Source organism: Biomphalaria glabrata, chromosome 1, assembly GCF_947242115.1.
Source record: "Biomphalaria glabrata chromosome 1, xgBioGlab47.1, whole genome shotgun sequence".
Taxonomy (NCBI): Eukaryota; Metazoa; Mollusca; class Gastropoda; family Planorbidae; genus Biomphalaria; species Biomphalaria glabrata.
This window is the reverse complement of record NC_074711.1, coordinates 72,542,976-72,615,064: the sequence shown is the minus strand read 5'-3', so window position 1 is coordinate 72,615,064 and position 72,089 is coordinate 72,542,976. Positions and strand designations below refer to the sequence as shown.

Sequence of the window (72,089 nt, the reverse complement as noted above, 5' to 3'; positions counted from 1 at the left end):
TGTTAGTTCGTCAAAGTTCACTGGTAAATAAGCTGACAAAAACAAAAGACTGTGTGTAGGTGACGTGAAGATTTGTCTTTGTTCCGTATACTATGACAAATGTGTACAAATACTCCTTCCCTAGCGCTATTAGAGCATGGAGTGGGTAGCCTGAACCAGCCAGGAAAACCAGTGACTTGGCAGGGTTTAAGTCATTGGTTAACATGCATGACTAGATGCATGACGCGTAGGACGTAATCATCTTCTTTTTTGAAGTAACGTCTGTATTATATAAGATAAGATAAAATAAGTAAATAAACACATTCTAGTTTCATAGGACACGGACGAGTAAAGGAAATGAACAACAAAAGGACATTGACAATCACAGGAAATGCTCAATAAAAAGACATTTACAACTACATAACATGTACAGCAGAGGGACATTTAGAAATACAGGACATGCACAACGAAAGGACATTGACAACTACAGAACATGCACATAAAAGGACATTGACATCTTCAGGACATGTACAAAAAAAAGGACATGAACGACAATAGGACATGGAAGAACACTGGGAAAAGACAACAGTAATATATGCTTTGAAAAAAAACTTGATAAAATCAAAGTAAAATCTAGATCCAGGTACTTCCAACTCTCCCTCTCTCTCTCTCTCTCTCTCTCTCTCTCTCTCTCTCCACTAATACACACAGACAGACACATTCAACTGATAGAATGCTAGATAAATGATTAGAGAAAGAGAAGAGAGCCCTGCCTATTGAAAAGAAGGAAGCATCGATTAGAATGTCAAGTCCTTGCTATATTGGAGTATTAATTAAAGCTAAATTAAGCCATTACCACCTGGAAATTAGACATGTTACACACGCGCAGGCAGCTAATGTATGCGTGTTTGGTGTGTGTGTGTGTATGTGTGTGCAAGTAAGCGTGTGTGTGTTTGCCTACAACGCCCATTAATTCAAGACATTTATGTGAGGCAATTTTGTGATTGGCCAGTTCCGTTGACATCAATATAGCGGAAGTCTCTTCACCTCATCTTTTTTTTTTCTTTTCTATTTTTGTATTTATTTCTAGTTTCTCCATCTATGTCTTCCATTTTGTATTCTCTCTCTCTCTCTCTCTCTCTCTCTCTCTCTCATATTCCTTAGTTCAGGCATTCCCCAACTGTTTCTGCGGAACCCTAGTGTTCCACAAGGTCTGAATAGGTGTTCCACGAACTACTGGAATAATTTGGAATAATTAACTAGTAGGCCACCACGTGAATTAATCTCTCTAAAAAAAATAAGGAAAGTGTTCCACTAAATCCTCAGGATTGCGAAGTGTTCCGTTAAAGAAAAAGTTTGGGAACCACTGCCTTAGCTTATCCCTATTCCTCTTTGTTTTGTCTCGAGAGATGTCGTTTTAATTTGAACCGGAATGACGTCAAATTCTTGCTGGGTAGATTACTATCATCACATCGACATTAAAACACTTCCTTAGCGACTTCATCAATGGTTCCAACGTCTTCATGATTGACATCATACATTTTTAGTTCATAATAACAACTTGCCTTCAGATCCAGTAGCGTCCCTAGGGTGGTGCGAGGCGGAGCCCACTTGGGGGCACTTGTCACAGGAGTGACGCAAGTGAAAAATGTTTTTGTTGTTTTGTTCTGAAGAGAGAACGATTCTATTTCAAGTTTTGCTAGTGCTACTTTTTACTGAAAACTATTGATAAAGCGTTATTAAATAAGAATCGCTTCAAATAGAATAGACGCTAAATATGTGTGTGTGTGTGTGGGCGTGAGTGTGTGTGTGTACATAATTACTCTTTATTACATTCTGACCCTTCATTCTTTCGGAAGACGTTTATTGTATCCTCGAATAGGTTCTTCCTGAGTTAGTGGAAACTTATTTTAGACTCCCCGCCATTGCCAGCAAGGGAATCTGGAGGAGCGCTGTGAGCTCCCCTACCGCGGGGCGGAGCCAGCCGCTTAGCACTATTTCCGGTATTGAAAGCCAACAAAATTCATATTCTGAGGTATCTACAGTGCATTATCCTGCTATTAAATTTTTTTTTTTCAAAAAGCTTATGTGCTATTCTTCCCGACTTAGATCCTCCCACGTCGTTTGGCGCATTGTGCGGCAAGCTGCTTCCACAAAAATCTGTCACTGGCAATGAGACATTGCCAGTGACAGATTTTTGTGGAAGCCTCTGAGAACCTCCATGAAAGTGTGGGGCCAAGTTGTACTAGGATGTCCCTGTTTGCCCTTTCCTCGTAATGGCCTCCATCTAATCGCAACTCTTATTAAGCGTAATTCCTTTTGTCCGAGAACATGTCCCGCAAACTTCATGCTACGCTCTTTCACAACCTTACTAAGGGATCGACTCCCAGTTCGGCATAGCATTGCCTTGATTGAGATCCATCTCTATAACTGACTCTTAAAATTCTTCTTAGCCATCTTTGATGAGCCACATTTAGTCTTTTTCAATTTCGACAGATGACTATTCACAGCACTTTATTAATGGAGCCCAGCCACTGGTAGAAATTTTTAACCTCTCTTGGCTACGCTCTTGGAATTAGGTGACTGTAGTTTGCTTTAGATTTTATATAATGAAAAAGAAGTTTTATCGTCAAAATAATTTTTTTGGGGGGGTTTTAAACTAAAAAATCTGTGGAGTTTTTTTTTTAAATTCAAAACCCCCTTAACTACGCTCTTAGAATTTGGTGACTGCAGTTTGCTTTAGAATAAAATTGAAGAGAGAGATTTTTAACCTCAAAACTCTTTGTATAGGGGTATGTAAACTCAAAACTATCAGGAGGTGTTTTAAACTTTTAAAAAAGCCCTCTGGAGGAGAGGGTTTAAACTCAAAACCCCCTTTGGCTCATAGAATTTTGAGTGTTATTTGCTTTTTTTATATTGAAGAGGTATTTTTTTTAGCTTTAAACCCCTGTAAATGGGGATTTGAACTCAAAACCCCCTATGGCTATGATCATAGCATTTTGAGTGTGTAATTTGCTTTTTTTTTATATTCAAGAGGCATTTTTAAGCTTCAAACCCCGCTGGAGGGGGGTTTAAACTCAAAACCCCTTTCGCTACGCTCATATCATTTTGAGTGTGTAATTTGCTTTTTATATTGAAGAGGTGGTTTTAGCTTCAAACCCCGTGGAGGGGGTTTTAAACACAAAACCCCTCTTGGCTACGCTCATAGAACATGATGACTGATATTTGGATAGTCTTATATTAAAGAGGGGGGGGGGGTATTGTAAATTTCGGAGGGGGTTTTAAAATCAAAATTTTCCCTAGCCATGCTCTTGGAATTCGGGGATTATCGTTTGCATTTTTTTTTTGGTTTCGTTTTATAGAAGAGGGGGTTTTGAACGCAAAACCCCTGGTAGGGGGGTTTAAACTAAAAAAAACCTTGGCTGCGCTGGGGGGGGGGGGAAATGATGGTTTAGTATTAAAATCTCACCTAAAATTAACAGAATCAAAAAGCAAAAAATCAGTCACTAAATTCTCAACCTTCACCTGCGTTGGGGGGGGGGTAGATTTCATTTGGGGGTACTATATATAATCCCTATATTAGGGTTTTACAGGTCTTGTATAATTATTCATAGTCGATGACAATACACGAATCAATAAAAAATTAGCCAATTAGTTGATTTGATTCCCACTAGAAACAGAAATTAAACACCAACCACGTGGTTCACAAAAAAATTTGGAATAATCCCATTCATAATATTGCAAAGAAGCTTTTAGCAAAAAATGTTTAACAACATTTTATTATACTGCTACTTTCAATTGCAAATATTTAATCCCATGACTTCTACCAGCATCTTACCTAACCCTCTTCAAATGCAGACTGACTAAATATTTGTTAACTGCATCATTTTTTTTTTTTTGATAATCAAAGTTATTGATATCACATGACCAAAAAACAGGGAGTGCTTTGAACCCTGACCACATGTTGAAAAGTTTTACAAATTTTAATTAAACGTTTTAGTTAGTAACTAAAAAAAATTAATTAAACTTCGATTTTAATCAAAACTTTTTTTTTTATAGTTAAACAATGGCCTTAACTAATTTTTTTTTAGTTAAACTAAACGTTTCTAACTTTTTAGTTAACTTTTGCCCATCACTAAGACATCAGTCGAGCGTGGAAAAACCATGTCAGCAAGAGCTCAGCCCTTGGGTCAGCGGGCACTGCCTCCTAGTGTGTGTCGCTTTGTGGGTAGTCATTGGTATTAGGTGTGCGTGTGTGAAGTTGGGAGCAATCATCACTCTAACTGCCTCAGGTGGCGCCAGCTCCGTCGAACTCTTGGTTCTGGTCTGCTCTATGCAGATGTTAACCCCACCACCACAAGGTTATTAATTTTTTTTACCACTTTTAAAATAGGTCTATAGATCTCGATTATTATATGAAATAACCATCCAAGTATATCAAGACGCTGTTATTTCTTTCTTCTATGGCATGGCGCGCCTTTCACGTTGTAGCCTCCTAATTGCGCAATGATCCAGTGCCCCCAGGAGGGCGTGGGGGAAAATATTTGTGAGAAGGTTTCCTTGCTGCTTTTAATCGCTCCTGAAACACAACATGAGCTGGCTTCAAATCACAATGGAACATTCCTGGTCTACATTATTAGGATTTGGATTTTCGAGCCGTATTGTTAGCCAAGAGAGTTATGGCCCGCCCTGGACAAAACGTGACACTTTATCTTACAATTGTCTGAATGTCCATCATTCCTTCTCTGTCTGTCTCTGGCATTGATATTTATGTGGCCCACGCGCGTGTGTGTGTGTGTATTTCAATAAAACTGTGAAGAGAACTTGAAAGGGTTTTAGAAAATGGACAAGAAAAGGGAAACAACTGGCGGGGGCTATAGAAAATTTTGTCGTATTGGAGAAATTGGATTTTCAATGAGCCGCCATAATTTTTTTTCTTTTTTTTTTTTTGGAAAGATAGAGGTGGGAAAGCGAGTGCCGAGTTAAATTCCTATTCTATTCCCCCATCCCCACTAGGCTAAATAAAAACAAAAATACCTTTTAAAAAACGTCACACGTACAACTAAATCTCTCAATAATGTTTTTTTTCCTTATGCCATATGAAACGGAATAACTGTAAAATTTTAATGTCTATCTATCTATCTATCTATCTATCTATCTATCTATCTATCTAATAATTTGTTGCCATAAAAGAAATGTCCGTGCTATTAAAAAATATTGTAGAAGTACTTTGCTGCTTGCATTTCGCCACTGTAGACACTCCCAAAAGTTCATTAATAAAACCAAATTGATACTATACGTATTTTTTTTCTCTTGAAAACACGGAATGTCTATTATAAGTTGCGCGTTTGCGCGTGTGGAGAAAATTACAACAATTTGAAATGTAAATAAAGTCTGTAGCCTTAGATAATTTGAAGACGGTGGTACAGTTGAGACTCGCCCAGAACTTGGACGTCTGGAGAACTCTGGTTGGTGGCCCGTGCCCCAGACGGGACCAAAAAGCAGAGATGATAAATATCTAGATCTACATGAAATCGAAATCTAGAATTAACAAAATCCCTAAAATTGACACAATGAAGGCCAAATAAAAGTGTTTATTTTTGGGAGGATTTTGTGTGTGTTTTGTTTCATAATGTTGATGATGGTGGGGCAATTGGGTCTTCACGAGCAATAAATAATACGTGAGTACATGGTGCATCCCTAGAGAACTGATGAAATAATAAAACAATAAGTGGAGTAAATTGCAAACAGTGGTGTCCCCTTTCGAACTGTTTCATAGGAGGTGAAAAGTTGAAATGAAACTTTAATAAGAGTCAATAATCGAGAGCGTTAGGGGGCGTGGTCTGTGTTGAGGATGGGGGCCGCAGAAAAAAAGTGTGGGGGGGGGGGGGTAAGTGACACTAGAATTAATGGTCCAAAAATTCCAGGGTGAGAAAAGGAGAGAGTTGGAAAAAAAAGAGAAGGAAGGAGATAGATGGAGAGACAGAAGAAAAGAGAGTAAGAGAGAGTGTGTGAGAGAGAGAGTGAGAGAGAAAGAGAGAGTGAAAGAGAGAGTGTGTATGTGAGAGAAAGAGAGTAAGAGAAAGAGAGAGTAAGAGATTGTGTATGTGAGAGTGAGAGAGAAAGAGAGAGTGAGAGAGAGAGAGTGTGTATGTGTATGTGAAAGAAAGAGAGTAAGAGAGAGAGAGTGAGAGAGAGTGATAGAGAGAGAGAGTAAGAGAGAGTGTGTATGTGAGAGAAAGAGAGTAAGAGAGAGAGATAGAGAGTGAGAGAGAGTTAGAGAGAGAGTAAGAGAGAGTGATAGAGAGAGAGTGAGAGAGAAAGAGAGAGTGATAGAGAGAGACTGAGAGGGAGAGAGTGAGAGAGTACAGTTTAGGGAGAGAGTAGAAAGCCTAGGGAACACATCAACGAGCGTATCCGGTGGTTAATACCAGTAAATGAATAACTAAAAATCTGGACCTGACTTCATCCAATGTTATTTACTTTGTTCCGTAGATGTGTGTGTGTGTGTGTGTATTTTAGATGTAACTATTGCCTCCACTCCTGTTAACATCTTTTTAGCATGTTCATTGCGCTCAGTTCATAATAGACAGTTGTTCATAATAGACAGTTGTTCATAATAGACAGTTAAATCAATCTCCCCTATCTAAAAAAATAAATGTAAGAATGATTAGTTATTATTAAATGAATGAATGGAATGATGTTTCTTTTCTTGCGATTCCACTTGACCCCCGACCCCCATTCACAAGGAAATCTCGCCCCTTCTCGGAGTGCCTGGATCCGTCCTTGACGTGTCAAGCCACCTGCCAACGAGCTCTTCAAATGGGCTACACATCCATTTCACTAATTCCTTCTAAATCGCCTGTGAGACGAAATATATTCTTCTTGCATGGTTAGATATCTGAGTTCACTTTGTCATCACCACAAACTTGCAGGCCTCGCGTTCGCCTCTTCAGTGTGCCTGACATTCACCTCTTCAGTACACCTGACATTCACCTCTTCAGTACACCTGACATTCACCTCTTCAGTACACCTGACATTCACCTCTTCAGTACACCTGACATTCACCTCTTCAGTACACCTCACATTCACCTCTTCAGTACACCTGACATTCACCTCTTCAGTACACCTCACATTCACCTCTTCAGTACACCTGACATTCACCTCTTCAGTACACCTGACATTCACCTCTTCAGTACACCTGACATTCACCTCTTCAGTACACCTGACATTCACCTCTTCAGTACACCTGACATTCACCTCTTCAGTACACCTGACATTCACCTCTTCAGTACACCTGACATTCACCTCTTCAGTACACCTGACATTCACCTCTTCAGTACCCCTCACATTCACCTCTTCAGTACGCCTCACATTTACCTCTTCAGTACCCCTCACATTCACCTCTTCAGTACACCTCACATTCACCTCTTCAGTACACCTGACATTCACCTCTTCAGTACCCCTGACATTCACCTCTTCAGTACCCCTCACATTCACCTCTTCAGTACGCCTCACATTCACCTCTTCAGTACCCCTCACATTCACCTCTTCAGTACACCTCACATTCACCTCTTCAGTACACCTGACATTCACCTCTTCAGTACCCCTGACATTCACCTCTTCAGTACCCCTCACATTCACCTCTTCAGTACGCCTCACATTCACCTCTTCAGTACCCCTCACATTCACCTCTTCAGTACACCTCACATTCACCTCTTCAGTACACCTCACATTCACCTCTTCAGTACCCCTCACATTCACCTCCAGTACACCCCAAATTCAACTCTTCAGTACACCCTACATTCACCTCTTCAGTACCCCTGACATTCATCTCTTCAGTACCCCTCACATTCACCTCTTCAGTACACCTCACGTTCACCTCTTCAGTACCCCTCACGTTCACCTCTTCAGTACCCCTCACATTCACCTCTTTAGTACCACTCACATTCACCTCTTCAGTACCCCTCACATTCACCTCTTCAGTACCCCTCACGTTCACCTCTTCAGTACCCCTCACATATACCTCTTCAGTACCCCTCACATTCACCTCTTCAGTACCCCTCACATTCACCTCTTCAGTACCCCTCACATTCACCTCTTCAGTACCCCTCACATTCACCTCTTCAGTACCCCTCACATTCACCTCTTCAGTACACCTGACATTCATCTCTTCAGTACCCCTCACATTCACCTCTTCAGTACCCCTCACATTCACCTCTTCAGTACACCTCACGTTCACCTCTTCAGTACCCCTCACATTCACCTCTTCAGTACCCCTCACATTCACCTCTTCAGTACCCCTCACATTCACCTCTTCAGTATGACCCACTTCGTGAGGAGCATTAAATCTCTTAGGCCAGTGAAGGACAAACTACGGCCGCGGAGAAGTTTCATCAGGCCCGCCATATATTTTGTAATATTAATCAAAATAACAATTTTATTCACAATGCAACCAAAAAAAAAAACCCCATTGAACTTTTGAATAGTATTTGAAACATTGAACTGAGACTGTCTGTCATTTGCAATGTGGTCGTTCCTAAGTATTATAATATAGAGTAGAGTCACTATTGCGGAACAGTTTGCAGCTACTTTTAGTTTTCAATTTTTTACTCCGTAATGGTTAGACCTATGGAAAAACTAAAAGTATCTAGGCATTACCCATCCATTTTCCGATAAAAATAGATGCTTTGTTTAGTTTTTCAACAGATATTTAAATTTTACATTCAAATCGACTGAGATATGGTCAGTCACAATTACGGAACAGGATTTTTTAAGAAGTCACAATTGCGGAACACGGTAAAAATGTCGGAACAAAGCCTATATAAAGCATACATTTATTAGTCTTATATAATACTTGAACTCCTTATCCTTTACATTAATTTCATTTTATTAAAGCTTAAGACAACACATTGTCACTTTTTAATCCTTTACCTCTTTAATTTAATTGACGTCACACTACCCTGATTTTCCTTACAAGGTTTTATTTTCCACTATTCTTTAATTCTTTTTTGTTATATTAATATTATATAGGTCTATATGATATCATTTGATATTATGATTTGTCCTCTTTTTGCTGGACGTCTGGTAATCATAAATTATATATTATATGTAATATTATTCTCTAAATGTTTTTAAATTTATGTATACTAATACAAACTCATATTTAAATTCCGATAATCTAAATCACTATGTGAATATTAAGCTAAATGCGCAGGTCAAATAGATAACATCTATAGTGTTCCACAGTTGTGACTATCTTTAAAAAGGTAAAAACTGGGTAAACACCTACCGATTTTTTAAAAATTAAATTCCTGGTAGATAGATACGAAATGAATATTTTCACCGAAACCGAAAAATAGGTGTATCATGCAGGTGATGTGTCATTATCATTTTTAAAAAGCCTTAAGCCCTGGCCTATGCGGTTCTCCTGGTACGTGAAAAATAATGGACGATTCCACACCTGTCAACTTTAACCTGGAGTCAAAATAAATTATCTGCTGTGAAAGGAAAACCCTTATATTGGAAGTGTAGAGAAATGGACCATGCGCAGTACCGTTACAGTAGTTTAGCAGAAAATTTCAAAATAAAGTAGATTTTATCTAATTTCGACGAGCTCTTCCGCAAACATGCCTGCTCCGCAATAGTGACTCTACTATATATCCTAATACTTGACTCAGAAACAAAATATCCCTATTTATGCATCCATGACCATGACATAATAAAACAATATGTCGAAAATCCACGAAAAAAAAAATTAATCTGCGAAATCTTTTCATCAGAAAGCGGAAACAAATGTAAGTTTTTAATGTTGTGCATTGTTAAAAGTAATTAAACACGTTTTAATAGGGACTTTGTTAAACAATATTAAACCTACAACAAGATTATGCCATATTGCGACGGATGGAGCTCCTAGAAAGATCAAGGAAACATCTGGATCTGGAATTTTCAATCAAAACTCGCCAGAGAACAAAATTGTTTTCTTAGGCTGTATCCTCTGGGAAACTTTCTTCATTCGAAACCTGAAATATTAAAAGTACTCGATGCAGACATTTAAAAAAAAAAAATGAACAGCAGCACCAGGGACCAAGTTTTTAAATGAAAGAAAGAAGTGAATGAAATGCGACGATAATAAACGAGTACGCCGACCGATGCCCGAACCAGTCACCCTGGAACCGACAACACCGCCTAGCAGTAACGCACAGCAAAGCGAATTGAATCTAGTCTAGACCCTAGGAATGTTTAAAATACATTCTTCTGGTCCAGAGTCATTCGCCCGCATGCAAATTACCACCACAGTGGTCAATGGTCACACGCCCCAGCTAGCCCCGCCCCCCCCCTCACCTCACCTTATCTATTTCAACAAGAGCCGACACAGCCGTTTGTATTAAACAAATATTAGCTTTATCTAATTGTGTATCTCTCATCATGACAAATGGACAACATAAATACAACTACATAGAGAAGCTTTACATTTATAGTCCTTGATGTAAAGGTACATTTCTCAATGTTATTCTCTCCCATAAGTTGACAGACTCCATACAAGCTAAATGATGTACTTGATTCCACACAAGCTGAATGATGTGCTTTATTCCATACAAGCTGAATGACGTGCTTTATTCTATACAAGCTAAATGATGTGCTATATTCTATACAAGCTAAATGATGTGCTTGATTCCATACAAGCTAAATGATGTGCTTTATTCCATACAAGCTGAATGATGTGATTGATTCCATACAAGCTAAATGATGTGCTTTATTCTATACAAGCTAAATGATGTGCTATATTCTATACAAGCTAAATGATGTGCTTGATTCCATACAAGCTAAATGATGTGCTTTATTCCATACAAGCTGAATGATGTGATTGATTCCATACAAGCTAAATGATGTGCTTTATTCTATACAAGCTAAATGATGTGCTATATTCCATACAAGCTAAATGATGTGCTTTATTCCATACAAGCTGAATGATGTGATTGATTCCATACAAGCTAAATGATGTGCTTTATTCTATACAAGCTAAATGATGTGCTATATTCTATACAAGCTAAATGATGTGCTTGATTCCATACAAGCTAAATGATGTGCTTTATTCCATACAAGCTGAATGATGTGATTGATTCCATACAAGCTAAATGATGTGCTTTATTCTATACAAGCTAAATGATGTGCTATATTCTATACAAGCTAAATGATGTGCTTGATTCCATACAAGCTAAATGATGTGCTTTATTCCATACAAGCTGAATGATGTGCTTGATTCCATACAAGCTAAATGATGTGCTTTATTCCATACAAGCTAAATGATGTGCTTGATTCCATACAAGCTAAATGATTTTCTTGATTCCATACAAGCTAAATGATGTGCTTTATTCCATACAAGCTAAATGATGTGCTTGATTCCATACAAGCTAAATGATTTTCTTGATTCCATACAAGCTAAATGATTTGCTTGATTCCATACAAGCTAAATGATGTGCTGGACCTGCAATTTACAAGCTAAATGATGTGCTTTATTCCATACAAGCTAAATGATGTGCTTGATTCCATACAAGCTAAATGATTTTCTTGATTCCATACAAGCTAAATGATTTGCTTGATTCCATACAAGCTAAATGATGTGCTGGACCTGCAATTTACAAGCTAAATGATTTGCTGGACCTGCGATTTACAAGCTAAATGATTTGCTGGACCTGCGATTTACAAGCTAAATGATTTGCTGGACCTGCGATTTACAAGCTAAATGATTTGCTTGCTTACACAAAAGTAAGGACATTTTCTTTCTTGACACTTTCTTCTGTGAAAAAAAAAAAATTTCAATAATTGGCTTGACGGATATTTCATTGTTCACAGATCTTGTATATAACAGGAACGCATTCAATATTAAGATATAAGGAGAAATTGATTTACTGACGATATCAGCGGCAAAGATTTAAAAAAACTTCTACTTTCAAATCAGCTAAAAATAACTTCTATTTCACGAGTTAAAATTCACTGAGTGTCGTGAAGACAAACCCACACATTATGAAGATATCTTGAAAACTTGATGGGAAATTACAAAGATTTTAAGATTTGTGTGCTATTGAAAAAATATCTTTAGAAAGTGTTTTTAATGAGTATTTGTAAATTAGTAAAACTAGACTTCAGCTTTAATTAACTGAACTCTTATCTTGTCTAAAATAATTATTTTTAGACATTGGAAGGTTAAATAAATACATCAGTCCAATCTTGGATAAGATCAATAAACACATTAGTCCAATCTTGGATGGACCAATAAACACAGTTCAATGTTAAGAATAACTACTTCATGATTTTAAACAAAAATGTATGACGAACTCCTCGTATCTTGAAATCATATCATACACGGTGCTAGTTTAATTTTGTAAGCCTTAGATTTCATGTATCTCTGGGGGGGGGGGGTATTTTATGGTCCGCAAAATGTTTCTTTTAGGTTTTTTGACCCTCCCCTAAAACTGTTTGCCCATCACTGTCTTAGGCTAATTTAGGTTTCGATCTTCCAGGTTGAAATTGGATTCATTTTGTCGGACATGCCCAGGTCTGTATCTTATGTGTTAATGGCTGTGGCTATTAGAAGTTCAATTCGAGATAATTGAATAATTAAACTGTTGAACAATGGTGCACAGCCTTGTTAGGTCTAGCAAAAGGGGGGGGGGGGGGTTTCTAAATGTCAGACGCTGGCTGCATCACCGCTTAAACAGTGGCCGAGTCCACTGGTACCGAGTCTCTACGAGTCCATTATGTACCGTGGGCAGAACTGTCGATGGGCCGGATGGTGCCACGTTACAGGTCGGATATGGCCTGTGGGTCGTAGTCTGGGTATTACTGCTGAAGAAAACTGTGACAGTTCAGAACCAAAGATAAAGTTGGTTGAATTAGGTTTATGTTGAAATGTTAGATTAAGTTAGATTAAAGATGTAAATCTTAATTAGAAACATCTGGATTCGAACGCGCTAATATGTTTGGACTGCAACCCGTTTCTCAGTCCTTATTTTTGTACTCAATTGTTTCTTATTCCTAGTTCCTAACTAACGAGACGTTAGCATTTGCTTCGAGGCCGTACAAGTGTTAGCATTTGCTTCGAGGCCGTACAAGTGTTAGCATTTCCTTTGAGGCCGTACAAGTGTTAGCATTTGCTTTGAGGCCGTACAAGTGTTAGCATTTGCTTCGAGGCCGTACAAGTGTTAGCATTTGCTTTGAGGCCGTACAAGTGTTAGCATTTGCTTTGAGGCCGTACAAGTGTTAGCATTTGCTTCGAGGCCGTACAAGTGTTAGCATTTGCTTCGAGGCCGTACAAGTGTTAGCATTTGCTTCGAGGCCGTACAAGTGTTAGCATTTGCTTCGAGGCCGTACAAGTGTTAGCATTTGCTTCGAGGCCGTACAAGTGTTAGCATTTGCTTTGAGGCCGTACAAGTGTTAGCATTTGCTTTGAGGCCGTACAAGTGTTAGCATTTGCTTCGAGGCCGTACAAGTGTTAGCATTTGCTTCGAGGCGTTACAAGTGTTAGCATTTGGTTTGAGGCCGTACAAGTGTTAGCATTTGCTTCCAGGCCGTACAAGTGTTAGCATTTGCTTCGAGGCCGTACAAGTGTTAGCATTTGCTTCGAGGCCGTACAAGTGTTAGCATTTGCTTCGAGGCCGTACAAGTGTTAGCATTTGCTTTGAGGCCGTACAAGTGTTAGCATTTGCTTTGAGGCCGTACAAGTGTTAGCATTTGCTTTGAGGCCGTACAAGTGTTAGCATTTGGTTTGAGGCCGTACAAGTGTTAGCATTTGCTTTGAGGCCGTACAAGTGTTAGCATTTGCTTTGAGGCCGTACAAGTGTTAGCATTTGCTTTGAGGCCGTACAAGTGTTAGCATTTGCTTCGAGGCCGTACAAGTGTTAGCATTTGCTTCGAGGCCGTACAAGTGTTAGCATTTGCTTCGAGGCCGTACAAGTGTTAGCATTTGCTTCGAGGCCGTACAAGTGTTAGCATTTGTTTCGAGGCCGTACAAGTGTTAGCATTTGCTTTGAGGCCGTACAAGTGTTAGCATTTGCTTTGAGGCCGTACAAGTGTTAGCATTTGCTTTGAGGCCGTACAAGTGTTAGCATTTGCTTCGAGGCCGTACAAGTGTTAGCATTTGCTTCGAGGCGTTACAAGTGTTAGCATTTGCTTTATATGCTTGGGGAATAAAATATAAGCCCAGAAGTATTTCACTAGGATAGATTCATCTGCCAGTATAATAAATTGATTTGACCCTTAAGACTGGACTGGTTTCCTTCATGGGAAGGATTATCGTGATAGATGGATTCAATACTGGCAAGGCTTTATCTTTACTTCCATCAGTAGCATCGCCATCGGGCTATAGACCTACGCAATAGGGAAAGAGTTGAGACATTAGTGTATCATTACATGAAAACGTACCTCAGCAGCCCCAGCTCATTACACATTACTTTAGATTACATTTGATTTTAGTGTCAGTTTTAAAACCTAGATAAAACAAGATAATTTTATTTTCTAAATTGAGATTTTATTAACATATATAGTAAAGTATCTCCCCTTCCAGACCTTCTGGTCTATAGGGCAGATGATGTAAAGGTCATCTGTTTCTGTGGCCTACGGTTTACGAGGGTGTCATGTAGTTAGAACAACGACCAACAGCCTATTACTGTTCCCCAACTAATGTCAGGTACCTGATAAAGCTGGGTAGACTGCGCCCAAAGATCCTGAAAATAAAAATCCCAGTCTTCACCAGGATTCGAACATGGGCCCCCCAGCTTATAAGCAATGCGCTTTACCGCTCAGCCACTGCGCCTCCATAACAGATATAGACATTTGGTAGAAGACTTTTAGAGATGATATGAAAGACTCAGCAGTGATCTACCAGCCAGTACCCCATTGGCCTTTGGACGAAGAAGAATTCATTACCAATTAAAACTGACTACCCGCGATGTCGTAGCTATGCACTGGTTGTATTGTAATTTATTTGAAATATAAAAATTCATCGCCAGAGTCCTCAAATGGCGTTTTATATATATTTTATATTTTATGCTAAAAGTAGATTATTTGTATATGACTATGTTTTAGTAAAAGAAACAGTTCAATAAGATGATCACTGCTGATCACTGGAGCGTTTTTATTGAATGTTTCTCATGAATACGTAGGAACTGTGGTATATGCTCAAACTATTTGATAAAAGCCGCACCTTTAGTTACGCTGACATAATTATGTTACTCAACAGTGGCAATGAGTGTCAGACAAATCTGTTAGCAACAAACTGTTGTCCTTTTTTGTATACCCCTTGGTCTAAAAGTGTCAAGCTGTCTTTGTTTACCAAGTGTAAATTATTGTTTCATTTTCAAGTGTAAAGCTGTTTATAAAACAAGTGTAAAGCTGTGTTTCTTTTTATAATCAATTGTAAAGCTGTATTTGTTTGCCAAGTATAAATCTGTATTTATTTACCAATTGTAAAGGCTTTTAACCAATGTTAAAGCTGTTTAAAAAACAAGTGTAAAGCTGTGCTTCTTTACCAAGTGTAAATTTGTGTTTTTTTTTATTCAAGTGTATGGCTATGCCTGTTTCACTTGACACATAAATATATGTCCCCTTATAAAGAAAGCTCTTTGGATGACGGACAAAAGACCATTGTCTAACGCCACTTTGTCCCACGGATATTCCAGACACAGCTAGACTTTGTTTCCACGTGGGAGCAACAAGAAGTAACTAGTGACTAGTCTGAAACATAGAGCCTTTATTCTACTACCAGAAAAACACCTTGACCTACATGTAGGACCCTCTTGATCACTTTTGATTTTGCTATGTACATCACGCTGTGAAAATGTTTGAATGTAACTTAGAGACTGCATAGAATTTAAAACACCGGAACTATTTTAATGACTTAATTAGTAGCAATTTAAATTCATTCAACGGTTAATTTCTGACACACACACACACAAAAGCAGAGGATTTCAAATGGCAGTCTAATGAGCTGTGAACAAAATATGGCTGATTATAAATCAAGTGCTAAAAGGTCAATTGAACCAACAGAATACTGGTGGAGAACATGTTGAGAGAACTGAAATGTTAGAGAGATACAAGAGAAATCTCATCTTGTTTATGAACGAACATTTAAAATAAGGTTAACACATGAAAAATCTTTCAAGACTAACTACATATATATTTAGAATTTTAAGTTTTAATGCCTTGTTATTTACCCGTCAGGCAGTAGAGAGGGACAGAGAGGCGCTTTCTTTTCCTCAAAGCCACCCGTTGTATATACACAGTAGCCTATTGAAAAAAAAACACATTAATACCTCATCGCCAAACTTTCTGGATGCTGCTGGGCGGAATAACCGTATAGCACATTAATTGGTTCTCTCTCTCTCTCTCTCTCAGCTTTTTGTTGGTTCGGCGCTCTTTTACCCTGGTCACTCTTTTTTCTTCAAAACTCGAGACTCCGAGACTTACAGCTTCACGCCATGAGGAGCAATCAAGAGCTAGTGCTTACCAGCCATGAATGTCAATATCGCATTCCTTGAAGGAGCTCTTGAGACTGTCTTTATAGCGCTTGTATTGACCTCCCTGGGAGCGCTTTCCTGCACACAACTCCCCGTATAGAAGTCGTTTGGGGAGGCGATTGTCTGGTATGCGGACTACATGTCCCGCCCATCGAAGTTGGGGCCTTTTCACTTTAGCATTGATACTGTTCATGTTGGACAGCTCTAAGATTTCTGTGTCTGGTTTCTGGTCGGACCAACGCACCTTATGGATACTCCTTAGACAGCGTAGGTGGAAGGAGTTTAACTTTTTTAATGTGGCGGGAATATATGGTCCAGGACTCTGTTGCATATAAGAGTGACAGGAGAACTACAGACTCTTGCTTGCATGTCATCATGGAATTAGAGCACCATTGTTATGAATTGATCCGGGCAGCCGAATTTGGACACGATTTGCCAAAGGCCTTCACGACTGACATTATCAAAAGCTTTGAGCAAATCTATGAATGCAGTATAGAGATTTGAAGTTTGCTCTCTACATTTCTCTTGGAGTTGGCGGACTGCAAAGATTATGTCAACCGTACCTCTATCCTGCCTGGAGCCACATTGACTCTCTGGAAGTAGACCAGTTTCTAGGTGGTGTTGTAGTCTATTTAATAGCACCCTAGCCAGAATCTTGCCAGCCATGCATAGAAGGGATATGTCACGAGCGTTATCGCATTATTGCCTATTTCCCTTTCTCTTGTAGAGGTGAATGATGGGGTGTTAACATTAACTGGTTCAATCTAGAGTCTAGACCAATCGTTATAATGACCTCAACACTGACCTGCGAAATCGCAACCTGTGTAGACCAGTTGCTCATTGCCCCATCATAGGTTGCGTCGTCAGAAACAGGTGACATGCAATGGGGAAATAGTCATTTAGGAGATTAAAGTGTTAGGGGATGTCTTGTGATATCCAAAAATATATTGATTTAAAAACCACGGAAGTCAAGAAAACACTTTATTTCTTCATTATTATTATTATAATTTTTTTTTCAAAAGTTACAACAATATAAATGACCTGTAAATCTTTCCTGTAGATATAACTATAGCCTTGCAACTGGTTCAAACTTGATCACAACGCGTTTTCCTATTCAAATCCATTTGGATGTCGTTTATTTACGAAATAAACGATGTTAATCTGTCGCTTCCGGCTAATTGTTTTTTTTATAGATGCCAAGGTTAACTTAGACAATGATAGCCTCGTAGAATCGACAGGTGATAAGATGCTGTTTTTTTTACCGCAACTGAACGCTGTTTGAAACCAAGAATGTCATGTCAAGAGCTTGGATGGTAATTGGTATCATATAGATGCCGGGAATTCCGAGAAAGCTTCGAAACTATTGAGTAACAAGTCACAAGTCCTATTTCATGGGAACTAATCTGGATTGCGAAGCTGGAGGTGACAAGGAAATCCACGATCACGGGCCCCCCTCAGGCCTGGGGTGGTTGCCTCACTTGCTACTCCCTAGGGCCGCTACTGAGTCTGGGAGACCAAAGCAAACACGGAGAAGATCGGTTGACCAAGAATCAAAGATGGCAGGATGGATATGGACCCAGCTGGGAGGAATCGCTCAGAGTCAGATGACACTGTTTCGGTCCTATGCTCCACTGGGAGTCAATAGAATTAAGTATGTAATCTCTCTCTCTCTCTCTCTCTCTCTCTCTCTCTCTCTCTCTATATATATATATATATATATATATATTGTGATGTTGCTAGTTCAGGCTGTCTTGAAGTCAACCAATTACTCTGCAATCGTTTGGGTGTAATTGTTCGGGTGTATTACGTGTAGTTGACCAACAACACAAACAAGAACTGGCACATCGATTGTAACAGGTGAAGAGATGTAGTCAACGATGATGAACAAGTTAATATATATTTATTATGATAAAAGGCCACAGTAGAAGTCTCTGTCACTAAACACGTCGTTACCCTGGAATGTTCTAACGCTAACTGATTTTCCGGTCTCTAACCCAACATATCCCAAACGTCACTAGTCCCGTTCAATATGCGTCTACTATGGTGCGTCGCTAAATAACTAAAATAACTAACCTATATAAATAAGGTGTCTAACAGATTCCTCCCCCCTTTGAAAAAAAAAATATGTCAATATTTTTCCACTACTGTCAAGTCTTACAAGGGCATTTTCAATTTAAGGGGAAGACCACAAACATAAAATCTTGACATCTTCTTCTTGACATCTTCATCTTGACTTGACAGTTCCTCATATACATGTCAATGTTCATAACAGTTCATAACATTCCAAAATCATCTTCATTGTTACACAGTTCATCATGGAGGAAAATGTGGCATCTTATGGGCATGTCCTACACATCTCAAATGTTCTTCACTGGCAGTAATCTGATAAAATACAATATTTCAAAAAAACAATTATAAACTTTATTTACACATTCAATACATTTTTTCTTACCACCCTTTTATACGCTTTTGTCCATTTTTCTTTTATACTCACCCTTTTCCATAGAACTAACTTTCATCAATGATATATGAAATGATTCACACAAAAAAAAATATCCATACTTACTTTTAAATGCTTAACATCAACTTTACTTATCTCCCCTTTTCATAACATATAAATGGTGTCAATATATTAATATATATTACATAATCAATATACTCATAGTTTATTTACAAACTTATTTCATTTCAATGTCATTCTAGACAATAAATCAGCTACAATATTCATAGATCCACTAATAGCTTTCACTTCAAATTTATACTCCTGTAGTGCTAAGAACCATCTATAAACACGACTGTTTTTCATGCTCTTTTGCTGTATATACTGAATAGGTTTATGATCAGTTAATAATATGAATTTCCTTCCTATTAAATAGCTCTCTAGCTTAGTAATTACCCATATTACAGCTAAGGCTTCTCTTTCAATGACACTATATTTTTTCTCTGCCTCTGATAATTTTCTGCTTACATATAATATAGGATGTAAGTTATCATAGTTCTGCATTAAACAACCACCAATAGCATTACCAGATGCATCAGTTGTGACATAAAATATTTTGTCTTTATCAGGTAGTCTTAATATTAGTTCATGACTAAAAACATCTTTAATTCTGTCAATAGCTTTCACACATTCCTCATTACAAACTACTTTTTGAGGTTTTCCTTTTTTAAGTAAGTCATTTAGTGGATTCACTATTTCTGCTAAGTTTTTTATAAACTTTCTGTAATAATTTACTATTCCCAATATACTTTTAATTTGTCTTTTTGTTGTAGGTATTTCAATATTAAGTACTTTCTTTATGTTATCTTCAATAGGGCTAATCATGTTGTTATTTACTTTATGTCCTAAGAAAATTATTTCCTCCAATCCTATTTCTACTTTTTCTGCTTGAATTGTAAGTCCACTTTCTTTTATTATTTTGAATACTTCTTTTACATCTACCAAATGTTCCTCCCAACTATTATTAAAAATACATATGTCATCTAAATAGCAAATAACATTTTCTTTGTTTCCAATTATCATGTTCATCATTCTATTAAATGTGGCAGGTGCATTTACTAATCCAAAACTCATATAATTCCATTGAAAAATACCATATGGTGTTACAAATGCTGTGTAAGGTTTTGCATTTTCTGTTAAAGGTATTTGCCAATAACCTTTAGTTAAATCCAATTTAGTAAAAAATTTTGCTCCATTTAATTTATGTAAAATATCCTCTATATTTGGCATTGGATATGGGTCAAATTCTGTGATGTTGTTAAGTTTCCTATAATCAATACATAACCTTATATCTCCATTCTTCTTTTTGGCTATCACAATTGGTGAAGCATAAGGAGATGTTGATGGCTCAATTATACCTGATTCTAGTAAATTGTCTATTTCTTTCTTTACTTTGTCTTGTAAATGTAGCGGTATTCTATATGGCTTAAGCTTGATAGGTTTTGAGTCTGTTACTTTAATGTCATGTTTAATAATATTAGTTTTTCCTGGTATACTGGAAAAAATTTCTTTGTATTCTTGTATTATTTTAGTTATATCTTTTGACTTTTCCTTAGTTAAATTATTAAGATTAATCTTTTGCCAAGTTTGATTCTCTTTTGTTTCTATTACAGGTATTTCCTTAATATCATTTTCATTGTGATTTTCATTTGTTATTATCATCAAGCATTCTTCTTTTTCTGAAAATGTATTTTCTATTTCCTCCTGAATGTTTTGTATTAACTCATCTTCTCTATCATGATACAGTTTCAAATTATTTATGTGATATGTTTTAATTTTCCCATTTATTTCAATTTGATAATTCACATCATTAATTTGTTTTATCACCTTAAATGGACCTTTCCATTGTTTACCAATTTTATTTTTCAGGTCATTTATCAATATTAATACATTGTTTCCTACTTCTAGTGTTTTCAATTGTCTTTTCTTATTTAGATTCTCATGAGTACTTTGTTTGTACTTCTTATTGTTGTTATATGCTTGAGTCCATATTTCTTTCAATTCTGTTGTGATTGTTGTTTCACTGTCATTATTTAATTTATTCTCATTGTCTATTAGATTTTCTTTAAAAACATCTAATTCATCTCTGGGTTTTCTTCCATGTATTATTTCATATGGTGAAAATTGTGTTGCTTCATGGATGTTGTTTCTATGAGCAAATAGTACATAGTTAATGTAATGATCCCACTTGTTCTGATTATTCTGAATTATTTTTGTTAGTGATCTTTTTAATGAACCACCATATCGTTCACATAACCCGTTACTCGCCGGGTGGTAAACCGAAGAGTATATGTGTTGTATATTGTATTGTTTAGTCCATTTCTTAAATTGTTCTGACTTAAACTGAGATCCCTGATCACTCAATATAATTTTAGGTATACCATGTCTTGTAATTACTTTTTGAGTTATGGCATTAATGATATTCTCTGCACTTGTATTTGATAATGGAATTGCCTCTGGGTATCTACTAAACATGTCTATTACTGTTAGAATGTATTTGTTATTATTTTCAGTTTGAATTAAAGGACCTATTAAATCAATAGATACTTTCTGAAATGGTGCTGTAGGTTCATCCATTTCTTGAATAGGTGCTTTATTCACTAGACTTTTGTTAGATCTCTTTTGACATATGTCACATGAGTTTATGTATTTGTTGATTGTTGCTTTCATTTTGGGCCAAAATACTTGTTTTGACAAATTCCTATAACATTTCTTTACTCCCCTATGTGCTGCTAAATTATTATCATGTGTCATGATTAAAACATCTTTCCAATATTTCTGTGGTAAGACAAGTTGTTTTATTTTCTTGTTATCATTACTTGTTTGTCTAAACAATATTTTATTCTCTATACAAAATTTCTCCATTGGATTATTATTGTTTTTATCTGATATTCTTGAATAAATTTTCCCAATAATATTGTCATTCATTTGTTCTAATGCAAATGTGGGTGTTGTTTCTTTTTCACTTTGAGATATTTGTGTTTCCAGACTATTTTGTGTTTCATTTTCTATCTCACTTTCCTTAACATCTGTATTTTCTATTTGTATTACATTACTGGTTTCTTTTTCTTCATCCTTACTTATTACATTTATTGTATTTTCCTGTTTCTCATCTTGTTTATCCATTGATCTTGTTATTACCATACTTGTTATATTTTGTGTTTCTATGTTTCCATGATTTTGTCTTATGTTTTTGTATTTGTTTTGCCAGTCTTCTAATTCTTTTCTTGAACATTCTTTAACTCCTTTTATGTTTCCTACTAACATATCATATCTCATTTCTGGTATTGCAATGCCATCACAATAACCAGTGAAAAATGGAGTTTCAATGTATACCCTTATAGCTTTAAATTCCCTTACAGTGCCATCTGCTAATTCTACTTTCTTAGTAAATCCTTTATACCAATGAGGTTTGACAAATTTAGTTTTTACTGCCAAAGTGTTACAACCTGAATCCCTGATTAATTCCACCGGAATTCTATCTACAAACCCTGGGTACACTGCAAAATTGTTCCTATTTCCTTCCATGAAATATATCCTATCTGTACCTTTATTTTTGTATTCCCTACTGTAACTTCTATTTCTATAATTTCCCCTGTCATTCCTATCTCTACTCCTATATCTACTGTTATTTTGTTCATTGTATCTATTTCTACTTCCAGACCTACTATTCCCTCTTCTACAGTTAGCTGCTATATGACCTTTTCCTTGACATTTAAAACAGGTTATTTCACTATATTTTCTATTTCCACTATTTGATCTGTTTCTATTTCTACTTCTATCAACATTTTCTCTGGTGTATCCTATTAAATCTACTTTGCTCTTATCCCTATCAGAAAATGGTTTATTTGGATAGGCATTTTTGTATACTCTCATTATTTCTGTTATTTCATCTATAGTTTTTGGGTTTCTTTCTCTAATAAAAGATTGTAACTGAGGATCACATTTATTTACAAAGTTGTCCACTAGAATAAAATTTTTTAATCCCTCATAAGAGCTATTCACTTTTTCTAATTTTACCCACTTATTGAAAAAATCCTTTTCCATATTAATAGTAGTTTGGGGTTCTATTTCTAATGATGGTATATTGTCAAAATATTTCTTTCTAAAAGTTGTAGCATTATGACCATAGGCATTCAATAATTCTCTTTTTAAAACTTGATAGCTATCATCAATATGATGGTCATGATTTTGGCATATTGTTAGAGCTTGACCATGAACAAAGTCTATCAGTATTTCAGACCATTCCTCTTCAGGCATATTAAATGTAGACATTTTTGCCTCATATCTTTTCAAAAAATCACCAATGTCATCCTTCTGTTCATCAAAACTTTGTATCTTTCTCTTTAGCCATGTTTGTGAATTAGGGTTGTCTCTTTGAGTGGTATAATTATTTGAGTTATTTGTGTTATTTCCTTGTTCAGTTTGAGCTCTGACTTGTGCTGCATCCAGTCTCATCTTCTCCATTTTAGCTTCATGTTCTCGGTCCTCTTTTTGCTTCTCATATTCTTCCTTTCTGATCCTATCTTGTCTCTCTATCTCTTGTCTTTGACGTTCCGTTTCCTCCTTCACAACTTGCTGTACATAAGCTGCTAAGTCCTTTCCTTTTAACTCCATGGCCTTTCCATCCTGCATAGCTGTTTCCTTAACCTCCTTAAGGTCCACATATGATGATGTAGCCATTGTGTTTTATATTTTATATATATTTTTACTTAGCCTATATTAGTTATGGCTATACTTTAAACTTATTTTATATTTAAGTTTTTCCACACTTTTATACAAATTTTAAATGGTATGTCTCTATCTATAGATTTAGTAAATGTGTAAATCTAGTCTGAGTTATTATGGTTATATTCAAATCTGTATATTAGGTCCAGTATTACACACAAATTTAAATCTAGTATATTATAGTATGTATAATAATACTATTTAGATCTATAGTTATCAAGAGCACTATGACTTTTAGATCTAGTATGAATAACTATTATCACTTTTAAAATCTGGTATGACTGAAGTCACAGTGAAGTGTCTAGAGTAAATTCAAAGACTGTCTAGAGTCTAGATCTAGAGTAGATTATGGTTCTATTTCACCATACGAAACAAATATGTGTATACAGTGTCAAATATATCTTCAACAAGATATATATATCTAGAATGTACTACCTTCATTCATCTTCAACTTAATAATATTTAAGTAGAGTCTAGATAATTAAATTGTACCAAAGAGATGTACAACAATTTGCAGATCTAAATTTAGCCAGACGATAGTGTTTGACTACATAGCCAGTTTCGGCATTATTCTCATGGCAAAATCATATTTGATTTTAACCGCTCAAACTAAAAATTATTTTAGTCTGATTCACAATGAAAGAATCCTACCCGCACTTTCTATCATTAAGTGAAAAAAAAATACAGATCTAATTAAATTAATAAAAATAAATAATTTAAAATAATATAAACAAATGAAATAATTAAAATGAGACTATCGCTATGGGTTGGGATATGACAATATGGCACACAATGATGACGTCACGAAGTAACCAGGCAACAACGGATATGACGTTTACACAAACAAAACAAATTACAATCCTAAACGTATAATATAGCTTTTCATCTAAATTACGTCTTCTACCCCGACGGGTTTTAAGGCGCACCACCTGATTTTACTCAGGCTAACGTACCAAATTTAGACAAAATCTATTTCTAAGGGCAATCTAAACATATACTAATAAGAAAAATGGCACTTAGCTTTTGATAAGAAAGATCCCTTTGTTCGGACTCCCGAATATGCTAGATCACAACAAATTCCACTGCCTCTCTTCCAGTTCTGACTCTGTTCTCCGGTGCTACCAGTATCCCACGTAATGCCACAGATGTCCTGATATGCCGCAGCAAAATGTTCCAGTTCCTTCGACGACTGTTGATGACCGTATGTGTAGTTCCGACGACTTTGTGTACACAGTTACTGACGAATAGGTTAACGGTTCTTCTGGCGATGACTTGACTTGTGTAGATGACTACTGACAAATAACAGTCTCTTGACGGCAACTTGATCTGGACGACTGACGAATAATGAATTTCTTGACGATGACTTGATCTGGGCTGACGAATAACGGCTTTCTTGACGATGACTTGATCTGGGCTGACGAATAACGACTTTCTTGACGATGACTTGATCTGGGCTGACGAATAACGGTTCTCTAAAATAGTTCACTGCTTCTGCTGCTACTCTGGTAGTACGACGAAGTTTGCTGTTGTACTCTGCTTCACTAGACCAAACTGTCCAATGTAGACTAGGTGAGACCAAGGTCACCTCCGACGACGTTCCGTTAGACGATTAACGGTTTTCAACGAAATTAAGTGGATGTAGCTATTTCCACAACTTCACTATCAGCACGTCTAGATAACGTCTAGACCGACGAATACTAAATATATCAATGTTCAGTACTGATAAAGATTACTTCACTAACCTTCCAAAGGTTAAACACAGTGACCGTTATAAACGTGGCAAGCAACCGGTTCAATGAGCAAACTGCTCCACAAGAATCTCTCCAAGGGTAAGACGACAGAGCGATTTCGATTTAGTTAGCTACCAAACTTGTAGTACTCACAATACTTCTGACAGCGGGCAAACTGTCCTTCTCGAAACTGACGAGGTAAAACTTGATACTCAATGTGGCTCCTATGACGAAGAAAAAAAATATGTCCAACAGGTTCACTAACGATCTCTCACCCGTTATGAACGAACGGTTTCTCTGGTTGTAGGTCGATTCAGCATATGAAGATCAGGCTTTGATAATATACTGGTTAAGTAGACCAGACGTTGCGATGATTACTGCCCTGACGAAGGTCACCCTGAGTTAACGGCTCGTTGAACGTGCGATCAAACAGGCGATGACTGTATGTAGATCTAGAACAAAGTCACTCTGCGATGCTGCTGTGTTCAGCCGTACTCCGATGAAATCTTATAACTTCGAGTGCACGACCCTCACCTGAGTAAACGTTCTGCTTCGAGGTCCGGTACGATGTTCGGCTTCGAGGTTCGGCTTCGAGGTTCGGGGTCGCCACTGTGATGTTGCTAGTTCAGGCTGTCTTGAAGTCAACCAATTACTCTGCAATCGTTTGGGTGTAATTGTTCGGGTGTATTACGTGTAGTTGACCAACAACACAAACAAGAACTGGCACATCGATTGTAACAGGTGAAGAGATGTAGTCAACGATGATGAACAAGTTAATATATATTTATTATGATAAAAGGCCACAGTAGAAGTCTCTGTCACTAAACACGTCGTTACCCTGGAATGTTCTAACGCTAACTGATTTTCCGGTCTCTAACCCAACATATCCCAAACGTCACTAGTCCCGTTCAATATGCGTCTACTATGGTGCGTCGCTAAATAACTAAAATAACTAACCTATATAAATAAGGTGTCTAACAATATATATATATAATTCTCTTCATGGCTCAAGAGTTTGGACACCAAGCAAAGATCACTCTTATATTTCTGCAAGCCAGACGGACTAGAGTTACCCCACGTAATTTTAGAGGTGAAAAAAAAGAGGGGTTGGGGGAGACAAGTAGTATTCACCCGTCATTAAATAGCAGGGCCGGACTTAATCAATATGACCAAGAAGTCATGGAAAGAGAACAAGTAATCTACTTTGTATTCACCCGTCACTTAATAGCAGGGCCGGACTTAACCATTGTAGGGCCCAATGTGAAACGGATTTCGAGGGGCCCAGTTTGGGTAGGGATACGGATAACAAGTGAAAATTAAGAGTTTGTATTAGAAAATATATTCGTATATTCGTCTATGCATTTTATTCATTCGTTACTACGCACATAATTACTACACGAGCCTTGCGTGTAGCAAAGTCATACAGTACATCATAAGAATTCTGTTTCCTACATAGATCAATAGCAAGAATTACCAAATGTTTCAATCTTTCTTTGAGAATTGTTGACATCAAGTAATTCTTCATTAGTCTGAGGCGCGAAAAGCTTCTTTCACTAGATTCCAAAATTACGGGTATTGCATAATGCCGTTTTTTTTATCGCGCGTAGGAGTGGCGTTTTCCATATTGAATGACACCCCAAAATGACAATTTTTGTCTAAATGTTCAGGACATTTGTATGTGTTTTTCTCAAGATTTTAATAATTTCCGGATATTTCCAGGACTTTTTCGTATATTTTGCAATTTCAGGAGATTTCCAGGAGCTCCTGGTAAATTGACAGGAGGACGCGGGGAATCTGTTATAATGGTTTAATTTAATCATTTATACACCTAGAATTAGCGCGGGTCCTATGAAAATGCGGGTCCTAAGGCCGACCCTGCAAAATAGCGGCGTATGCTACGCCGCCGGTTGGCTAGTATAATTGAATGATCTAAGTACGTAATATAATTGAATGATCTAAGTACGTAATGTAATTGAAAGATCTAAGTACGTAATGTAATTGAATGATCTAAGAACGTAATATAATTGAATGATCTAAGTACGTAATATTATTCTCTAATCTAAGCTCTGCTCACTTTAAATGATGCCAGGAAACTGCCTGCAAGTCAATCCTCATCAAATAAATTGACATAAAAGTGCTAGATCAACATTTCCAGGTTCCACGTTTGAATGCAAAGTAGTGAAAATTATTTGTTAGAATTATTTTAGACAAAAAAAAAAAAGAATCTAACATTCATAACATCGTGATGTTTTAACACGAGTTATGTCTTGCATGTTCTTGGCATGTCATTAAAAATGGCTGTTAGTGCCAGGCATGTATGAATCAGCCTTTGCTATGGATTTCTGGTTAATTCTCGAATATTCGATAGACTAAACCTTATTCATGCTATCGTTGCTTCCTGAAGTGTGTGTACATTTCTGAAACTATTTTTTTAAAAGGAAATTCTAACATACTCAATTTTAAAAACATGTTTGAACTCAAGATTTTCTTGCAATTTCCAACTTACCATTGTAGTTCCTCGCAAGTAGTTTCATCCGTTGACCGTTCTCTCCCTTTGACCAACTTTCTCAGTACTCTAGATATTTAGATCTGATAGTTCTCGAACATTTCTGAAGTTGGTTGGTTCATTCTCGGTCTAGTCATGATGTCATTTACTCATGAATATTCAACAACATCATCCCTAAATTAAATGGGTTTACCAAAGAAAAAGGATTACACGAAGAATACATATAGAGATCTTTTCGAGATCTAGTATATATCATCAAAAATTGATAGTCAATGTTTCGGTCGGTGGCGCGAAGGCTGAGTGGTTAACCGCTTGGCTTCTGAACCTGGGGTCCTGGGTTCGAATCTCGGTGAAGACTGGAATTTTGGGATTTTTAGGGTGCTAATAATCAATTACTAATTCGTTAATGTTTTAAAAAATTGATTATTGTGTTGTCGCGTATGTGATGAGATGTTAATTAGTTAATATTTGGCTTGTTTGTTTAGGTCTAGGGGAAATTTGATTAATTTTATCCCGCTCACATATAAGATTTTGTACAGGCACACCGCAACTAACAGTAAGAACAGACCAATATTATGCGTTTATAAATAAATATAATTTAATAAATGAAAAATTACACAAGATAAATGATCAAATAAAATTATAATTAAGAAATGAAATGAAGGTGCTAATATCTAAAATAACTGTTCATCATGGATTGCTAATTATTGAGTGATTGGAGGAGAAGAATGTTCCTATGTCTGCTACTTATTTTCTTAGCTGCTAGCCCGTGGGTCGTCTTCTGGCGGTCGTAGGACTGGCACTCAGAAGGATGAGTCATCCGGCTCTGTCTTAGGACGTCGGCTCGGGATATTCTCTATGCTGTAGGCAAGCTGGCTCTAGGGTGAGGCCGCTGCCTGTTTAGCAATAGAGATGGTTGGTGCTGCAGACTAAGTTGTAGTGGGACGATCTCTCAGCTGTGATCTCTAGCTCGTAGAGAGCCGTGCTAACTCAACACCAGTTTATCTTCTGCTGCGAAGGTTGCTCTAATCTGTCGGCATTAGGCAATAACTATTGGGCAGTGGACAGTTTGGGCCGGGTACTGGGCAGATGATACTGGGCAGTATAGGGCACTGTGGACACTGGGCAATATGTTAAGGCCAAGGACAGTAGGCAATGCCTTCTTGCTAACAGGTATGTAATGGGGGGGTGTATCTGGTGTGGTCTGCCTCGGTTACAGCTTTCTATGGAGATCTGGTAGTTGTAGCAATCGTGTGTAGTAACCAGGGGTAGCAATCAGGGGTAGCAACCAGGGGTAGCAATCAGGGGTAGCAACCAGGGGTAGCAATCAGGGGTAGCAACCAGGCCGTTTGTCCCTAATGAAATCTCACAACTAAACTTCCTAACAGAGGAGACTGTATGAATCCTAGCGGGCCTAATTTGGAATGCTTTGGTCTCTCTCTATATATAGATGGGACTTTTCGTTTATCGGGTGGGGAAGAAAGCTAACTTATTTTTTCACATGTATCGATGTACCGGAGATGTCAGGCGTCAGGTCAGATTTATGGTCAATATTCGTTGCCTACCGTGAGAGTAAAGTCTTAAGCGAATATGTATCTGTCCAGCCCGAGTGCAATGCTATTCTTGAGCGATGCGTATCCTGCGGGGGGGGGGGGGGGGATAGGTGTGAAAAGTTATTAGGCCGCGGAGCGACTTGTTGTGTGCTGGTCACCTGTCCAGCGGTCAATAATTAAAAGTTAGCCCTGGAGAGGCTAGTTAATGTTTTACTTCGAGATTCGTCCCGTGAGAAACGGTGCGAGGGGAGATAAATCCTAAAAGAAATTAGCTGTGGGTGGACAAGAAAATAATTGTTTTAAGTTAAAATTAAAGTTTCTCACGGTTTGCTGGGAAAAACTAAAATGAACTTATGTATGCAAGTTTCGTATCGTCACAGCGTATAAGAAATAATTGTGCAAAATTTCAGTTTGATCCGATATTGGGTGTGGGAGAAAAAACCTGTACAAACTTTTTACCAGACAGAAAGAATGAGTTGATACAAGCTTTGTAAAAACTAAACTGAAAGCGCTTCATATAACGATGTTTACCAGATAGAAGCAATCGATGTGGGCCTGTATGTGACCAAATAATTCACGAATGTTTCCATTGTTTCTCGCCTCGTTGTATTGATTTTCCGAATTACCTGACATACGGAATATAAATATTGGCCGGCGTCGTGAATATAGACGTGAATATAGACGTTTTATTTCATTTTCATTGGAAATGTCAATTATTAAGATGAAAAAAATATAAAAAAATAAATACCACTTATCTAATTCATGGTAAACATGTAACGCTGACTAAAAACTTAAAATATCTAGGTCATTATAATTAATGAAAAATAATGGAATCCGCATATTGAAGAAATTATAAAACAAATCAAGCAAAACATTAGGGTTTATTAAAAGAAATTTCTACAAATCAAATAAGAAAAAAACAACTTTTTTGAATCTTGGTTAGGCCAATAATAGAATATGCATCCTCTGTTTGGGACCCCTTAACTCAAGGAAACATTAATATCAGACACAAAATAGAGCAGTGAGATTCATAACAAACAAATATTCACATTCGACTAGACTAGAGTAACACCTTTAGTAAAATCACAAAATTTAGAAACCCTTCAGGATAGAAGACTTATAAGTAAAGTAGCAATTATACATAAAATATTGAACCTTAATCTTCAAATATAAAAACAAAACCTAATACAATACTCAGAAAGACACAAAGATAAAGGCACATTCCTCGTTCCATATGCTAGGACAAATTTGTACAAAAGCTCTTTCTTCCCTTGTGCTATTAGAGCATGGAATGGGTTGTCTGAGTCAGCCAGGAAAACCAGTGACTTGGCAGAATTTAAGTAGGACGTAATCATCTTCTTTTTTGAAGTAACGTCTGTATTTGATAAGAAAAGACGAAAATGATTAGTGCAATAATATAAGAGCTTACATGCTATGTTTTAGACATTTTGGCACAGGGAGGATTAGAATAGAGAGCTATCTTTACAAATAATTGAAACGCGATACAACAATTGATTTCAACTGTGTCATCAGACTTGGATGCCTCCTTAGTAGTCTGATCTCTCACTCTTGTCACTCAACGTGCCCTCGCAGCGGGGGAAGAGGAAACTGAATCTCATCTTCTTTTCCACTGCCGCAGACTTGCTGGATTCCGTTTCGATAGGTCTGGGATTCCACATGTTCTTGTTTCTCTTGACCTTTAGAGTGGCATAACGTATGGCGCGTACAACAGCAGAGTTTCTGTCCATGGCTTTTGTAAGGGAAGATATTACTCTTCCAGCCCCCCCCCCCTTTTCCCGTGGAATATTATGATGATGTTGATGTTGATGATGTTGATGATGATGTTGATGATGATGTTGATGATGATGATGATGATGATGATGCTGATGATGATGTTGATGATGATGATTATGTTGATGACGATGATGATGTTGATGATGATGATGATGATCTCTTACTTTTGGTGAGAGTACTACTTTGAAAATACCAATGATATACAATCACGTGATATATGCTACCGTGGAATCGTGTTGATCGCCTAATTCATAAATAACAACTACAACTTTGTTGTATCGATACGACGTCTAAATAATATGTATTTGTATAATACCCCCTAAATGTACACTTTACATTATTAACTTGCACTCTCTTCATACATACAAAAGGAGACACTATAGATCAGAAATGGAAAAGGAAACAGTTCTCGTAATACGAAAGTGGCTCCAACGAGTTTCTTAGAAATTTCACAGGATCTTTGAAAAAAACAACTAGCTAATTTGTCACACAGTGAGAACCATTGTAACTTTTTTTTCCAGACTTAAAATTAAATTCGTTTTACGTCTTGTTTCGAATGAAAAAAAAAGATTTTCTTTTACCATGGGTTCAGTTGTAAATGGACTCACAATGTTTCTTTGTTTATATCAACTCAAAGACAAGCACTTCGTGAAAAATTCATCTGGTTCATAAACAAAGTATTTGCAAAGAGCCAATATTTTTTTATTAGTGAAATCCTTCCAAATAACGTGAAAGTGAAAAAAGGAAAAAAGGCTTTGTTTCCCTCTACGTCTCGCGGCTTGACAACATGTTTGGAAAACACGACAGAGTTGACGAGAGTTACTAAACATTTGTACACGAGTTCTTAGACCATTTCATTGAATACAATCATTCCGAATGACGTAAAATGGAAAACATTTTACGAAGCGTCACACTTCCACTACGTCACACGGCTTATTTAGACTAAGAAACGTCTTTTGTCAATACGACAGTGGTCACGAGGGTTAATAAACATTTTTTGCACCAGTTTTTATAATATTTTATTTGAGGAATTCATTCCTAGTGACGTCATAGAAACACAACTTTCTACTACGTCACCTTTCACACGACAAGTTGACTAGGGTTAACACGACAGGTTGATTAGGGTTAACACGACAGGTTGTCTAGGGTTAACACGACAGGTTGACTAGGGTTAACACGACAGGTTGTCTAGGGTTAACACGACAGGTTGACTAGGGTTAACACGACAGGTTGACTAGGATTAACACGACAGGTTGACTAGGGTTAACACGACATGTTGACTAGGGTTAACACGACAGGTTGACTAGGGTTAACACGACAGGTTCATCATCATCATCACTCCTTTGAGTTCCTCATGGAACATAGGGCCTCGACAAAAACACGCCACTCTCCACGGTCTCTTGCTAGCTTTTTGATGGTGTCCCAGCTCTTCCCGGTCTTCTCTGCTTCTTCAAGTACACTGCGTCGCCATGTTCTTCTTGGTCTTCTTCTGCGTCTTGTTCCCTGGGGGTTCCACTCTAAGGCCTGTCTAGCTCTGTTGCTGGTATCTTTTCTAAGGGTGTGACCAATCCATCTCCACTTCCTCTCTAAGATCTGCACTTCTATGTTTTTCTGTCCACTCATCTCCCACAGTTTGGTGTTTTCTACTTTGTCATACCAGTGTATTTTTAGGATATTTCTCAGGCATCTGTTGATGAAGGTCTGTATTTTTTTGTTGTGCCTTCAGTTGTTCTCCATGTTTCAGAACCATACAGTAGGACAGCCTTGACATTAGAGTTAAAGATTCTTAGTTTAGTCTTGTTTGAGATGTAAGGAGATTTCCAGGTTGGTTTTAGCTGTGTAAATGTCTGACGTGCTAGATTTATACGGCGTTTAATGTCTTCATCTGTTCCACCTGATATACTGACTACACTCCCAAGGTATATAAAATTTTCTACTTGGTCTATTGTCTGAGAATCCAATACTATGTCTCCACTTTGTTTATTGTTTACTTTAAGTACTTTTGTTTTTTGGTGGTTTATTTTGAGGCCTACTCTTTTTCTACTTCGCTTAAAGCTGTGACCTTTTCTTGCATATCCTGTAGTCTGTGTGATAATAGGGCTATGTCATCAGCGAATTCCAGATCTTCCAGCTTTTGTGTGAGAGTCCATTGGATTCCTTTCCCTGCGTTGGAGTAGGCTTCTTTTGTGACCCAATCCAGTACTAGAAGAAACAGGAGTGGTGAAAGAAGACATCCCTGTTTGACTCCTGTTGTGACTGGGAATTCCTCTGACAGCTTGCCACAGTGGGTTACTTGGCAGGTGAAACCATCATAAAGGTTCTTGATTATGGTTATTATTTTATTGGGGATCCCATAATGTCTCATTACAGTCCAGATAGATTCTCTGTCGACACTATCAAAAGCTTTTTCAAAGTCGACAAAAGTTGCATAGAGAGGAGATTGCCATTCGACACATTGTTCTACAATTATCATGAGTGTAGCTATTTGGTCAGCACAATATCTCCTTTTTCTGAATCCGGCCTGTTCTTCCCTTAGGTGTTCATCACATGCTCCCTTTATTCTGTTTAGTAGGATTCTGCTAAAAATCTTGCTTGGTACTGACAGCAAAGTGATGCCTCGCCATTTCTCACATTGTGATAGATCTCCACTCTTTGGTATTTTTATTAGCAAGCCCTTTTTCCACTCACCCGGAGGTGTTTCTATTAACCAAATTTTGTTGAATAGTTTGTGCATTTGGTCAACTATTTCACTTCCTCCTTCTTTTAGGACTTCGGGTGGTATGTTGTCAATTCCAGCTGCTTTACCTGTCTTCATTTGTTTGAGTGCATTCCTTATTTCTTCTTTTGTTATTTCTTCCATGTTTATGTCTAGTGTTGGTCCTGCATTTAGATCTGGTGGATTTCGTGGTTTAGGTCTATTGAGCACTTCTTGAAAATATTCTTTCCATCTTTCAAGTTGTTCATTTATTGAAGAAAGTAGTTTTCCGTATTTGTCTCGGACTGGAACATTGCAATTAGCCTTTTTGGTACTGAGAAGTTTGGTGATTTTGTATAGTTGTTTTATATCTCCTTTACCTGCTGCTTCTTCTGCCTGTTATGCCAGATTATTGTAAAATGATCGTTTGTCTTGTGTAAGCATTTTGGTGACTTTCTGTGAAACTGCTTGGTAGTCTTGTTTTGATTGTTGCTTGTGGTTTCTTGTTTTTGCTAGGTTAACTGCCTGTTTAGCGCATTTCCTTTCTTTGATTAATTTCCATGTCTCGTCACTAATCCACTGTTTTTTCTTCTTAGGGTTAAGGCTTAGTACTTCATTGCTTGTTTCAGTAATAATTTCTTTGAAATTTTGCCAAGATTTATCGACGCTTTGTTTGGCCTCATCTAGTTGTAGCACAGCAAATCTATTTTGAAGGGATAGTTGGAATTCCTTTTTAATCTGGGTGTTGTGGAGCTTGTTGTGACAAGTCAAAAACTCGCTGTCAGAATCACTCTAAATTATCACAGCATTAATTATTATTTTTCATTATTTATTTATTTTATTTTAATTATTTCCCCATCCTACCTCCAATTTCTTCACCCGCCCCACCTTTCCTCTCTACCAGGCTAGACTTAGTCCACCACCTTGGAGGAAGTTAGGCCAGTCCTTTCATTTATCTGCCCTTGACCGGGGCAAAGATAGACACGTTCTCTTTAGTCTTATCCGCGGATGTCCGCCGCGATTGACCCCCCCCCCCTTTTGGGTGGAATGTAGGTCACTCTTCCCCCCACGTCTCTCTTTGATCTAAGAGATTACACGGGTCAACATACCGCGTGATACACCAAGGTGTGACGCTTGTCGGACTTCACCCACGTGTAAGCTAATTCTTAGCCTAGGACGTTTCCGGTGTCCGCCCACATTTCCCAGGCGTATATAAGTAGATTCAAATCAAGCCAGACCCTTTCACTCCTCTATCGCTGTCGATCGAGTCTGGACTATATCATTTATTCTCCCTCCTAGAGGAATACCTGGTGGTAAGCCGAACTTAATCACAAGTTCCATCTTAATTACTTTTGTGCTATTTCCATTGGATATTATCATGTGTATTTTGCTTAGTTCATTTATATTTAATTAGTGCATTGTGTATTTCTCACTGGCGTAAGTAGAAAACATAAACATGTCCTATGTATTTATTTATGTATTGCATTAATCTATTAATGCTACGTTGCTCAATTGATCGTTGATGCAACCATGTATATATTTGTACATCTTAGTCTATTTCCTTTATCTCGGTTGGCCGCCTTGATAATTTTACTATCGCACTAATACTGCGCTTAGAAAGGAGATATGAGTTATCTCCCCTGTAATGAATTATCTCCCCTTTACTCATTTTACTCTAATGAGAGTTGCGCCGCTTGAAGGGACATTCAAGCACGCTCCATTGTTCTCGACCCACGGTCATATGTAAACAATCATCTGGGTCGCTGACCACCGCCCAATTCAACCCCCCCCCTTCTTTCTCTATCCACCTGTGTTGTTCATTTGAGATTATTATTTCCCCTTCTATGTACATTTATGTTATTATTTCCCCTTTTATGTACATTTCTATATTGCTACTATCTGCCATCTATTTTCCAAATCCCATTTGTTATCATCTCCCTATTGTGCTCTAAAGCAATTTTACCAATCTGACGAATGCACCTCAGTCGAGGGCATCGATAAGATGCATGAGAGACATGTCCTAACTTGTCTTTATTTATCCGCAGCCTCCCTCAGGTGTCTGCCTATTTATGTGTTGAGTGCTATTCAGCACTGCACTTTCCTACTGAGATTTGCCTATTTGTTTGATATCAAGAATCACCTACTATCTTTGCGCTTAGTGCTATTCAGCACTGCACTTGCCTACTGAGATCTACTCAACTCTACCACTTGGCGCTATCGGCATTGCCCGCCTAGTCGACAGCCCACCTGTCAAGCTATTAGGTGCGACGTCCCTATAGATTCAGATCTGTGTGAGACGTCATAGCTACGCCAACCCTCTGCAACTCACTGGACATATCCTGTCAACTACGCTGCCCACGGCAGATCAGCTCTGCCCGCAGTAACCTTGTGCCCACGGTAGCCGGCCGCCCGCCCTACTGTGCCCACTACAGATATTAGATTTTGGGGATTGAGACTCCGCAAGAACTATATCACCGGCGTCCCTCTATCCGCTAGAGCGCCACCTCCAGCTGCAGAACCTCAAGCCAGGACACAGCCAGCTGCGACATCAACAGGAATACCAGCTAAGTCAGAGGACAAAGTGACATACTCTCTTATTATGTGCAAGAGTGATGATTAAACATAGAACATACTAGAGATAGATGCAAACCCTCCCCCTTTTATTATTATATGTATATTTATGTAAATAAATATCCTTTATTTTAACTTTTGTATCTATCTTTCATTGCTTTGTCTCGTTGCGTGTCTGCTCCCGATTCATATGCTGATAAGTGGGGTGTGATAGCTTTAAAAATAATCATCCCCTAGACATAAAACGAGCCAAACACACGTCACATCTCCCCACCTGTCACACTTGTCTAGGTCAAATCTTTTCCTTTTGTTTCTTTCTGTTTTATTGCTGGCCAGCTTCATTTTTAGTTTGGCAACAACTAGGTGGTGGTCTGAGCCAATATCTGCTCCTCTTCTGTTTCGTACATCTAGTAATGTGCTTCTCCAGTTCCGCCGTATGGTAATGTGGTCGATTTGATTCTCTGTTTTATTGTCTGGTGAAACCCATGTCACTTTGTGGCATTTTTTGTGGGGGAAAATGCTGCCTCCTATCACTAATTCATTAAATGTGCAGAAGTCTGCAAACATTTCTCCATTTTTATTTATGGTGCCAAGTCCATGGGTGCCCATACTTTTCTCTCTCTCTCTGTTGTCACTTCCCACTTTGGCATTCAAGTCTCCCATGACGATCAAAACATCTCTTGTAGGTATTTTGTCAACTATACTTTGCAGTTGGTCATAGAATGTATTTTTGTCAGTATCACTTGCAAGGTTGGTGGGAGCATAGCACATAATGATGTGAACATTTTTGAACTTAGACAAAAATTTGGCTCTAATTATTCGTTCTGAAACTGGTTCCCATTCTAAAAGACTTTTGAAAGCTTCCTTGTTTAGTACTACTAAACCACTACTACTAAACACGACAGGTTGACTAGGGTTAATAAATATTTCTGCACGAGTTCTTATGGCATTTCATTTAACGAATTGATCCCGAATGAAATCAAAGAGAAAAAAAAACTCTGCTGTATCATTGGGCTTAGTTAGACAGAGTTGTGAGTTTTTGGCACATCGGCACAATCTAGGCCATGTCGTGTCATGGTTTAATTTTCAATCAGTGGTCTTTAAACAGTTTAAATGTTTGGCGTCATCGTTTGTGTGTTTTGTCTCACAAGACATGAATGATATAAACTCTGTACACATTTTACACACACAAAGAAGAAAACTAAGATCCCTTCACTTATAAAATAGTGTTTTATTTTCTTGGCGCTAATAATCTTCTACTTTGTGCAGACAGATGACCTTAACATCATCCGCCCCATAGAGCGCTAGGTCTGAAAGGGAAACTTTTCCCTTTTTTTTTACTTCTTGCCGACAGTTATTGCTGCTGAGCCGCGGGCTCTTATCAAGTTTTACTTAAGTCCTTAGACTTAGGTCCTCACGCTCCGTTCGGCTCGTTGTGTGACAGGCTGTCTCCACAAAGATCTGTCACTGGCAATGTCTGAAGCCTCTTCCCCTCCCCCTGGTGTTCACTGCCCCAGTGTAAGTAAGACCAATCATTCTTGCATTGTTCTAAATTTTTGACTTTTTCTAAAATGGAAAAAGGTGGCTGGCGGGGGAGGGGGTAGATCCTTGAATTTGATTGGATGGTAATGTGTCAGGGGCTGGTATGGTGAGAGTGAATGTGTTCTTTCTTTGTAAATGTATTGAAATGTAAGAGTTGTACCCCTTTGTTTTATATCCCCAGATAGGAATGTACACACGCGATGACAGAATGACTTTTCCTTGTACGATAGAGTGACATTGGTAGTCAGTTGTTCTCTGAGAGTGGAATATTAGGATTTTAGTTTTCCTGGATAGCTAGAGTTTTTTTGTGTGTGTGCAGTTTATTCAGTAGTAATGAGTAGAAATGAATCGATCTTAAGTAACCCATTGAGCCAAATTAGAAAAGAACCTGACAATAATTGTGCAAAGTTTCAAATTGATCCAACAATGGGTGTGGGAGAAATAACGGATTCAAACATTTTACCAGATAGACAGAGTTGATGAAAGATAAATTATCTTATCTTATCTTAAAAAGAAGTAATAATTCAGGGTAAAAATCACAGCTCGTAAATATTTTCTTGCTAGATTAAAAAAAAAATAGGTGCAGGTACTCAGTGATGAATTGCCTAGCTTTAAACTAGGAATAAATTAATACTAAAAGTTAACATACAAGAAAAGTAAACAAAAATTCCCCACATTGAAAAAGGTTGCCGGTACGATGTACCGGTGCGTACCGTCACAAAAAAAAGCACTGTTATAAATATGGTTTCTACTAGATAGATATTCTCTCGATTACTAGATATAAATCTAAACTCCGTTACTACTCCATACTATTGGTCAAAATGTTTCACCTAAAACAGAAGTTAACCCTTAGCTACATCTATGTAACGTTTAATTCGCAACAATGAGGTCCCACTCGGATGATTTGCACGAAACTCTGGGAGCGATGCTGTGATGTCAGCCACATTATTTATTTCCCAGGAATTATAAACAAAATAAGAAAAAAAAAATAAAAAATACTTTTCTTAAAAAAAAAAGCTTATACGAAGTGTAACTGTATGAATTAGTTTGAATCAGTCATGTAATTAAATTTGTAGTAGATCTAGATCTAGACTGACAACAAAAAATCTGTGCGATTAAAATATTTTTTATTACAAAGCTTCTATCAACTCTTTCTGTCTGTCTGTCTGGTCAAAAGTGTGTCCACGTTATTTCTCCCACACCCAATCTCGGATTAAGTTGAAATGTTGCACAATTATTACTTTTAAGTGGCAACACAAGACTAGTGGGGACTACGCTTGAAAAAAAATCGACTTTTATGTGACTGGAGTAGGCTATTTCAAGACATGTCGCATCTGGTTGCTAATGGAAACTACTTGTACGCTGTGTCGACTGTATTATGTTAATGTACTTTAGTTAGCATTAGTTTCTCATATATATGCAAGTGATAATATTTGTTAGGTTCCCGCTTACCTCCCCCCTACCCCCCCTACCCCCATTTTTCTCATTTTATATATAAGCAAGATATCCAATCCAACATAAAAATGTTAACAATTCCAACATAAACATGTTATCGAGTCTAGCATAAACATTATATCCAGTCCAACAAAAATGTGTTATCCAGTCCAACATAAACATGTTATCCAGTCCAAAATAAACACGTTTTTGTCTCAAGTGCCAGAAAAGGCATACATAATAAGAATCCACTTCCTGTTATGTATGTAAATGGTTTAGTTTGACAATATTTGGAAAAGTTCTTTTCTAGAGACAGTGACCACAGCCCGACCACTGTAAGCCCAGAAGCAATCTTTTCTAAATAAATTAGTTTTGGGGCTTAAAATTGGCGTCTTGTGCTAAAAAAAATGTTATCCGAAGTCTCTTTAAGTTGCTTGTGTAGGGTGCTTAAGATCCTAAACCGCCGACATCTTAAGGATGATTTCATATCTAGAACCTCGCGACATAGCGACTCCCAGATTTCTTAAGAGACAACGCAGTTGGCCAGTGGAAATTGTATATTTTTATTAATATACTTTGGCCGTAATGTCCACCGTAACTACCCTTTCCTAAACCATCATAAATATACAAATAAGGATAAGTCTATGCAAGTTTAATAAATCTGCCAGGAGTAAAATGTAAATGTCTATCTTCAGGATTTTATACACTATGTTTTAATTTTAGATAATACCCGAAGTGTTGCTTCTAAAGGTTTTAATAAACAATGTCCGCTTTAAGTAACCTCGATTCCTTTAGTAAACTACAGAGATAAACTATATCCAAAATGTACTAGTCTAGTCCAAGAATTTTTTATGTAGATATATGCATTACCAGGAGTTATGCTCATATATCAATGATTGTTCTGCCCCTTGTCTTAAATATACTCTCTGAACAAATGTAAACCATATAAAACTTTCTACCGAAAGAAAAAAATCCGTATTCGAACTAACAACAATTTTTTTTATACATAAACTCACTTTGTCTGGTAAAAAGTTTGAACACACTTCTTCCACACCCATTCTCGGATCAAGCTGAAACTTTGCACAATTATTCATGAATCAATGAATGAATGACAAAATGAACAAATTAGTCAGTTAATTACTGGTTATTTATAGTATTTTGTTTGATACCAACAAGGGAATATTAATCCTTTATTATTCACAGATATGGTTAAATATGACTGGTTTCGTTCCCTTATATCACTGTACACGTTATTTGTTCCACATTTAAACAATTGTTTATTGTACCTAACATACCGTGAATCAATTGAAAAATTATCCAATTAGTCAATTAATTATTGGTAATTATAGATATCGAAAAAGGGAAATAATTTCATGCATTTTTAAAATGCTTTTTTTTATCTATTCAAACACACAATGATATAAAAAATGTTTAAAAAGCCAAACATTTACAGTAAATCTAATGAAGTCTAGTTACTCGTGTAAATATGTTATATGTTCATCTTGTTTCTTCACTTGTAACCTTTTATTTTCCATTGTTTCAAATTCTTTCTGTTTATAAGAGAAGACAAGTTAATCTCACAGAATGCCCACATACAGCTTGTTAATGTAACAGTTGAATTGTATTTAGACTTAATCTCATACTAAGGTGTAAAACATTTACTTCAACATAAAAAGAATGACATTATAAAATAATAGGACACAAAGTAATGACGCAATTATGAAATGATGCCACATAAAGTAATGACGTAATAAAGTAAAAATATCCCTTGGCGCAATGACGTGATGAACTAATAATAGCACATAAACAAGTGGCGCAATGAGGCTCGTGACTGGTCGGAAAATGGTCGAACCTCTATTTAAAAAAATGCTTGGCGCCGCCGCTGTCCTAAATGAAATGCAAGATTTGAGAAGAGCTGCTGTACTTCAGAACGGGTTGTTTACTTGTGTGTGTGTGTGTGTGTGTCTGGACATTGTCCACGTAAACCTAATGGTCTTCAGGAAGAGACCGAGTTCGATAAAGAACTAGACTTTGTTTTAAGAGTACATCACACCATTACATGTCTATCTCTAGGGGAAAACATCATGGAATGACTCTCGACATATGTTGTCTTTACAAGTAGGGAGATTTAAGTGACTAAGTAAAGCGTCTCTTAAAAGCAAACACTCTCCAGCCATTTAGCACGTCTGTGTCAGTGTGCTCACTTCCTTTGTTTCCACTCTCTCTTCCAGTCCACGAAATCCAATTTTCTTCTTTATACTTCATATCTTTTGTGTTCATTGACTTTTTATGTTCGCTTCAGCCAGAGACACCGAGACCAACATTACAATGTCTAGAAGAAATAGTCTGGAAAGAGTATACAAATTGCTTAGTTACATGAGCTTATTTGACGCAAATTAAAATTGTTCCGCGACTTCTAATGAATTTGTAAAATGTTTCTTAAAAAGGAACGAAAATATCCTAGGCGGTGAACGACCGTTACAGACTGTTTACTTTTCTTGCCTGTTCGGAGTGGGATGTTTCTAAATAAGGAGGTACTCTTTTCACTATATGCTTATGAAGTGGGACCGTTAATTCATCTTGCAGTTTGCTTGTTGTTGTTTTTTTGCCTAACCATATTAGTCAAAGCAGGACGTTTACGGGAGACTGTTTTCAAAAGATAGATACATGTTTTTGTTGTGTAAGTGTATTTCTGTGACAATTATGTGCATTCTATGTGTACTTTCCCCGTAAGATTTGGAATCATTGTTTATTAAGCCGTTATATGGTCACTTCATCTGAAAAGGATTTATGTTATAAGGATTTTAATATTATTCGTTTACAGGCTTTTCATTTTGCATGTGTATGTGCGTGTTTTTTGCTTCTGTTCATTTTGACCAATCAGTCAATGAAATACATATATATTAGTAGATTGTTATTATTTCGCTACTGTTCTTTTTTTTAAATGGAATCTCACAAACGAAACTTCTATGAAACAATTGTAGGGAAAAAAAACATAGCATTATTTGTTTTCACCACAAAAATATTAAAGTAATACAAACAATACACAAAAAATCAGACTCTAAAGAGAATCATTTGCTAGTCTTAGAGTCCGAAGGAATGCTGTATAAGTAACTAGATTAAGTAGCAGTACACACCGACTAAACCCGTTGATTTGTTCCCATGATTTATATTCTTTAGTATGACCTGAACCTACACTCTTTTTCGTTTATTTCTTCTGTAAATGGGTTACATCCCCCTAACATCCTTTTTAGCATGTGGATTATTGTATCTGTTACAATGAAATTAAAAGGCCCGCTCTCTCTCTGGAACCCCCCCCCCCCCAATTGGTTATTTTTTAAATCTGCGACATAGACTTTGAACTTGATGTGGAAAGACGTTCTCCTCCACACACACACACACATATGCTTTTGTTCCGTGACAACATCACGTGTACGTCTTGAATCCCTCTCCCTCCGCTGGCCCACAACAACAAAAAGTTAGTCCTACTTAAAATCTAACCTGCAATCCCCTCTCCCTCCGCTGGCCCACAACAACAAAAAGTTAGTCCTACTTAAAATCTAACCTGCAATCCCCTCTCCCTCCGCTGGCCCACAACAACAAAAAGTTAGTCCTACTTAAAATCTAACCTGCAATCCCCTCTCCCTCCGCTGGCCCACAACAACAAAAAGTTAGTCCTACTTAAAATCTAACCTGCAATCCCCTCTCCCTCCGCTGGCCCACAACAACAAAAAGTTAGTCCTACTTAAAATCTAACCTGCAATCCCCTCTCCCTCCGCTGGCCCACAACAACAAAAAGTTAGTCCTACTTAAAATCTAACCTGCAATCCCCTCTCCCTCCGCTGGCCCACAACAACAAAAAGTTAGTCCTACTTAAAATCTAACCTGCAATCCCCTCTCCCGCCCCAACACACACCCGCTTTCACCCTTTTCGGTCCTTTTGTGTTTGAATGACAAGCAGCGTTTCAATTCGATCTATACGACCATTTGGCTAGTTTTACCTTTTTTTAAATTTAATGACACTGTTTGATTCTCTTTACTGAACTGTACTCATGTCTACTCAGTTTATAATAAGACCATTTCCCCTTTAAGAACTGATCCCAGTACAGATACAGTAATTAATATATTTCAATTACTGTACTGAAGATTTTTAAACTTCTAACAAGATTTAAAAAAAAATAAATAAAATCAAACAATTATCCACTGCCCTCAAGCGTAAGCATTTTTGTTTTAAGGGGAAAATAAGTCAAATTACAGCAATGCCAGGATCTCATTTACGGAAAGTTATTTTTATTTCTATTGTGTCTTGTGTTTTTCCTTATGAAATAATTTTGTATCGACTTTGAGTCTATTGGAGATGCTGACGTTCAACTCACCAATGTCAAGGACGATCAACTAACCAATGTCAAGGACGCGAAATTGAGATTCGAAATTGCCAACTAAAAGCTACAAGCAGAGTAACTTATAAAATGATTCTGCAGTGCTATAATGTGCACATTGACAATAAAAAAACAAAGCTTATCAACACTGCCTCTACTTCATACACCGTAAACACAAAGAGTTTGCTATTTATAGGTTTTCCGCTATGTACGAACTTTCCAGTATAGAAATTGATTTTTTTAAAAGAATGGTATAATGTACGGAGAATGGGAAAAACTCATTGGCACTGCCAACTTACTTTGAAGCATGCTGCAAGAGACTCTCAGATTGGTGACTGCGTGCATGGGGGATAAACAATGGTAGGATTGTCAAATAAAAATGACCAGTGGACCAGGCCTTAATCTTCATGATCTGACCAGACAAAAGTGATAGAACTTTTTCACGATGACAAATTATTTCTTGCCTCAAATTTGGTGCCCTGGTTCAAACTTTCATATAAATAAAGAAATCAATAGGCGAACAAATTATAGGCTGAAGCAGTCCAGAGTACATTGCACATAGTGGAGCTAGACGGCGCCGTTCCTCGCTAGGACCGTGTTCCCAATGGTTGCTTTTCAAAACATTAAAAAACATAAGAAAATATCAGTGAATTAGAAGAAGAAAAAAAAAAAACGACCATAAGTGAGCATCGTGGTGAGACCAAAGTCTGACGAGAGATACTAATGTCAGATATTAAGTCTCCCTGGACGAGGACTGGATTATTACAATAGAGAGAAAGAATAACTCCCAGTACCTTTGAGTCTTCAACACAAGATCGATTTGTCTGTCTGTTTGGCATACAGACCGAGGTATTATTTGTGTACATCTTTTATTTTTCTGTCTTTTAATTTATCCAAGATATGAGTCATGAAATCTATCTATCTATCTATCTATCTATCTATCTATCTATCTATCTATCTATCTATCTATCTATCTATCTATCTATCTATCTATCTATATATATATATATATATATATATATCTAACTTATCTATCTATCTCTATCTTATCTATCTCTATCTTATCTATCTATCTCTATCTATCTATCTATCTATCTATCTATCTATCTATCTATCTATCTATCTATCTATCTATCTATCTATCTATCTATATATATATATATATATATATATATATATATATATATATATATATATATATATATATATATATATATATCTAACTTATCTATCTATCTCTATCTTATCTATCTCTATCTTATCTATCTATCTCTATCTATCTATCTATCTATCTATCTATCTATCTATCTATCTATCTATCTAACTATCTATCTTTATTATTCGTTCTCCACTTACCCACTAGCAGTCTAGAAATGCATAACAAAATTACCATGAAAGGATTTATTTGTTTTCTAAAAATGAAAAGTGCTGTACTTGTTACTTGTTACAATACAATACCAACAATTAAGTCAGTGACTTGTAAACAGATTTTTATCACCTCCCTGGACTCATTTCCAGTGGTGGTGGGATGTGTGGCTGAGTGTGTCAAATCGCTCTGAGTATGCTATAAACATATTTTCATGAAAGAGTCTCTTGACTTTAATAGTTTATGTAAAGCACCCCACCCCCAACCTTTTATCCCTAACTCTGACAGAATTTATCAGGCATAAAGTATATATATATATCGTGGGCGTAGCCGGGAGGGGGCTGTTTGGGGCTCAACCCCCCCCCCTCCCGAAATGAAATCCCACCCCACTGGGTGGGGGGGGGAGACGAACTTTAGTTACTGATTTTTTGCTTTGATTTTGTTTATTTTAGATGAGATTTTAATACTAAGCCATCACTTGCCCCAGCGCAGCTAAGGGGGTTTTGAGTTTAAAACCCCTACCAGGGGTTTTGAGTTTAAAACCCTACTAGGGGGTTTTGAGTTTAAAACCCCTAACAGGGGTTGCGATGACATCATAGTATAACTTGGCGCCACACATTCATGGAGGTCCTCGGAGCAGGTGGGAAGAGGCTTCATAAATTACCAGTGACAAATTTTTGTGGAAACGGCTTGACGGCAAATGCGCCGAACGGCGCGGGAGGGTCTAAGTCAGTAAGAATAGCACATTAATTTTTGAAATAAGACTTTTTGATAGCAGGACAATGCACTGTAGATACCTCAGAATATGCATTTTGTTGGCATTCAATATCCGAAATATTGCTTGGCGCTCCCCCAGAACCCTTGCTAGCAATGGCGGGGAGTCAACAATTTTTCCACTAACTACAGGAAGAACCTATTCTATGGCATAATAAAGGTGTTCCGAAAGAATGAAGGGTCAGAATGTAATAAAGATTATGTACACCCACACACATACCTATATACAATTATTTTTTTTCGAGAGGGGGGGGGGCGGGGGGGGGGAGAAAAAATACCCCCCTAAACCCCTCCCCCCCCCCCCCGAAAAAAAATCCTGGCTACGCCCATGATATATATATATATATATATATATATATATATATATATATATATATATATATATATATATGTATGCGTGCGGGCGCGCAATTGAGAGAGAGAGAGAGAGAGAGAGAGAGAGAGAGAGAGAGAAAGAGGTAGATAAGGTGACTAGCCAACTCCATAGATAAGGTGACTAACTTACTCCATACATAAATTGAGTGGTCATGGAATCCACATATTGATGAAACTTTTAAAAATCAAAGTATTAGGATTTGTTTAAAGAAATTTCTACAAATCAAATAAGAACATAAAACTAAAATGTTATTTAACCTTGGTTAGGTCAATAATAGAATATGCATCCTCCGTTTGGGACCCCTCAACTCAAGAAAACATTAAGAAACTGGAACAGACACAAAATAGAGATTCAGTGAGATTCATAACAAACGCTCGTTTTGTTTTATTAGTACTATAAAAGCATGGAATGGGTTGGGCCGAGTGGGCCAGGAAAATAAATGACTTGGAAGAATTTAAGTCAGTCATTAACATCCATGACTAGATTGACTTAGAAACACGCGTAAGCCGTAATTATCTTCTTTTTTTATGAATTAACTTCTGCATTTTATAAGATAAGTCCAGTCCATAGGTAAGGTCACTTGCACACTCCATAGATAAATTTAGCAGCCCACCCCATAGATAAATTGACTAGCCCACTTCATTGTTAAAGTGACGAGCACACTCCATAAGGTGACTAGCCCACTTCATTGCTAAAGTGACTAGATCACTCCATAAAGTGACTAGCCCAATTTCCCAGTCCCTGTATTTTCTTCTTTTTCTTCAACCCCTGATACAATGTGTTTGATGTGTTTTGCTGGAATAAAACGAAATCTGTGGTGAAAAAACATGAACAAATACTGTCCACAGAACACAGCATTAGATTTAGTGTGCGGCTCGTAAGGCCTGATATGCTGGAGATTAAAGCTATTCTTGGCATGTTCAGGGTACATAACTTTGTGTAGTGATCAATCATAAAGGGAAGTAAGTAATGTGGAATCACATTCACATTCATCTATATTCAAGCTTTCCATTTTTAGTTACACATTTAAATTAATTATCTAATAGCTGTCTTTCAAAGCAGTCACGTGTAGGCCGCAGTGACGTAGAAGTCTTTATATAGAAGTCTATATTTACGTTAAAAATAGAAGAAAGATCAAGTCTGGAACAAATATTGAATTCTCACATCTAGCTGCTGCATTTCCTCCAGAGTTCACTGTCAACGGGGACACACTTTATACACAAATAATGAGGTTTGGCTATCGAGGCTAGTGATTAAAGAGAGCTTGCAGAAAATGTACGTCGCAATAATGGCCCGATGTAATCTACATATTTTGGCAGAACGGATGCAGACAGAGCCGTTGTCTTCTGAGGGTTAACTGAAGTTATCGGTTTATCTTGATTATCTCGCAGTAGAGAAAATGCTCATTTTCCTGAGATCTTTGATGTGTGTACAGTTGGGTTTGGTACAACTCTTGATAGTTTAGTGTTGAAGTGTGATTCTCTCTAGAAAGGCTCGTTCTTCTAGGTCACTTCGTTGATTAACTTACATCACGTTCTTCACATTGGATTCTTGCATTTGGATTAGGGCAATGTGTTTTGACTTTAAGTCCGACTTTTATAGGTACAAATCAGGATTTCCTATAGATATAGAATGTTCAATAGTACATAGAGGTCTAAACATAGATTGTATATACTATATAGAGGTCGAACTATAGATGGTACATAGTGGTGTAAACATAGATAGTACATGAGGTCTAAATGTAGTTTTTACATAGAGTTCTAAATTGGTTCAAAATGAATGCACACTTGTAGGTCTATAGGAGAGATAATCAGGATGATAGCCTTACAGTTCAAATCATTTAGCACTTTTAGAGACGTCAACTTTTATTTTCATAGAGTAAAATGCATTTTTTTTAAAATTAAAGATACGAGCATTTCAAATGATTCTGTAAATAGTTCTAACCTAGCTGTACGTAATGTTTGTTGCATTTTACATATAAGCTTGCTTCTTACAGTAGTTGTTTAGTATTACTATTATTACAAGCTATAACAATATGTGATTAAGTTTCTTTTTAATGCAAACAAAATAAATAAACATGAAAAGGACTTTAACATTTGAATAAGTCAAAATATATTTAATAAAAAAAAACCAAAACAAAACATGATAACTTTTGCAAAATTCGAATTTTATATGTATGCACTATGTGAGATTATAATATATGTGTAAATAATTAAGATTATAATCTTAAGCAGATATGATATGATAAGATAATTTGTATTGGTCCAATCAATTGCAAATTCAGTTTGACTACAATTGACCTCCTCAGCGTAACTACTGTAACAATAACAATATAGATGCAAATACGAACAACATTAACACACAAAACACATACACACCCACAACCAGCGCTTTATGAACTATACTTCAGATATGATTGATTTGAATCAACAATATAATATGAAGTCTATGATATATAAATCCTATGTTGTGATACGAAGTCAAGATATAAAGTCTATATGAATCATATGTTGTTGTCGCAGTTATCTATGTAACTGTATAGTAGAATTATTTCTCTAATTGATAGTGCGGCGTTGATCACTATATTGATGACGTCATTACACTATTAATATTTTTCTTTGTAGACTAGAGGACTGAGCTTTTGTTGCTTGTCACAATTTCTAGTGACGTAAATTTAGTGTGTGTGTGATTTGCGTCATTTATCGTCTAGTACAGTCTCTCCATTGTTTTGTACGTTGGTACAGATAGGCGTGTCTTGAGAGCTCTTGAATTTCTCCTTGGTTTTTGTTACTGGATAGCCTTAACATTTGCCTTGGACATTTTCTTGTTGGATTATCTTGACCCCTGTTTAGGGTGAGTTTTATTTTTCATTGTATAGTTTTTCTATTTGAATTCGTTCGTATTTGTAAGTCTATAATTAGACTAGATATAGATGATTAGAAGAATCCTTTCTTTTATCTTCCATAGGCTTTAGCGTCAAGTGTAAGTTTTAGTCGTAGTCTCAATTCAAGACTCTTATTTCAAGTTCTAGCGACAAGTCTAAGTAGTGATCTTAGCTTGGTGTCAAGTCTATGTGTTAGACTCAGTGTCAAGTCTTGGTGTCAAGACTTGTTTATCCAGTCTCAGTTCTATATTGAGAGTACAACTTTAGGTCTACAGTCTACAGGACTGAGGTTTGTCCTTCCAGTTGGTCGTTTGGTGTGCAAGTTGCTTCTTACATGAGTCTGAGGTTCAAGATTCCAGACTGTGGGTTGCATTGGTAAGACCTGATGGTGTAGTGTCAACTATGAACTTCTACTTTTGGAATTGTCGTCAGTGGACAGTACATGATCTAGAGGCTAGATCTACATATATTACCAGTTGTTGTTTTGAGATTGAAGGTCTATGTGATCCATTGAACTACCTATTATAGTTAAGGTAATATATTATGTATTTCATAATTATTTGAATGTTCTAAAGAGACTAACTGGATCATTTTATATTACATATTATTACATATTGATATTTCATACTATTATTATCATTCATCATGGATCAGTCATTTGTAAATATATCACAAGAATAAATTTTATTGTTATTTACATCATACGCTTAGTTTATTAGTTTATCTACAACTGTATGTGTATGATGTGATTGTCAGGCTGAACTTGAGCCAATATATTATAAGTTCAGAAAATAATAACAATAATACAAATTGAAATAATATTTAATATTAATAAATATTCGCATTTGAAATATATAATAATAATTTGATAAACACAAGAACCTGACAGTTGTGCTATGAAGTCAAGATATGAAGTCTCTAACACAATATGAAGCATCCACTTGGTATGGTGTCTTAGATATGAAATGAAATTCTATTATATGATATGAATGAAATAACGTCTATGATATATGCCAACACACAATAGTTCAACAGAATGACATGCAATAGACAGTTCAATACATCTAGTCATGTATGTTAATGACTTCAACTCTGCTAAGTCTTGGTTTTTCTTTTTGATTCAGGCAACCCATTCCATTCTCTAATGGCACTAGGTAAAAAGGAGCACTTGTACGAATTTGTTCTAGTGTTTGGAATAAGAAATGTGCCTCTATCTTTGTGTCTGAGTATTTCATTAGTTGTATTTTTTTTTCTATTTGTAAAGAGAAAATATTTAATGTATGTATTATAGCTACTTTACTATTTATTATTCTGTTATTCTGTCCTGTAGTGTCTCTAAGTTTAGTGATTCTATTAATCGTGTTACTGGTCCAATTGTATTATTCATTGGTAATAAATCTCACTGCTCTATTTTGTATTTGTTCTAGATTCTTTATGTTTTGTTTTTGAGTTAAGGGATCCCAAATAGAGGATGCCTAGTGAAATATTGGCCTAACTCAAGTTAAATAGCCTTTTAGTTTTTTTGGTCGATTGATTTGTAAAAATTTCTTTTAATTAACCATAATGTATTACTTTGTAAAATAATTATTTCATCAATATCCATGATTTTTTGAGTTTTTTAGTCAGTGCGACTGGTTTCTGTGGCATTTTACGTCTTTAGGAATGGCCCTTTCCCTTTGCAACTTCTCGTGTGACTAAAAAGGCCAATGCTTGATCCACAGCCGCGGTCACAGGTTGGGCATTTGAAATCACCAGGCGCCGATTAACCAATAAAATAAGTTGTTTTTATCTAGTTTATTTTTTTTTTGTTACTCTTAATAACTGGAATTTTTTAGGTAAAAAAGTATGCTCCAATTTGATTCCCAGCTCTTTAATTCTTCTAATTCTTTTTGTAAACTTTCTGCATCTTGTGAGTTTTTTTTTTGTTTTTTATTTTATGCAATCGTCTGCAAATAATCAGACTTTTGTTGCTGAACTAACGCAAGAAACTAATGCAAGTTTGATGGCCCCAAAATGTTGCCTATACTTCATAACTATTCTGTCTTTTTTAAAGACCAGATTACCAGATGACCTTTGAGCTGGTCATACAGACGCACACCAGAATGATCACTGCATCTCTTCATTAATACTTTGTGTCCAAGTGTAATAGATTTTGTGTCCAGAAAATCCAATTTTATGCAATCTCTATTATTATTATTATTGCTTTCCAATACATTACACGTGTCCAACAGAAAGGCTGGGCGAAGGGGATACTGTTGGAGTGCTGGATGTTTTTATTGAGATAATGTAATCAATATTGAATGAATGGGCATCTGTAAATTAATATACATCGTAGCATATTTAAAACAGAGCAGACAGTCGAGGTCATGTCTTCTCAATCTAATATTTAAAAAGAAAACATGGCATGCAAATGAATTATCGAACTCTTTTTATTAAGGACTTTGATTTAAAACATTCAGGAGAAAGCAATTCTGACTTTTGCGCAATGTCACATAAGCGAAGATTACTTATTCTTACTAGGGATAATGTCATTAAAGTTTATGCAAGAATGTACACAGAACAAATCTAAAATATAAAGCAGAAAGTAAGGCGTATGTATCTATGTATTTATATATTTATGTATGTTCTCTACGTATGCATGTTTGTATGTATGTAAGTATACATATATGTACTCAATGTTTGTTTGAATGTATGTATGTAATTATGTATGCATGCATGTTTTTTTATGTATGTATGTATGTATGTATGTATGCATTTTTTAAGTGTATGTATGTATGTATGTATGTATGTACAAATCAAAACTATTTGACCAATCTTGATAAAACATCTCATAAATATTCCTTAGATACTTACAAGAAAACTAACATGTGTAAAGTAGTCCTACAACAAACTGAAGACCCTAAAAAAACAAACAAAGTCATATAGCCATTCTATCATAAGACAAGACCGAAAGGTCACGCAAGCGCGGAGCAGAAAATCTCGCTAAGGCTAAACCTAGATCTGATTCTAGGATCTACTCTTCTAATTGTTGTTTTTTGTTTTGTTTTTACTTTACCACATGAACATACTCAAGAAAAACATTTTTATTAAATATTTTTTTTAAAAAGACAATACCCTTATTATTAAACTTGAATTATAATAAAATAATTTTAAAAAATATAGAGAGACAAATTTTGGTTCGATTCTGGTGTCGAACCCGTCACACCGTCAGCTGCTAGAACTTAAGCATTTTTTTATTCGACCAGCGAGGACAAACGTGTAATGTGTCAACGAGCTTCTGTTCTCTACACCCTACAGGTTGTGACGTTGCAGGTCAGTGTTCAGGCTTTCTATGACGATTGATCTCGGTTCAACTCCACTGGTGCAGCTCAGCAATACACACACACAAACATAAGCGTTATACACATACAAACATAAGCGTTATACACACAGTTACAGAAATAGAACGGGGGCTACACACAAACATAAGTGTTATACACACACAAACATAAGCGTTATACACACACAAACATAAGTGTTATACACACAGTTACAGAAAAATAACGGGGGCCACACACAAACATAAGTGTTATACACACAGTTACAGAAATAGAACGGGGCCTACACACTAACAACCAGCAGCTGATCAAATGGGCTCTAATGTACTTCTCAATGACGACGATTGACCTTGAAGCATCCTGACTGAGAGTGGAATAAAATAGCCTTAATGGAGAGAAGCTGACCACCTGTAAGGATTTTATATGTCGTGGTAAGACATGCTCCATGAAGTAGTTATTTAAGAGATAGTACCTACACTTGAGTGATATAAGATAAGTATAGCCATCCTTCAGATAGTACCTACACTTGAGTGATATAAGATACGTATAGCCATCCTTCAGATAGTACCTACACTTGAGTGATACAAGATAAGTATAGCCATCCTTCAGATAGTACCTACACTTGAGTGATATAAGATAAGTATAGCCATCCTTCAGATAGTACCTACACTTGAGTGATATAAGATAAGTATAGCCATCCTTCAGATGGTACCTACACTTGAGTGATAAGATAAGTATAGCCATCCTTCAGATAGTACCTACACTTGAGTGATATAAGATAAGTATAACCATCCTTCAGATGGTACATACACTTGAGTGATATAAGATACTTATAGCCATCCTTCAGATAGTACCTACACTTAAGTGATATAAGATACGTATAGCCATCCTTCAGATAGTACCTACACTTGAGTCATATAAGATACTTATAGCCATCCTTCAGATAGTACCTACACTTGAGAGATATAAGATACGTATAGTCATCCTTCAGATAGTACCTAAACTTAAGTGATATAAGATACGTATAGCCATCCTTCAGATAGTACCTACACTTGAGTGATATAAGATAAGTATAGCCATCCTTCAGATAGTACCTACAATTGAGGATATAAGATAAGTTTAGCCATCCTTTAGATGGTACCTACACTTGAGTGATATAAGATAAGTATAGCCATCTTTCAGATGGTACCTACACTTAAGTGATATAAGATACGTATAGCCATCCTTCAGATAGTACCTACACTCGAGTGATATAAGATAAGTATAGCCATCCTTCAGTTAGTACCTACACTTGAGTGATATAAGATAAGTATAGCCATCCTTCAGATAGTACCTACACTTGAGTGATATAAGATACTTATAGCCATCCTTCAGATGGTACCTACACTTGAGTGATATAAGATAAGTATAGCCATCCTTCAGATGGTACCTACACTTGAGTGATATAAGATACTTATAGCCATCCTTCAGATGGTACCTACACTTGAGTGATATAAGATACGTATAGCCATCATTCAGATGGTACCTGCACTTGACTGATATAAGATACTTATAGCCATCCTTCAGATGGTACCTACACTTGAGTGATATAAGATAAGTATAGCCATCCTTCAGATGGTACATACACTTGAATGATATAAGATAAGTATAGCCATCCTTCAGATGGTACATACACTTGAATGATATAAGATAAGTATAGCCATCCTTCAGATGGTACATACACTTGAATGATATAAGATAAGTATAGCCATCCTTCAGATGGTACATACACTTGAATGATATAAGATAAGTATAGCCATCCTTCAGATGGTACATACACTTGAATGATATAAGATACGTATAGCCATCATTCTTAGCGCTCTCATCTTGTAAATTCACGGGTATCTGACCTCTGGTTATTGTCTGGAGAATAGACCCCCTGTAATGTATAATAATTATTTTTTTAAGGCCATCGAAATTTTGAAGTCGACATAGATTTAGTAATTAAAAATAAAATAGGGACATATTTACTTACACGGAGAACTTCTTAGAGATGTATCTATGTTGTAAAAACTTTGTTTATTTATCTAGCTTTTTGTTATTTCGTGTTTATGGAAATGTTGAAGATATTCTGTTTTAAGAAAGTCTACGATTGTTTGTTGTGCATTTTGTAGCACTGCAGACAGAATCTCATTTTCTAAGCTCATCTACTTGTAGCTCAGAATAATTTCTATGCAGATCCAGTCGAGCCTTGGCAACCGTAAAGTTCCATTTACTGTTCTGACATTGTTTATAGTCTATCGTGAAAATTCCCAATAAGAGCTGTGTGTGTGTGTGTGTGTTTTGATAGTGTAGCTGTATTTGTTTTACTTAGAGGCTATCATTTTGTTTTTGTTTTATAAGATTAAAGGCTATTTTTTTAAAGTTTGTGTTAGGGCTTAGAGGCTAATTAGTTTGGTTTTATAAATTTAGAGAATTTGTTTTGTTTTATATAAGTTTAGAGGATAATTTGTATTGTTTTATAAGTTTATTGGTTAATTCGTTTTGTCTTATAAGTTTAGAGGACTAATTAGTTGTATTTTTGTCTTAGTTTAAAGGCTAATTTGTTTTGTTGTATAAGTTTAGATAATTCTTTTTGTTATTCAACTATTGGATGTTCCTTCATATATGAAGATGATTACGTCCAAGACCAAACATCCTGCATGACGGGAGGGGATGGCAGAGAGCAGTGGTCAAACTTGAGACCATCACGCTAACAGTCCGAAGTGCTTACCTCACGAACAGAACTATACACAAGACAGATTTAACGGTAATACCATTTTAAAAAAGTAAAAATATCTTATAAATATTTTGAATATAGAAGAAAGGTTGACATGAACGACATGATTACATCTAGAGATACACAGCTGACCAACTCAAATATTTATGATTACATCTAGAGATACACAGCTGACCAACTCAAATATTTATGATTACATCTAGAGATACACAGCTGACCAACTCAAATATTTATGATTACATCTAGAGATACACAGCTGACCAACTCAAATATTTATGATTACATCTAGAGATACACAGCTGACCAACTCAAATATTTATGATTACATCTAGAGATACACAGCTGACCAACTCAAATATTTATGATTACATCTAGAGATACACAGCTGACCAACTCAAATATTTATGATTACATCTAGAGATACACAGCTGACCAACTCAAATATGTATGATTACATCTAGAGATACACAGCTGACCAACTTAACTATTTATGTGTTGGATGATAGTTTAATGCACAGCAGTTTGATGTCTACTAAACAAGACATCTAGAGATACACAGCTGACCAACTCAAATATGTATGTGTTGGATGATAGTTTAATGCACAGCAGTTTGATGTCTACTAAACAAGACATCTAGAGATACACAGCTGACCAACTCAAATATGTATGTGTTGGATGATAGTTTAATGCACAGCAGTTTGATGTCTACTAAACAAGACATCTAGAGATACACAGCTGACCAACTCAAATATTTATGATTACATCTAGAGATACACAGCTGACCAACTCAAATATGTATGATTACATCTAGAGATACACAGCTGACCAACTCAAATATGTATGATTACATCTAGAGATACACAGCTGACCAACTCAAATATGTATGATTACATCTAGAGATACACAGCTGACCAACTTAACTATTTATGTGTTGGATGATAGTTTAATGCACAGCAGTTTGATGTCTACTAAACAAGACATCTAGAGATACACAGCTGACCAACTCAAATATGTATGATTACATCTAGAGATACACAGCTGACCAACTCAAATATGTATGATTACATCTAGAGATACACAGCTGACCAACTCAAATATGTATGATTACATCTAGAGATACACAGCTGACCAACTTAACTATTTATGTGTTGGATGATAGTTTAATGCACAGCAGTTTGATGTCTACTAAACAAGACATCTAGAGATACACAGCTGACCAACTCAAATATGTATGTGTTGGATGATAGTTTAATGCACAGCAGTTTGATGTCTACTAAACAAGACATCTAGAGATACACAGCTGACCAACTCAAATATGTATGTGTTGGATGATAGTTTAATGCACAGCAGTTTGATGTCTACTAAACAAGACATCTAGAGATACACAGCTGACCAACTCAAATATGTATGTGTTGGATGATAGTTTAATGCACAGCAGTTTGATGTCTACTAAACAAGACATCTAGAGATACACAGCTGACCAACTCAAATATGTATGTGTTGGATGATAGTTTAATGCACAGCAGTTTGATGTCTACTAAACAAGACATCTAGAGATACACAGCTGACCAACTCAAATATGTATGTGTTGGATGATAGTTTAATGCACAGCAGTTTGATGTCTACTAAACAAGACATCTAGAGATACACAGCTGACCAACTCAAATATGTATGTGTTGGATGATAGTTTAATGCACAGCAGTTTGATGTCTACTAAACAAGACATCTAGAGATACACAGCTGACCAACTCAAATATGTATGTGTTGGATGATAGTTTAATGCACAGCAGTTTGATGTCTACTCAACAAGACAACTGGAGAGTACAAAACGTTTGATTGATGTTAACATCTGTGGCCCTGCGTGTTTTAGAAAACTAAGTCTCCTGACTTACAGTTAAACAAAAAAAGGTGACATTATATGGGTTTACCACAATGTGGCAATAGTACCCTGTGAGGTTGTTTAAATGCACAATGTGGGGTTGAGTACTTGTATTCTGTGGCGTTAAAGTACTTGCACCATGTTGCGTTGACTGCTTGTACTCTGTGGGGATATTTTTTTCTCTGTGTAATTGGTTACTCTGTGGGGGTTTGTACGTTTCTGTAACGCTCCGAGGGTAGCATAAGGCAGTAACTATTTTGTAAAGTCGTTTGTCTAACGGCAGCCCAGTGGTGATTGTCCTTGTCCAACTCAACAGTTTGCATTTCTTTTCTCTACATTGCTCTTCGGGGCACCATGGATCGCCCGCTTCCTTGGATTTATTGGATTTCCTGTTGGGAACAATCGTGGAATGTATTTGCATTCGAAAGACTTTGGCTTTACTGTTAAACAATCTCAGTCGTTGATACCAGGTTACATCGAAGAATTGAAACATTTGTGTTGATATAATCAAATCAAAAGACGCTCATATTTCTTCTTGGACACTGTCCATTGAATGACGTTTGATTGGCCATCCACCCCCTCCCTCTCTTTTTCCGTTATGGCCACATCAGAGAAAAAAGAATGAAAAATCGGAATGAATAGAAATGTATAGAGAGGCAAAGTTTTCTGTTATTCAATGTCAAGACAAATCCATACCCTAACTAGTCCTAATACAGTGACACCAAACCTCATGCCATACATAACTCCCATAGAGCTGCTGTTAGCTTCAGTTTAAGTTTTGAAATGTTTTGTCATATTGGCTTGAAATACTTTTGTATAGGACAACTTTGATGCTATAAGCATGTTCAGTGCGACCTGGTCCTATCTCTTTTGTGGACCCCTAGGGGAGGGGGTATCTGGGAGAAGATTTCCATGCGTTCAGCAAACACAACTCAGCTCGAGTCGGGATTCGAACACAAGCCTCCTTGATAGGCGGCCAAGCAATTTATGCCTCTTAGACACATGTTTATTGTTATTGTTTGTCCCTAGCAGAGCCCCAACTCCTTGTTGCTTTTGTTTGTCCCTAGCAGAGCCCCAACTCCTTGTTGCTTTTGTTTGTCCCTAGCAGAGCCCCAACTCCTTGTTGCTTTTGTTTGTCCCTAGCAGAGCCCCAACTCCTTATTGCTATTGTTAGTCCCTAGCAGAGCCCCAACTCCTTATTGCTTTTGTTTGTCCCTAGCAGAGCCCCAACTCCTTATTGCTTTTGTTTGTCCCTAGCAGAGCCCCAACTCCTTATTGCTATTGTTAGTCCCTAGCAGAGCCCCAACTCCTTGTTGCTTTTGTTTGTCCCTAGCAGAGCCCCAACTCCTTGTTGCTTTTGTTTGTCCCTAGCAGAGCCCCAACTCCTTATTGCTATTGTTAGTCCCTAGCAGAGCCCCAACTCCTTGTTGCTTTTGTTTGTCCCTAGCAGAGCCCCAACTCCTTATTGCTATTGTTTGTCCCTAGCAGAGCCCCAACTCCTTATTGCTATTGTTAGTCCCTAGCAGAGCCCCAACTCCTTATTGCTATTGTTTGTCCCTAGCAGAGCCCCAACTCCTTGTTGCTTTTGTTTGTCCCTAGCAGAGCCCCAACTCCTTATTGCTATTGTTTGTCCCTAGCAGAGCCCCAACTCCTTATTGCTTTTGTTTGTCCCTAGCAGAGCCCCAACTCCTTATTGCTATTGTTTGTCCCTAGCAGAGCCTCAACTCCTTATGGTTTTAATAATAAGAAATCTGTCAATTGAAGAAATGCATTAGCAGAAGAAGTGGTGGACTGATAACCAAAGGACAACAAAGTAACAATCATCTCAACAGACAACAAAAAGGACAACAAAGTAACAATCATCTCAACTGACAACAAAAAGGGCAACAAAGTAACAATCATCTCAACTGACAACAAAAAGGGCAACAAAGTAACAATCATCTCAACTGACAACAAAAAAAAATGCGAGTCGAAAGGAAACAGACTGGCTCATCCACCACACTGACAAGATCTACTTTAACATGTGAAGTATTCGGGTGAGAGAGAGCCTTTTCAAAACAGACTTTAGAGCCACAATAAGAAATCATGCTCCACGAGATAAACTGTAGCGGTCTCACGACTGACGTTAGCTAATGAATGAACCAGAAAACTTGAAGAGTTAAGGACAAACAACTATAATATATTTAAATAACACAACTTATATTGAGTATCAATTAGTTTGAATCAATAATGTAATTAACTTCTGATAGATCTAGACTAACAATAACACATTAGTGCTATGGAAATATTTTATTTAATGTTTTTGTTTAGTCAAACTTTCATGCTTACATAATGCTCAGTGCGCTATGGTCCAATCACTTTTGTGGACCAGTTCACTTTCATGCTTACATAATGCTCAGTGCGCTATGGTCCAATCACGTTTGTGGAGCAGTTCGAGGGAGAAGTTCTTCGTGCTGCCTTTTCAAAAGCAATTTTTAAAAAAAGTAGCTCAGCCTGAATTTGAACTCAAGCCTCCACAACAGTATACCCACGCGTTTGCCACTGGGCTGTTCAAGTACTTGTAAATAATAGAAGACTTTATAGGGAATGACCTAATTCTCTGCATAATGTTTATTTACTCTTCGTTAAGAACACTTTTCATAGAAAACGAATTAATAACGACTAATTGATTAACTGATTGCTTAATTATATTTTTTTTTTCATGTTTTTTTTCACCGACAATGAAACAGATTGTATAAAGTGTCTGCTTGATCCGAGAATGAGAAGTGGGAAAAATAACACAGTGGGAGAAATAACACAGTGGGAGAAATAACACAGTAGGAGAAATAACACCTTAAGATTCCCCCACCTAGACAGACAGACAGACGGAGTGAGTTAATATAAGATTTGTAAAGTTAAAAAGAGAGCATAGCAGAAATGTGTTTTTTTTTTCGGATTAGATGATTAGACATTTGTAGAAGCTTCTAATGATACGCAGACCTGTAGTGGTCATGATGACATTGTGGGAACATTTTGTTAATGAAACAGAAGAACGAAACAAATGATACCAGAAGAAACAATGGCGGGTCGTAGAATGGAAACAAAATTGTTATGAAATAAGAAGTAGCGAGTAACGAGATAAGAAAATCAGAAAATACTCTCATAGAAAATGTCAACAACGCCAGAACTTGAGTGTATAAAGTTGAATAAACTGAGAACAGCAAACAGGGTTATAATGGGGCTAGAAGTGTGCAGCGTGTCAGATGTATAGATCGTTATCACTGACAAATCTAGAGTCAAACTACTGACGTACTCATAGATCTATCACTTCAGCACTTATTAAAAGGTGTACAGTAATTAACAAGTAAATGGGAACTACATGAAGAGAATACCAGCAATACATCTAATTGTACGTCTGGGTGCTGTGTCAGAATCTGAGATATCTAGCTTCATTGTGACGTGCTAGTGTGTATTGTATTTGTAGCTGAAGATATTTCTTACAAGTCCATCTAAAATAAGAAAAAGGGACCAATCTCTATGGAAACAGCTCTCCGCCTATTGCGTCGAAAGGTGCGAGAGTATTTAGATTGAGGTAAGTAAGAAGGCCCTACGTCAAATTAAATGTCACTTTCAAGTGGCTATACTGTTTATGTAAGTATATTTATCAATAATTAGATACAAAGATTTTATCGAATTTTAGATTCATTACTAGATCTACATCAAATGTAAAATTATGATTACTTTTTAGAACTATTTTTTTAAGACTAGGTACTGGTAATATAAAGACCATGCGTTGGTGTTTTATTATTTAGGTTTTATATAAAAACTAGATATATCCACTGGCTTCGCCCGTTGATTTGTTGTTTTTTTGTTCTTATTTTATTCCATCTTGCAAATACTCACCTCATACTTTGGTCGTACGTCCCACCTTTATTTGCACTTTCAACAAAACTGCCCACATTTCAACAACACCCTCCAGTTTGGCCAGTGTATTCTAGTATATGTTACGTTTAATTGGAATGTCCCTCTTCCAATCGCCCTCCCAAACACATGTCTGGTCTATCTCAACCCCCCCCCCCGCACCTCAAAATACTTGAAGATTAGTATCCGTGTCCCTCTAATTGCACGGCCCGCTGTGTAACGCTCCTTCTCCCAAACACGTTATTTTTTGCCAATGGTTCAAAAACCATCATTTTTTTTTAATCAATTGTTAAAAATCATCTCAAGATCAAGGTTAAAAATTACGGTTCAACTTTATGTGGCTCGAATAACTGAAATTGAATTGTGCGAAAAACACTATTAAAAATAATATCTGAAAAAAAAATCTTGCGGTTAGAGACTTGAACTGTTAACCATCAGATCCATAGTCTGATGCGCTACCTACTGAGATAACCGAGTATCTTATCTTTTTATATAATACAGACGTTACTTTAAAAAAAAAGATGATTACGTCCTACGCGTCATGCATCGTTCACCAGTGAAGAAATGTAATAGCTTGATTTGAAAAAATTTAATATGCACATACATTTCATGCATTTAAAAATTATTTAATGTATGGAAAACATAAAATCTGTCTTCCACTCTTCATTAGAAATATTAGTAACACAGTCACAGTCAATGTCCTTCGAGCAACATAGCAATTTCTTCCTTGAGATTCTATATTCCTCTCAATACCTTGCCCATGCTAAGCCAGCGGATACTACTGTGGTACCGAACATCGGATTGTTTTGTTTCCAAATCTTCAAGTTGGCTACTTCTCGGAACTGCTTCTGGTTAAAACCACTAGTTCTGTTATGTTTGATAACTCAGATAGTTGGGTGTATTTTCTGTAGTTCACTTTCAGTGTTAAAGAGCGCTTACAACTGGGATTGTTGTTAACTTAAAAAGGAAAATAAAAAACTTTGCCTCGTAAAAAACATCTCACTTTATTTTGGCAATAGCAGAACATTTTTAGGACGCATCCAATTCATTACAACACTTTGAAACTGTCCATTTCCCAACACCAACATTTTTTTTTAAATTACTAATATTCGTCAACTACAGTGAGTTCCAATGAATGAACACATTATGTCTGCATCGAGGAGGAGCCACATGTTGAAACCAACAACAACATCAAGGCATACTTAGAGCATAATCTTTGGAGACACTACTAATACATCGGATGCTATAGTAGTCGTTTCAAAGGATTTGCAAAAAAGACACTCGACTTTAAAATTACCCTCTTTTAGCCTACTGACTTTCTAGAATCAATCAGCTTTACATCTAAACTACTGTATGTCCTTGTCAGCAAAGCTCGGGGATGTTTGATATCGTTTTAGTCTGTACTGGTAATACAGCAGTACAGCTTTATTACAAATGAAATGTTTCTGTTTATGCTTTAAGTATTGAAATAAAACCATAGCGTCAAAAATCGTCATTATATTTTATTTTTCCGAGATCCATTATCTTGATTTGTTCCATAATGAAAAAATATGATGTATTGCTAATTATACATAAGTATACTTTTAAATTATGTGCGTACATTTTCAGCATTAAAATAATATCTAGGATTCTGCTATGGTGAAACGCAGCATTTCACCGCGCCATGTGAAGGACATTTATTTTTAACTGTTACAAATATTTATGCTGCGAAAATCAAAATGCTTGTAAATATTCTAATTTAGTTGTTTTCAACATCTATTTTCGAATGGCAATTATAGGATAAAGTAGTAATTACTCACTACAAATATTGAACAATGACATGTTTTTAAGAGAAAAAAATGTATTCTTCCGCTGCTCTTAGGCGACCCCTGGAAAATCGTCATTCGACCCCCAAATGGGGTCGCGACCCACAGGTTGAGAACCCCTGTTCTAGCGGAAGATAGTTGTAAAACAATAGTACTTCAGATGCCAAAGATTTCTTATCTAGTTCTAGATCCAAATGTGCAGAATTAAAATGAGGTCTAGAGTGTACAAGCTGCATAGAACAAGAACGGAGCTAATCCTGTAGTATGTCGTGTTTCAAAACAATAGTGGGTCGATATTGCGACTAAAGAATCGTTCTCGGCTAGTGATCGTGAAAGGTGCTTACTTGTAAGAGTCACTTGGAAAAGAGTAACTGGTTAAACTTTTGTAATTTTTCGTTCACGCAAGTGGGAGAATTAGTGATGTCAGTCAGTGAACCAGAGCCCTCAGGAATATACAATACATGAACTTAAAATACGACTCGGAGCATAGATTTTCTCTTATTGTAAGATAACCGAAAAACAAGGGGGAAAAAAAACACAAAAACTTGAAGGCTTATTGGCGGCAACATGACACACAGATTGAAAGCTACGAAACAAAATTTAGCGGAGACGCGGCCAGAACAAGCTCGTTGGGCTGCGTAGGGAGAGAAACTCGATCACTTGCTCGTTTGTACAATCGTACAGGTTTGAGAGGATCAATAGTAGTGGACTGACCTGTGTGGTATCGGTTGTTGTTTTACTTTTGTTTTAAAAGACTTTAATATTTATCATTTATAAATTGAAAAGTCAACACAGGCAATAACATTCCCGAGATGTCACGTGATAGCGGTGCATACCAGGAACAACGTTCATTTATCATCATTATTGTTTTTGACATTTCAACTTATGGCCTTAACTAGTTTCTGGTGGCCAGCGATGAACCAATCGTGCTCTCCTTGTGGACTTCCTGTCATCGTCACACTTCGCGTTGGTTTCTGAAAAGGAACAGGTGTATCTTTTCTGTGGACTAAATGGTCTCTGGAGAATCAAAGTCTTATTTCGGAGCATCTCGTCTTTTGGACAGCATTCAGTTTATTTTCCTTTGAACCAGATGGAGAAATGTACAATTAGATCTAGAAATAGACAGGTCTAGCAACTTGTGATATTCAAGTAACTGGTAAGATTTGCATTTGAATAACTTTGGATCTGTTGACATATGTAGACTTTGTATTTATTTATTTAATAGATGCCAAAGTAATGTTTCAAAATGACTAGACGTTGACCATGTTACTACATCATTCATTTACTTTGACTCTTGTTTTATTAATCGTTTCCTATAGTAGACGACAGGTGTGAAATTATGGGATATGCAGATGTAAAGCTAAGCACCTGACACATGTACGTTCCTACATTCTGGACTATTAATTGGAATAAAATTAGAAATAAATAAATATAAACCAAATAAACAGGCGGACAGACAGACAGTCAAACAGAAGAGACATAGACTACATAAATACAAAAGAAAAAAGACACGCACGCACACACAATTTTATTTGATATTTATTTATTTGTACTAGTCTTACATTTCAGTTATCTCTCTCTCTCTCTCTCTCTATCTCTCTATCTATCTATCTATCTCTATATATAATAATAATAATAATAATAAGGCTTGTCTTCGAGTCCGAAGATTAGTGAGGAGTGCAGTATTTTCCGTGGCTGCGCAGTCCCAGCTGTGACCTACATATTTTGCCACATCCAGGGCAAGCATAACCATTATCCGCAGGTGGTCGATTTAGATTTTCTTTTCGCCGTCTGCGTTTGTCCTAGGCAGCGGATTTTCTTTTGGTCTCAAATGTGTATCCCGCGGCCTTCGTGAGTGACCTCCAGCTGTCTCGTTCTGAGGCCGCATGCAACCAGGTGCTCTCTTCTATGTCAGCCAAGGAAAGTTAACGCCTAAGCTGGTCTTTGAAGCGTTTCCGTGGGGCGCCTCTGTTACGTCGACCACCTTTTAGCTCACCAAAAAAGACTGCCTTTGGCATACGTTCGTCTCCCATACGGGATACGTGCCCTGCCCAGCGTAACTGTAGGACCAAAAGAAGTCCCACTATACTGTCCATACCGGCGTTCGCAAGGACATCGCTGTTTGTAGTGCGGTCTTGCCACCGTATGTCCATGATGGAGCGCAGGCATCTTTGGTGGAAGCGCTCAAGAAGTCTAAGTTGTTTTCGGTATAGTGTCCATGTCTCAGAGCCATATAAAAGGGTTGAGATATTAAGATTAAACCTTGTCAAGAACTCTGGAATATCTATTGGGCACTTTATATGCTCTCGTAGTGTAATTTCTTGATGCCCTTGATGCTAACCATAGATCGCCTCATGAAATATTTTTACGGTTTACAAATCACTCGTTTGTTTGTCGTTTTTTGTTTAGCAATGAATCCACCTTTTGTTCTCTCCACGACATCAGAGCATCACACATAGTTCAGTACAACCATTCACAATCAGGTCTTTATTTCGACTAGATCAGCTGAGCTCTAACTAAAGACACATTCTTAGTTGAGACACAGTAATTAGGGTTCATCTTTCTGGTTTGAGCTTCGAACTGAGATGTTGATAGATGGCCAAACAAGTTGAGATCATTGCGGAAAGGAGATAACTCTTCCGTCTCACTTGAACAGGTGGCTACGCCATTGCTGTGGAGCAAGAATCCCAGTTTTCCCATTGGTTATTGCAATCGAATTCATTCCATCCACTGAAGTGTCTTGATCAAACGTAGACCTTTACCAGGTCAATAGAAGTCGTCATCGGGATGATATGTGGGCCTCGTATTTGGATGAGAGAATGACGCGCTCCTATATTACAAACGTGTTCATTATTTTCAGGACAGTCTATGACATTGGATCATGAGATTATTAATCAGCGCTCACACTGCTATACATTGAATGTACCAGCCTTGGTCTCACTGCTACACATTGAATGTATACATTGAATGTAGTCTCACAACTAGTGAAAACACGTAGTACTTTTAATATTTCTAGTAAATTATCGCTTGAAATAAGAAAAAAAAAACATTAAAAAAAATACTTATAAAAAAACAAAGCTTAAACGAAGTGTAATTGTATCAACTAGTTTGGATCAGTTATGTCATTAAATCTGAAATAGATCTAGACCAACAACAATTAATCTGTGCGTTAGAAAATATTTGTACCATTTGTTTTGTTCAGCGCAATTTCATGCATTTAGCTTTCTCAATGCCCTGTGATCCTATCACTTGTCTGGACCAATTGGGGGGGGGGGGTAAGAAAGGGATATCTGGGAGAATATTTACCGTACACGCTTTTAAAAGCATTTATAGAATTTGAACTCATGGCTCAAACCGACATACTGACCACTCTGCTAGTGAGGTGCTTATGAAAATAGAAGATTGTATCTATTGTTTCTAGCAAACTTACCTAAAAGCGTCAACCTATAAAGGTGGCTAATTTAGGTTATTCCACCACTTCAGTCAAGTAATATTTCTTTTCCTTGTTTGAAATACCAAGCAAAATAATTAATTACCAATAACTAATTGGTTAATTGGTTACATTTATTTTTATGTTGTCAGGAAAATGAAATACTTATGTAAAATTTCAGTTCGATTTATTGGGTTTCAAATAACGATTATAAAAATGTACCAGACAGACAGAGTGAGTTGATGTAAGCCTTGTAATGAAATTAGACCCTTAGGTCTTCATATTGTCTTTCTTATCCACTGAGCCTGAAGCTGCTTTCTAATGTCAGACACTTCGAGGTTTTCCCATTTCTACTGTGTGACTCTGCTAGCAAGGGAGGATATTCCGTTTACATAGAATCTTTTACGGCGTTTCCCATGAATTATATAATTCTTAAAGTAATAACTATTCAAAGCTCTTTCCTGATCGAAGCTTCATTTTACAATTTACACTGTGATCATCTTCTTAGCTTATAAATTACAGAAGTTATCTCAAAAGAGAAGACAATTAAGTCCTACGCCTATCCATGTCTTAATCTAGTCCTTTCATTTTAATTGGAGACATAAACTCTACTAAGTCATTTGTTGTCATGGCTGATTCAGGCAACCCGTTCCGTGCTCTAATAATTTAGGGAAGAAGGAGCACTCATACCAGTGTGTCCTGAAATATGGACTAAGAAATGGACTAAGAAATGTGCCTATCTTTGTATCTTTCTGATTATCTCACTAGGTTTGTAAATGATGAATGAGTGTTCTATGTATTGTTGTTTATTTGCTTTCTAGTTTTCTGCCCAGAAGTGTTTCTAGGTTTGGTGATTTTAATCATTGTGTTATTCTAGTCAAACGTTCAATTTTGTATCTGTTCTAGTTTCTTTGTGTTTTCTTGAGTTTTCTCAAATTGGTCTAACCAAGGTTATGTAGCAGCTTAGTTTTAGGTTTACGTTTAATTTGTAATTTTACTCCTTGGGCAATGCTGATTTGGTTTCAATGTAGTGGGTGTACCAACGCTATGCCATATTGTTTGAAAACACTTGACTCTTCAGTTGACTTTGTGTGTGTGTGTGCGTGCGCGTCATGATTTATAAATCTATTCAAGGGGAATTCCCGTTTCAACGTTTTAAATATTACGAGAACGATCCATTTATTGACATATCAATTTAGAATAAAGATTGCATTCAAACCGCCCCATGCCTTCTATGGAACATTTGTTTGAAATGATAGCAACCCCCCCCCCCTTCTTCATATGGATTACATGTTTGAGATACATTTAAAGTGCCCCATGAGTTCTCTGGACCGTTTTTTTTTAACGAATGTTTTTTTTTAAACGGGTTAAGGAATTAATATTCATATAATCAGCTTAAGATAATAAAAAATTAGCAAAAAAAAAAATAGCTATCTGGAAATAATTGCAGAAGTAACGAAACAAAATACAAAAATGACAAAAATCAATTTTAAAAAATGTTTCTCGGCTCACTGAAGAGTTCTTTTCGTGGTATACACAACCCCGCCCCCCTCTCCCCTTTGCCTTCTACTTACCTGCCAGCTACAAACATGAGAATGATGTCCTGGTAGCAGAAGGCATTCTATTTCATAATGCGCCACACTTTTTTTGTTTTGAAACCCCAGCTCTAGTAGCTCCTAGGGTCGACAGATCGTGTGGGTTTGGTAGCTGAATCTCAAACGGTCCAAGAACACTAGACTCATGAAAACTCTACCCCGCGTCTTATGTAAATGTCTTAAGCAGAAAGCTAAAAATTGTCCTACGGTTGCATACAATTCTTGGACTCGAGAGAAAAAAAAAAGCCGCTATTAGACTCGCCCATAGTGCCAGATCTCGATGTCCAGACATTGACGTTGGCTATCTTTTGAGGCGTACTAAATCGTTGCAGGCTAGCAGTTTCACTTCTCTGTCCGACTGACCTAGTTCACAGACTAGAGCTACCGAGTCATAAGTAATGCTGTGACGCAATCAATGTTGTGGATGACGTAGAAAAAATTTTGTTAAAACAGAACGTAGAACAAACTGTTGACATAGACATGTACATGATAACATAGATATCTCATTGATTACATATCAATGATTACATACATCTACAAAAGATTACATATAAATGATTACACAGATTTACAAATAATTACATATACATGACTACATAGATATACAAATGATTACATGTAAATGATTACATAGATGTACAAACGATTACATATTAATGATTACACAGATCTACAAACGATTACATATTAATGATTACATAGATTTACAAATGATTACATGTCAATGATTACAAAGATCTACAAACGATTACATATTAATGATTACATAGATTTACAAATGATTACATGTCAATGATTACAAAGATCTACAAACGATTACATATTAATGATTACATAGATTTACAAATGGTTACATGTCAATGATTACAAAGATCTAAAAAACGATTACATGTTAATGATTACATATTACATAGATTTACAAATGATTACATAGCAATGATTACAGGGATCTACAAATGATTACATATAAATGATTACAAGATCTAGATATGATTACAAGATCTGTAAACTATTACATATGAAGTGTAATGTGTGCTTTCATTGTTTTTATATTCGGTCATTACAAAACAATGTTTAAAACTTCCTTACATCTTACTTTGAACAACTTCCTTACATCTTACATTGAACAACAATTCATGTTTATGTCGTTTGGGTTTCCATCGTTCATTGCTGATTTCTTTTTTGCTGGCTGTTTAAGGCAGAAAAATCATGTGTTTTAATTAGATGGCCCTGCTGTAACAATGTCGGTAATTAGATTCGGAGATTGGGAAAGTAATTGACGCTCTTGATAGACTATTTAAAGGGACATAACTCAGTGAATGATGGAATGCAAGAACTGTTTATACTTAAAAGGTTTTTTACACTATAATTGCACAATGATGGGCAAGAATTGGGACAATGGCGGGTCAAGAAAACAATAACATACACAAGGATGTCCAGATAATCCTCAAGTTTCGTGTAGCATATCTCTCTTTTTATAGCGCGATGTAGAATTAACTCTCTTCCTCCTCTCTCGCCCCTCTATCCATATCTCCCCCCCCCTATCTCTTCCCTTACTTACTTCCCCCCCCCCCCCAAAAAAAAAAATAATTTTCTCCTCTCAGTTCTGTAGTAATAGAAATAGTTTCCCTGTAAGATGTAGAATGAACAAAAATAAACTTTTCTAAAATGCTTCGCCTCACTAGTAGATGGGGCATCGGGGGGGGGAGGGGCCTATGACCATTAGGAGCCCACAGTGGCGTAACAACATCGCTATGGCTCGTGCCCAATTGAGGCCCACATGATCCTTTGGGGAAGACACTATGCACTTTTGTACAAGCCGATTGAAACCTACTAGCATACGAATGTCATTTGGCCAATATACAGACTACTCGGTTACCGCATCATCCGGTAAATTAGTTTTATGTGTGGGTGGGGAGGCCCACGGGTAACATGCTACGCCACTGTGCACACAGGACATTGTTAGTTGTTTGTTAAACTCTTATAGCTCCGTGCTACTATAGCGAGCTTAATGTTCCTTTGTTCAACGTCTTGTGTCTATGTTTAGAAGTGGGTATCTGAGGTTGTTGCTCAGTATTCAACGGGATTTAAACAGCAGCCTTTCGTCCTTAACAGTCTTGTGTTTTAAGCCTCAGTAGTCTTTTAGATCTTATCTGTAAATAGACAAGTAAAAGCAATAGCTTACTGACTGACTCGATTCATCACTAACTTGGAATGGTTGACAAAATAACGACAATTTAACCTTTTCACACACACACACACACTGTGTACCTAGCACAACTGAAACGTTTTCACGAAACGGAAGTGATAATTTACACACAATGATCAATGATGTAATGTGTTCGAAGTTTCGTCCCAATACATTTCAATGAAGCCGACACATCTAACATTTGTAGAGTTCAGAATAGTTTAGATTGTGCTCGTCTGACAGTCACGTCTAGATCTAAAAAAAACTAGAAAAGATTGTGAAAATTCATTTGCATAAAATTTTACAGCTTGCAAATTATAGGTGCAACGGTTACCCTTTCTATTATGAAAGCGAGCCTTTTTTTTTTCACAAAGCTTATATTAACTTACTCTCTCTGGTAAAAATTTTGTACACGTTATTTCTCCCACACCCAATTTCGGATCAAGCTGAAATTTTGCACAATTATTTCTTTTACCTGACAACACAAGAATCCATAAAAAAAATAATCTATTAGTTAATTGACTATTGGTAAATAATTATTTGTTTGGTGTCCCGAACAAGGGAAAGAAATAGCACTTGACAGAAATAGTGGCATAAGCAAAATTAGTCCTCTTTAAATGTCGTCGTCTGAGGCTTAGTGAACACAAACATGAAATAGAAACAAGAGATAACTCTACAATCTTCCATGTTCAATACTATATACCTGATAATAATGTTAACGCCAACCATACAAAATAGCATGTCACGCAGAAGGAATTTAGGACAAGGCTTTACCCAGGATTCTGCACAATCATTTACCTTCTTTCAGAGGCTTATGTCAACTCACTGTCTGTCTAGTCAAAAGTTTGAACACGTTATTTCTTTTACAACCATTCTCGGATCAAGTTGAAACATCGCCCAATGATTCATTGGCTAAGACAATACATGAATCAATGAAAAAAAAAGTGTCTTATGTAATTACTGGTAATTATTTTTTTGGTATTTAATACTGACAAATGAAATAAATTCTTCAGTATTGCGCACGCTCCATTGGCTTCCCGTGAAAGCGAGAATCAACTACAAGGTGGCCACACTTTGTCATCAGTGTATATATAACAAAGGCATGCCCTTGTACTTTAGCGAACCGATCACTCCATATGTCCCTCAGAGAGCCCTGCTTTTAATGGTGCCACGTTTCTCCCTCAAAAGCCTCGTCCTGTAGGCTTTTTCAGTGTACGGACCAAAGGTTTGGAACTCCCCATTCATCTCAGACTGACAATAGGCTACACTACTTTCAAGAACATTAAGACCTATCTGTTTAAAACTTTGTTAGATTTGTTTGTCATTTTAGCTCTCGTGTTTGTGTTTGTAATGTTATTACAGCGCCTTGCACACGTTAGTTCTCCCACACCCATTGTAGGTTCAAGTGGAAACTTAAAATAATTATTTATTGTACCTAACAAAACATGAATCAATTTAAAAAATTGCCATTTAGTCGATTAATTATTTGTAATTATAATTATTTTGTTTAATATCATAAAAGGGAAATAACTTCCAAAAAATGAGTGGTTGTGTACGTGTGGTGGATGTCTATATATGAGAAGGCCAAAAAAAAATATGTTGGAGTCATTGTAAAGATTCCATTTAAAAAAAATGTTCAGATAAAACAAAATATAATTGCCTTTAAGAACTTCTAGAGTTCAATGACCAAACACGTCTTGTGTCCTTTGTTGAAGATAATCTACTTCTTAGTCCAAACCTCCCGCAGGACGACGGGGGATGGCAGCGAGCAGGGTATGAACCCGGGACCATTGAGACAACCGAAAGACAGTCTGCGTCAATGAATTGCGCTCTATCGTAGTGAATAAATAACAACCAATGCAAGCGTGCAGTTTCTTGACTTAGCATCG

General features: G+C 36.8%; 1 protein-coding gene and 2 long non-coding RNA genes across 3 annotated transcripts in view; 2 read left to right on the top strand and 1 right to left on the bottom strand.

Annotated features, from left to right (window-relative positions):
- Positions 1-18,381: 18,381 nt before the first annotated feature.
- On the bottom strand, positions 18,382-26,441 carry LOC129923149 (uncharacterized). Its single transcript, XR_008775098.1, has 2 exons — positions 24,160-26,441; positions 18,382-18,878 (listed from the first exon to the last, which is right to left on the bottom strand). It is a non-coding gene; the product is annotated as an uncharacterized LOC129923149 (long non-coding RNA).
- A 22,523-nt stretch (positions 26,442-48,964) lies between these two features.
- LOC129927016 (uncharacterized) lies at positions 48,965-50,030 on the top strand. Its single transcript, XR_008778735.1, has 2 exons — positions 48,965-49,297; positions 49,412-50,030. It is a non-coding gene; the product is annotated as an uncharacterized LOC129927016 (long non-coding RNA).
- Positions 50,031-63,638: 13,608 nt separating this feature from the next.
- LOC106072041 (neuropeptide SIFamide receptor-like) overlaps positions 63,639-72,089 on the top strand; it is a 98,656-nt gene continuing 90,205 nt past the window's right edge. The window contains exon 1 of the mRNA XM_013232309.2: positions 63,639-64,143. The gene's annotated coding sequence lies outside the window, so the exon portion shown is untranslated. The remainder of the gene's footprint in view (positions 64,144-72,089) is intronic.